Raw genomic sequence first — 65,762 nt, 5'->3', positions numbered from 1 at the left:
ATAAGCACATTAGTTCTTTTCCCAGAGGCAGAGTAGGATATTATTTTTTCTGATGCAGAGTCACACACTTGATTTTCACAACAGCTTAGATAAAAAGGAGGTGTTTAGATTTCCTGCTCACACCTCTGCTGAAAGGAGACAAAGGAGGCTACAAACACCCATTACCCAGGATCACAGATGAAGGAGACACACCAGAGAGGAGCATGGACAATTAACACTTTGGGCATGGCCTCGCTCCAGAAGTGGCTCTGATGACAGCACCCCGGGGCTTGAAGAAGTAAACACAAGTGCCACCCAAGTGAGCCATCTAAGATGCGTTCCCACCACGTCTTCCCTGATGGATGGCCCAGCTGAAGCACAAATGTCGTCCTCCATTTTCAGAGATGAATTCTCTCTCCCTTCGCTGCTCCTCACTCCCCAGCACTGAGCACCAAAACCTCAGCTGCTCCCAGAGCAGCCCCGAAGATCTGAGTGTTAGCCACGTACCTACATCTCTCCATGTCCCATCTCCAGTCCTCATGGCCCCCCTGATGTCTCCATCTCCCCCGGTAGGTAAGGTCTGTTGGCAGTCAGCACCCGATCCCATCTCCTGCGGATACGCCTTCTTCTACCTACATGCTGGAGAGCTGAAACCTGTTTCCAAGACTCCCTTGCTGCTAGGGTTCTAGGTGCAAATTCGGCTCCTACATACGCACTCACAGAAGAAAGCAGCAAGATGGAAGGCAGCTTCTTGATCTTTTGGTGGTTTGTGCTGACAAGCGTGTGGGTGCAAATGTGGGTATTAAAAGCGTGGTGGCTGAACTCAGTGTCGTCACCAGCTCATGAATTCAAGCAGCTGTGGGATAGAAGTGGCCTCTCGACACCTGGATGGCAACCCCAGCCGTGTGTCCTTGGACTGAGCACTTCAGGGGCAACCTCCCACTTCCCTCCCCGTGGCCCTTTAATGACTTTCTGTTTTATCCACTAATTCAAATCCTTTCTTCTTAGGATATTTAGGTACAACTTGTTTTCTGTGATGAATTCTGATTCACCCCCTCAGAACTATGGCTTCAGAACTGACCCCTACCCCTACACAGCCTGAGCCAGAGCAACTGGGCCAATAGCTTCCTCCCTGTTAAGGCCCCCACCCTGTTACCGCAGCCTCCACCCAACCCGCCTGTTTTGGCAACTCCACTGCCCTGGTGACCCAAGGCCTCCTCTTCCAGCCCCACTGGGCTGTCTCCTCCACACCGTGTACTCCACTGGTGCTCCAAGACCGAAGAATGTACTTCCCAGTACTCTTTATTAACCCGTATCTACTAGATGTGGCCCAGGGTTCAGCCTGTGAGATCTTCTGGCTCTGGCTTCCCAGGCCCCGCCTCCCCCATCACCACACATGAACCAACACGAGAACGGCTGCCATTTACAGTCACAACACTGGAGGAGGGAGACGAAGTCCAATGCAGCAGTCGTGTGATGTTTCTGCTTAAGCACAACTGAGATGCCAGCTTGTGGCTTCATACCCACATCAGAGCAGGGCTTCTTTTTCCTCTTTTTAAAAATGAAAAGCAGAAATGAACGGAAGTGGTGGCTATGATGTGGCCGAGCTGCTCTGTCCGGAAAGCACACCTCTACGTCATTCTCCTCCGCTTTGACTGGCGGTCCAGCTGGGCTGGGGGCAGCGGGATGCACAGGGTGCCCAGTCTGTGCTCCTCCTCCCCGCCGGCTGCCAGAGACACCTTTCTTTTAGAGATTTTCAGCCTCATGGCTTTTGCTATCTCCATCATCCTGAGGAACAAACACATGAAACAAATGGAGAGTCTCCTCAACGTCACTGCTCAGGGTGGGTTGGCAGGAGGGAGCGGCACACACCATGCTCCTGGCCACAAAGACAGAGTCCCCAAAGTGGCCACCAGGAGAGAGGCAGACAAGATCCCCCACAGAGCCATCAGACAATTTCATTTTAATGAGCTGCCATTGGAAAATACCCTTATAGGTGACTACAAACCAGGTTATCTGTCTGGATCCTATTAATAAACTTCGTTTATTCCCTCTAACCAGGACTGAACGCTTGCTAGAAGTCTGCTAGAACAGGCTCCAGGTATCTTCTCTCTGACCTACAGCGTCCCTGCCTGCGACAGTGCCGTGTGGGGACTGCCCTTGGTGTAACCCCTGTGAGGGACAGTCCAGACACATGTGTTTCACTGGCTCTCTGGAGCACCAGGGTCCTTGGGTGTCAGATGTCCCTAAATCACTGACAAACGCCAAAGGAACCAGTGTTTAGGATGCAGGGAAGTTCTGCCCCCTAACCGGTCTGAATCCCTACTAGCAAGGCTACACAGGGCCCAAAGGGCCGCCTCTGCCGACTCTCCCAGTCCAGTCAGGGAAGACCCCATGTGGCGTTCCTGCCCAACAGCAGCCCCACCGTCTGACAGCCCCTTCCCTCGGACTCTGGGAGGGGTCTTTTTGCTAAGCTGAAACTGGGTTCGTAGGACCTCTACCCCTGGGTTTCCCCCTGGGTTTGCCCCCTGAGGACCACAGAGAATCTCTCCCTGGAGGGAAGTACATGGAGACTGGGGTGTGCCTGGTCACATGGGCACAGGGTGCTACGGGAAGGCTCGGGTCTGACGCCCAGCTATTCCTCTTCATGGTTGTGTGACCTTGGGAAAGTCAGTGACTTTTCTAAACTGTAAATCTTTAGTTGTTTTTCAGGGAAATCACTGAGATATTGGGTTGGCCAAAAAGTTTATTTGGTTTTCTTGCCAGTAGCACTTAGAGCCTGGTAGCCACAGCAGTACTGGCTCTAGTCGCACTTAGTTGTTTTTAATTTCATTCAAAACAATTTTGTTAAGACTGTCTAGTGACAGCTGTCATATCAGTGTGCATTAAAAAAAATCAAAATTGGTGAATTTTTGTGTAGCCATTTTAATATTGAAGATGGAAGAAAATATGCACATTTTCAGCACATCATGCTTTATCATTCCAAGAAAGGTAAAAATGCAACTGAAATGCAAAAAGAAAGATTTGTGCAGTGTACGGAGAAGGTGCCGGGACTGATCCAATGTGTCAAAACTGGTTTTCGAAGTTTCGTGCTGGAGAGTTCTTGCTGGATGATACTCCAGTCAGGCCGCCCAGTTGACAGCGATCAAATTGAGACATTGAGAACAATCAACATTATCCCATACGGGAGACTGCCGACATACTCAAAATATCCAAATCATTAAAGTGAGTGGTGAAAATGAAAACTGTGTCTTTTACTTTATGGAAAAACCAGATGGACTTGCTGGCCAACCCCACAGTACGACGTGTTCCATCTGTGCCCGGCGCAGGGAACCGGCAGCCTGTGATGTCCAGCTGCCCACCCATCCAGTCACTCACCGATGGCTGTCCTCTGGCCCCAGGTCTTTCCCCTATTAAACGTCCCCAGTTCTCCTGATGGAGCCTCGTGCTTTGCAGCAGTACTAGAAATACAGCAAGGAGGCCTTTTGTTCTGTGGTGCTCACCTTTTCTCACTGAGCTTCAGGTCCCTCTGTAACACCGTCAGGTCAATCTGGAAGTCATTTATGTGCAAGGCGAGTATGATCACATACGCGATGATCTTCGCCTTCATAGAGCCAGAAATTAAGTTGCGTAAACTGCAAAACCAGTTTAAAGACCCACAATTAAACTCTAAATGATTTCTTCAAAAGCAAAATAAAAACATCCAAACTTGTTCCCGTAGGGACTCAACGTCTTCCCATCTTAGGGAGGGGAAAAGGAATTCAAGCGACTCCTTGTCCTTCAGGGCGCCAGAGTCATCACACAGGGGAAGTGAGCCAATCCCAGGGCTCCCTCCATGGGGGACAGCAAAGGCCGCACCCACTACCCCAGGCCCAGTGAGAGCCCACACTGGCCAGGACCCTCCAGTCCGCCCCTGCCTGCTCAGCAGGGATGCCAAGAGAGTGGTCACCCCACACTCACATGCTGCTGATTTCTCCAAACACACTCGGAGCAGGAAACACATTCCAAGCAAATGGGAAGAAGAAAACCGAAGTGTTGCCCCCAATATCACCACACACACCTGCCTTTCCTGCAACTTGCCATTTCACAGAACACCGACTCTGCGGGGGCACGTCAGGAAGGGTTCCCCAAAAGGAGTCAGTCAAGTGAGGTGTCTTCATTGCTAGACATCCCAAGGGGAAGTGAACGTGTCCAAGGGGAAGAGAGCACGAACTGTGCCGTGTTTGCTGAGATTGACCCCAGGACCACTGCCAAGGGCACAGCAGCTCTGGGCGCGGCATTCAGTCTACACTCCAGCTCCCTACCCTCTCCGCCCTCCCAGCCTGCTCTCTCCTTTACAGGCAGAAGCCCGAGAAATGGCGCCCCTCACCTGCCATTGTTGTAGGTCAAGCAGGTGAAGTGCTTCAGCAGTTTGGTGTTGATGATGTGTGGGACTCCAGGCCCCAGGGCACCTACAACACAAAGTTGCGTTTGGTCACCTTCTGTCAAAGCCCTCGGGCCGCGTGTCACCCATGAGCTGGGAGAAGAGGCCAGCATTTGGGCCGATGTTATGAACAAAACCACGTGGTAGGAGAAGCAGGGGCCCATGGAACAAGATGGCCCCCTTTAAATGAAAGTATGCTCATTTCAAACGAAACTGCCTGGGAGACATTTATGATGAGGCGACAAGAAAGAAAAATAAGACTCCGATGAGGGCGAAAGACACAGAATTTGTAAGATGTTAGAAAAGCAAAACAGAATGTGGAGAAATCCCAGGGAGAGGGAAAGCAGGGGCGATCAGGATATGAAAATAAGAATTAAGCAAGTACTGAAAAGCATAGACTCTCAGGTGCCCAATCACGGTACAAAACCATGTACCCCTTGCGGCTGAAACCCCAGGGCTCTCCCGCTGGCTTTCCGACTCTGGACAGGCGGGTGGGGCAGCCATGCCCTGGCAGTAGCTGACCCTGGGGTGACCAGCAGAAACCGGCTGTCTCCTCGCCCAGTCAGAGACCAGCTGACACAACGCACACCAGTCAGGAGCCTTCATGAGCAAGGCCAACCTTTTTCCCTCTGTGACTGACGTTTGTCTCAGTCCCTTCCAGTTTTCATTTGGTTTGGATACTGCACATTGCCCAATGCAGAACGGAAGTGAATGTTAACTCTGAACAATCACATGATCCTGCCTGTCCCTGGCTGCAAATGAGGAAAGAGCCTGGCGAGTCCTCTCACCACGTCGGCGGTACCAGTGGGAACCTCACTGTTACATGGTTTAAATAAAGACCTGAGCGCACATACTCATTTTCTTCTCTCGTTACAGCTAAGAATTACAGGCAAATAATGGTCTGGAAATAACTTGAATCAAATGTCTATCATGAACTTACTTTTGCGCTTAATCACTTTCTGTGCTCGGAATTTGATGAGCGTGTCCAGAAACCATATGCATCGGGCCTGGTGGTCTCGGCTCTCCTCATTTGATGGCAGAGACTTCAACGCTTCTATGACAAAGGAGCAGTGGCTAAAACAAGGGTGGGAAAGGGAAGAATGCGTTGGGTAAGATCACTTGGTCAGGAGCCATTCACCCTGGCACCGTTAGAATAGCAGCACCCCTCACACAAACTTGATGGCTGAGGAAGGGCCACCCGCCAATGTGCCTCCTAACAGAAGGAGCGCGGTTTACTGCAGGGGCGGTGAGGGGCTAGCACAGCAAATATTTTAGGCCTCGTGGGCCACATGGGCTCTGCTGCAACTGCTCAAATCTGCCTTTGTGGTGCAAAAGCAGCTATCGACAATGCAAAAAAATGAATGACCGTGGCCATGTTCCGATAAAACTTCATCCACAGGCACCAGGCCAGACTGAGCACGTGGGCCAGGGGTTCTGTCAAATCCAGATGCAGTGGTCTGAGCACAGGCTCTCAAGTCAGGCTGCCTGGGACTGAACTCCCTCTCTGCCAGTTGATGGCTTCGGCAATTTCTGAACAGCCTGTACGTCATCTTTACCCATAATGTGAGGCCAATAATAATACCCTCCTCCTCTTAGGGACTTTTTGGGGGGAGGGGATTAAAAAGGACAATACAAGCAAAGTGCTTAGAACAGTGCTGGGCACCTAAGGGCTTGATCAACATTAGCTATTGTTTCTAAGCACTTTCTACCACTGTCAGGAGCCTGGACTCAAGGAAATAAAAAGGCTCTTTGAGATCATCTGCAGCTGCCTCACTTCGCAGACAGAAGAACCGAGCCTCGGGTCGGGGAAGATCACACAGTGTATTTGCAGAGTTCCAAAACTCAGTCCTCCAGGCTCCCAGCCCAGAGCTCGTCCCTGCACCCCGGGCCACAGTCACATTAAGACAACTAAAAAATACTCATGAGCTTGTTTTTGGGAAATGGACCTTTGGAGGAAAAAAAGTATTTCCCAAGGCTTTGAATTTCACTGACCAGTAAAATTTCCAAAGAAAAATCAGGAAATCAGCCTGTAGTTGACAATTTTTTACTTTTTCAATATAAAATTTTTTTAAACTCAAAAGCAAAAGAATACCACCATCACTGTAAAAAAAAAAGTTGTTTTAGTGGCCAAAAAAGGTGTGTGTGGGGGAGGGGCCCATGGCCAGTGTGGCTCAGTTGGGTGTTCTCCTGTCCACCAGTGGGAATCGAACCCACCAAAAGGTTGGGGGTTCGATTCCCAGTCAGGGCACATACCTGGGTTGCGGGTTCGACTCCCAGTTAGGGCACATACCTAGGCTGTTGCAGGTTCAATCCCCAGTCAGGGCGCATATGAGAGACAACAGATCAATGTTTCTCTCTCACATTGATGTTTCTCTCCCTCCCCCCCTTTCTCTCTAAAATCAATAAATACACAAAAAGACAGAGCACCCCTGCCCAGGTGGCTCAGTTGGTTGGAACATGGTCCCATATACCAAAAAGGTTGCAGGTTCAATCCCCGGTCAGGGCATGTGTATGAGGCAATGATCAATGTTTTTCTCCCATATCAGTTTCTCTCTCTCTCTAAAATCAATAAACATATCCTTGGGTGAGGATTAAAAATAGTATTTTAAAAGGAGGGGAATAATAAATGAGCTATTTAGAATATACAATGTTCAATGTTTAAAAAGAAAAGCTCCTTAGCACATCATCACAGATAAATCAAATATTTAGCTGGCCCCTCCTTTCAGGCTAACACTTGGGCCCCATGGTGACAGTCAGCAGCAAGCATGACACTGCGGGGCACAGCCCATCTCTAGTTCCCAGCCCACTGCAAGGCCTCACCACCATCCACCCAGCGGCAGGGGCCATGCACTCAGAGGCCAACTCTGCCCCTTAAATGCCATGCACAGCTTTGGGACATCAGGTCTAGAAGCCCAGACATTTATGAAAACATTGGCTGGTTCACGTTCAAGTGAACGTTCAAGTGCTGGACAGTGATCCTCAGTGGCTGACCCCCAAAGGTCTGCTTTGCATCTGATGACTGCTGTGTCCCAGCGTTACTCCCTCCGACACGCCATCCACCCGAGTGGGTACCTGTTCTCCTCAACCATCTTCAGTATTTCTTCTGACGTGACATTCCTGAAGGCTTCAGATGGGCTCTGAAGAGCCTCATACTCCGCAGGGGAAAGAACTAGATACTGGTTAAGAACACAATCCAACCAAAACAGAAACATCTAACTAGCCAGATCAGCGATTTTCAACCAGTGTGCCACAGAAATTTTTAAAGCATGCAACACCTAACTATTTAGTCAGGGACATTGACTCCTTTCCTTTACACGTCAAATTTAAAAATAACAGCCAACACAACAATAGCTATCTGGTGTAAACGGTCTGTCTGGAACCACAAATATACAGGTCATATAATACAGTTGCATCTTATAAGTCACATGGCATAAGGCTGCATCTGATTGTTTTTTTTCCCTTTAATCTTTATTGTATTTTTTTTCCATTACCATTTATCATTGGTTAATTCTTAGTACCAGAACTCCTATATACAAGAGTAGGCACCTGATTTTAAAAGTCACTTTAGAGCAAAAAGGGTAGGTAATTACTATTATTTATCAATAAAATTATACCTATTTTTTGTCAGGTCAGCAAAAAATATGTATTTGGTGTGCTGCAGAATTGTAGTAATTAGCTTACATGTGCCCTGAGATGAAGACTGAAAACTGCTGAGTCAGATCGAGTCCCAGTGGCCTCATGTCAGAGACGAGAACGCTGAGGCTGACGGGACGGTCACACAGCACTCAGCCACTCAGCTCTCCAGACTCCCAGCCCGGACCCTGCTCCCTACCCGGGATTTTCTGCAGTCTCTTTATCACAAAGCCACCACAGGCATTTTCAATCTCATCAGACCCCCGAGTAGGGATATTTTACATTCCAACCCTTCCTTTTACAAAATCAGTCTGTCCCAGACTTCAGGCATTGGTTACATTTGGACTCTTCATGGAGAGTGACCCTCACAGGGCTGAACTGTGGACATATGGCATTTTGCTGAGGAATGGGTTTGAATCCCAGGCGCTAAGATGCTGATGCTGGAGCAGGTCCCTCAGCTAGTGAGGGAGCCCAGCTGCCTCCCCAGCAACAGCACTGGGCAACTGCAAAGGTCAAGATGTAGCTTCTGTGAGTGTCCTGGGACCACCGACTCCCAGAGAGCCTGGCTGTGCCACTCGTGTACGCACACCCCAACTTGTGAATAAAGTAGCATTTCTACTGTAAGGAGGATACGGTCTTCAAATTTATACACATCTTCAGGCTTGGCTGCATCAGCGTGGCAGGGAGGGAGGTAGAGGGAGTCATCTTGCAAGTTATCACGCATGGCGTCATCGACCAGGGCTTCACAAGAAAGACAGAGTCAGTGTGGGTATCACCCTGTTTGGCTTCAGGCTCCCCCACACTCTTTGCAACATGCGCACTCAACATTGTAACCAGCCCGGAAACCCCTAATCTGAACGCTCCCGCCAGTGAGGCCCACAGTCCCCATCAGGCTGACTGATGGCTCCAGCACTGCGGTGTCCACTCAGGACGCAAACCTAACTGGGCCCAAGAGAAGGTGCATCCAGCGTGGGCTCCCTTCAAGTAACTTGCAGTCTAGTTGGGAGTGAGGTTTGCTAATCAATATTTACAATGCAATACAAGAGAAACTAAAAGTGAGGGGTATTCAAAATAGCCTTTAATGGCTTAAATTCCAGAAAATTTCTCCACATACTATGAGTGAAAAGAAATCAAATTATAAAACTGTAACTACCACACAGGAATAACCGTGTAAGAATTAAGTATGCATGTAGACAAAGAGAGGAAAACAGGAAAATTATAATGGCTTGGCAGAATGATGAGGAAATGGATGAATTATTTTTCTTTTTAAATGTCCTTTAATAGTTAAGAATAAACTGAACAAAAAAATTCAAAAATTGGTATAGTATGTCTCTGAATGAACAGAGACATACTTCTGTATTCCTGGATGAGAAAATATGATGTTATAAAAATGTTGATTCTCCCCATAGTAATACCGATTGTATTTGGAGGGAACCTGACAAAAGTATTTTCCAGGTCGCCCGGAAGAGTGAGCATGTTACAGTAGCCGAGACCTTGTGAAAAACAAGGAGGCAGGAGGGGGACGAAGCTGCCCCATGGGACAGTGAACCGGGCGATGAGGCTGCTATCATCATCAAAAGCCTGCCGGAGCGACGGGACAAAACACAACTAAGGACAGGGTAAAATGATGAACCTGACTTTCTAGATTACCTTTTATAAAGGAAAAGATGCAGTTTTGAAAAACATAAAATCAGGTCTGTACCATATGCCAAAAAAATTCTTCATTAAGATTTAAATGTAAAAATAAAACTGTAAAAGTACTGCATGAAAATACAGGGAAATATCTGTAATATAGAGCATGGAAAGATTTTCTAAAATTTACTAAAATTCCATTTTAATGGGAAAAAACTGCTTGTATAAATTTTTTCTTATGTTCTTATAATGCATCTGAACAATACATACATTTTAAAATAATAAAATTCAGTCCACAAGCTTCTCAGGAATTTAGGAGCAGAAAAAAATCTACTGTCCCTGGAAGTGACACACCACAACAGAGGCTCAGTGCCTCCTCGTCCCACCAGCCCCGTGGACCAAAACCTCCCCGTGCATCAGAGACCGGGAGCCTTCTCTCTCCTCTGTGACCTGCAGGCTACAACCCCGGCACCAAGGACACAGCGCGCACATACCCTTCCCCTGCCTGTCTCCTCCACCTGACTGTGAGCTCACTGAGGGCAGGCCGTGTCAGACGTGTCCTGCTGCTTCCGCAATCTGTTCCTGCAAAGACCCTCAGCAAGAGGCAGGAAGAAATCCAGCCCTAACTTTGATCATCTTCATCTATGGGGCCAGTAAAAGACCTCAAGAGAAGAGAAGGCTGTGTCTGTGCACAGATTCCTACCCTAAGTTCCAGCTGCTTACCGGTCACACCCTTTGTATCAATAATGCTCTCTGCGGCTTTAGCTACTGCATGACTCAAAGATTCGTTGCCCACTGTGTTCATTCTCCTGGAGTTCAGGGCCCGCTTCTGTTTGGTGGTACCGAAGGCTTCAATGCAGGAGTCCATCTGTGCAAGGGACAAATTTGGTTACGGGGGCAGGCTGGGCACCGCTACTCCTAGCTGGGTGACTATGGGGAAACTGTCACCCCTCTCAGCCATCATGACCTCCCCTATCAATTACGTTGAATGATAGCTATCTACCTCACAGGCTTATAAGGATCAAATGATATGAACAGACCTGAAGAACCTGCTTTGTAAATAGTAATGGACCATTTACAAATCAACAGTGCCTCCATCTGTAAAATGTAAAGACTGGACTATAATCAGGGTTGGTAAATCTTTGGCACAGTTTAACATCGTCCAATCCTATGCCCATAACAGATACTGCCGACAGAGTCCTCACTCTTCCCCTCTGAGTTGGAAGACAGCCTCACGCTCCTTCTCAACACATTGCTCCAGGCCGCACTGAAGCAATCCATTTGCCAGCATGAGGTGAGATGAGCTTTGTAAGAGCATTCTACTTGGAAAAATCTTCAAGTTTGCTTTGTTTTAATATGACAGTTTCCAGGCTACACCCAATATTCTCTGAAACTTGGATTAAGCCTTAAAAACAAGTGCACGCTACACCTCTATCAGCTGAGAGAACCAGTTCACAACACTGGCCCAGAGCTGTGTAGGGCTGCCCCAGACAGATGAACTGCTCTCCGTGAGGCGCATGAGGCTCCCGCAGGTAGAGAACCGTCCAGACAGCCCCGGGATGAACGAACTGGGAGCAGCCGGGGAGCCATGTGTTCGACCAGCTCATTTTACTGACGGAGAGGCCCTCGCCCAAGGCCTAGAAGGAGCTTGCTTAAGGTCCCACATCTTGGTTCCATCCCACTTACCTTATCTCTGAAAGTTCTGCTCTGATTCTCTGAAGTCAATTCACTCTCAATTGATTCATCTATCAAAACACAAAACAAATGAAAACGGGGGGGAAAAAAGCAAACTGTTGTAAGTCCTACAGAGAGTACTAGTGTTTGGTATTTATTTATTTAAGAGTTAATCTAAGCAAAACAGATTTTTTTTACTCCAGGACGTCCCAGAGCTTAATATGAGTATATACTGGACATTTAGTATGTAGCTTTAATACACACTTAGATAATTTGTAGAATTAAGGAGTCAAATGGAGGGGCCAACTGATCCAACCTCTTCCTTTTCCCAGTAAGGACAAATGAGGCCTCCAGGTGAAATGACGTGCCCCAGGTCAATGTGATGGATATAATAAAGCGATATTTACAAACTTACTTATAAAAAATGTGTTTAATCAACAAATTAATGAATAATTTTCTTTGCTTCCTTGAAAGTTAGAAGAGAATTTGGAGGACAATTTAACTGTAGTTACATTTGTTCGCAAAGCCAAGAATTCTTAACTTACAGACTATGGTTCCCTAGGAAATTCACTGATGGGCTTTGGGACTCAAGAGCCCTTTAAAACTATATGCTAAATCTCATATATGTTTTGGTATATTATGTTATGTTTCCAGAAAGTAGGTCCAAGTCCTTATCAGATTCTCAAAAAGGTGGGACTGCTGCTTGGAGAGAATCAAGTCAGAACTAATGCCTCAGAAGCTATCAGGCAGATACACCACGATCCTAAGACTACTTCCTTACCTAACACCCTTCCCCACCGCGGTTCTCAGTGTTTAAGATTTAGGGAACAGGACCCCCTGAAGTCTGACCCCCTTATCTATCATTTTGGAAGCTCCCACTCTGGCCCTGAGCATTCTGAAATGCCAGAGCAGAGAAGCAATGCAACTTCTCCCACTGGATTAGGAAAAAATGGATCTTCTCTGAATTAGAAAGTGTAGGGACTTTTCAACATGAAAATTGCTGTCTAACATATAAGCAATTCCAGCACCTACCAGAGATTCTAAAGCGTCTACCCCAGTAGAACAATTAAGAATTAAAAAAAGCCCCCAGTTGAAATGAGTATCAGATATGCCCTCCAATATTCTGCTCTGATCACTGCTCAGCACACTTGAACGGAGGCTAGCTCCTCATCTCAAGTCTGTAAACACTGTGGGGACAGGATCTGTCTCTGTTCTGCTGCATCCACGACTCCTAACTTGTGCCTGGAGCACAGAGGGTCATCAATAAATATGTGCTGAGTAAAAACTCTTAAAACTTGTTCAAATGGAAAAAAAAAAAAAAGAGAGAGTCCTGACCAGTGTGGTTCAGTTGGTTGGGCATCATCCCACAAACAAAGGGTTGCCAGTTTGATTCCTGGTCAGGGCACGTGCCTGGGTTGTGGGGTCAGTCCCCAGTTAGGGCACATGTGAGAGGCAACCAATCGATCTTTCTCTCCCTTTCTCCCTCCCTTCCCTTTTCTCTAAAAGTAAATAAATAAAACCTTTTAAAAAGAAAAAAGAAAAAAATACTGACAGAAGGCCCTCTTTTAAAAACAACTACAAAATGTGTTTACAAATCAGAAATGCAAACCGACTCACCCAGCAAACCTGAAGCATGCGGCATGTCCGCGAGCCTTGACGGGACCTACCTGGAAACAGTGGCTGCATGTTGAACAGTTCAGCATCGTACACCTCCATTTGGCCAGAGGCCTTGTTCAAAATTCCCACAAAGTGCCTGAATGAAGAAGAAATAATACCAGTGACAATGGGTTATTCAAATGGTCTTGTTTATACAACTTCCCAGCTTAGAGGTTCTCAACTGTTCTTTCTGCCCCAGTACACCTGAGGAATGCACCACCTGCCAGGGAGAAACAATAATCCCCGCAGCAGCAATTCTGAGCATGGGGAGGAAAAAGCGGGAGTGGAGAGAGGGGAGGGTACATGATGTGGTTCTGAAAAATAAAGCTGCAGGTGACTCTGGCAGCTGATCACATTTGGGCTCACTGCTGCAGTGGAAAAACCCTTTCGGGATGTAAGAATGAAGAATTACCCTGGAATTTACTGCACACATAGATTTTATGGAGGCAAACACAAGGAAGCCTTGGTAAATATGGGGAGAAGACCAGTGTGAAGCAGAACTCTGATGCAGTGTTAATAGCTTTAAGCATATACTCATTAATCTGACTTGTACCCGGGCGGTCCTGCAGGGCTCTGAAAAAGCCTTGTGAGTCGCTGTTGTTGGATACCATCATGGAGACACCGTGTGCATTATGCCAGCCCCCCACAGTTACAGACTGTTTAGCCCAGGCAGTCTTCATTGTAAGGAGGGTGGGGGGCGGCAGGGGCGCAGCAGGAACAGACCCGGGTTTAGTGAAGGGCAAGGTTGCCCAATGTCAGCCAATCAGCAGCGGAGCTGGATAAAAACCCCAGAGCCTTTGACGCTACCAAATCCTCTTCTTACAGTTAGTCCTAAAGCAAACTTCTGGCAAGCTCTAGAATACTAATCATACATTCCATATTAGTTAAGACAGCTGCCTTTTGGAAACAAGATTATAAATAAGTCTTGGGAAAGTAGTGTACAGTATGATGATTATAGTTAATACTGTATTGTATGTTTAAAGGTTGCTAAGAGAGTAAACCTTAGAAGTTCTCATCACAAGAAAACAAGGTGTAACTGTGTGGTGGTGGATGTTAACCAGACTTACTTTGGTGACCATTTCACTATACATATACCTGATCATTATGCTGTACTCCTGAAACTAATATAATGTTATATATCAATTATATCTTAATATTTTTTTTTCTTTTTAAGATTTTATGTATTTATTTTTAGAGAGGGGGGCAAGAAAAAAGAGGAGAGAAACATCAACGCGCAAAACATTGGTCAGCTGCCACTTGCACATCCCCAACTGGGGACCTGGCCCGCAACCCAGGCACGTGCCCTGACTGGGAATGAAACCCAGCTACCTTTTAGTCCTCAGGCCGGCACTCAATCCACTAAGCTACATCAGCCAAGGGCTATATCTTAATTTTTTTTTAAACTTAAGGAATACTACAAATAAATGAGGCTTTTAGGAAATTCAACAAATTAAGCCAACTTTCTTTTCAAGAATGTCTATATGCTGGTGTGAAGGCCTCTGGATCTGGGAGCACAGGGACTTGGTAATAAACCTCTCTCGGTCTCCCCCACTGCCCCCGAAGACAGAACAGCAGTGCCAGGGCCACCACCACTCCCTCCCCTTCCAGCTGTCCCTTCCCCTGACCCTACCTGCACAGAGTATTGCATTTGAGGGCTCCAGTCCCAAAATTGTTTCCCACGTAGGAAAGTCTGTCTGTTTCAGCTGCCTAAAATGTGGAGAAAAGCTCCATTACAACCAATGTTGAAAGATATTAAGCATGTTATCTCCCTTTTCCACATCTGCAAAAACCTTTAGAATCCAAACCACAGTGGATTAGAGCTAGAGAGCCTCTCGGAGACAAACTAGCCCCACTAAGTGAATCAGGGGAGCTTGTCGGAGAAAGACAAGAGGACTTTAGAAAGGGAAGCCCCAGATAGTGCTGGCTTCTAGTTTGTGTGAGAAAGTTCTTGGGGAAGCTGCACCACTGGGCTTGGGAGAGAGGCTCTGGGCTCCCCACACTCACAGACATGCAATAGAATGATCCTGCAGGCCACCTCCTGGGCCCGAAATCCAAGCCCTTCTTAAACTTCTTTGCCCACCTCTCTATGACTGCTCCTAACACACTCTTAGGACCACGGAAATGGCTGCTTCACTTCTCAACTCCAGCCCAGCTTTCCTGCTTCCCTGGATGTGTCCTTGCTATCCTCTTCACTTGGAACACTAAGCCTCGGCTGTCAAACCCTCCTCCATCCTTCAAAACTCAGCTCCATGTGCCCTCTGCAGGAAGACATTCTGGCAAGCAGAGACTTAGACGCTGCCTTGTACTCTCCCTCCCTTGGGCCCTGAGCTTTGTCTATTTGTGTGAGTGTCCTTCACATCTAGCTCTTTCCTCTCTGTAGAGTTCTTTGTACCATACATGAAATGTTTCTGTAAGTTTGAGACTGGGTAAAATCTCAAAGAAGTCTCTAGAGCAGTGGTTCTCACCCAGGGATATCCCCCTTCTAGGGACATCTGAGAATGTCTGACATTCGGGTTATCACAACTAGGAGGTGCTACTGGTAAATAGTGGATAGAGGCCAGGGAAGCTACTAACCATCCTGTGATGGTTAGGGCCATCCCCCACAACAAAGACTTATCTGGGTCAAAATGTCAATAGCGTCAAGGTTGAGAAACCTCACTCTAGGGTACAAGCTCCCACACAGTGGGGCCAGGTCTGATTTAGCTGTTCCTCTAGCAGCGCACACCACAGGGCCACAGTAGGTGCTCAATAAATGCTGTTGAATGAACTAATGAATGAAAGGCCATCACTTCACCAAAAGTATGAAACTGAATGGAGCCTGTCCCCACATCCTGACCTGTGGGGCTTAGAATTGTTCTTCAAAGACTCATTTGTTATCTTCCCCTTTCTCCTCTCACTCCTTCCCACATCCACCACACCCAAGGGGTCTACTGAGGCCTGCAGAGTGCAGGTAATTGGCCACCGCAGCACTTACCAGGATCCGGTGACTCCTCTTCCTGGGATTTGTGGAGTCGTTGCTCTTGTACAAGGTAAAGCGCAGGTTACCTGGATTCTGCAGCTTCCCATTGGAGAACTGAACTGTAAGATCACAGCCCAGGAATGAGATGAGATCAGAAAGAATCACAATGTATGGTGAGGTGGAAGTGGACTGGCAACGGGAAGGAGTGATTGAAGGAATGAGGATGGCAAGGAAGCTCAAGTCCCCGACCGGAAGGCGGACTGAAGGAGATCCTGGCCCACTTGGGAAGAGGGGATGGGGAGGTAAAGGGAGTCCTGGGAAGGGGCCGCGACAGGAAGGAATAACTAAGGGAATGGGACCAACTGAGGAGGCATCATTCAGGTCTAAAGAAACAGAAGGTCTAAGGCCTGGTGAGTGAGGGTATGAGAAAATCCTGGTAAATCCTTTGGGGAGGGGGTACTGGGATGTCCTCATCCAGGTGGGAGATAGTAAAATAGAGATGGTGTAAGGACGAAGGGAGGAGTCTCTAGCCGAGTCCCAAGCAGTAGTGGACACTAAATTGGAGGAGGGGGGGAAGAGGGTGAGGAGTCTCGGCCCAGCTAGGAAAGGGGCCCGGCTGGGGGCGGGAGGGCTGTAAAGCTACCGAGACGGAAGGGGTAGTTATGGGGAAGTCCGCTTCGGCTCCGCAGTCATTACCTAGTACAGCCCTCTGGCTCTCGTTGGGCTCCCCACAGTACAGCCACTTTGCACTCGGCAACACCTCCACAGCCATTTCGCCTCTGTAGTAGCCAAGCCTACCTAGATGTTAATACTGTCTCAGCCACTAGTACGTTGGTCCACGCGCGGAGACAGCACAGCGGCCCGGAAGAGGCGTGGCCTCGTCAGGCACCGCCCTGGACAAGCAGGCGTGGTTCCGCTCCGTCAAGACACCGCCCCCTCCGCGCTCAAGCCTTGAACTCTGAAGGGACTTCCCCGCTCAGCCTGCCCCGCCCACCATCCGCCCCGCCCCCTGCGAACAGGCGTGGTCTCCACGCGTTGCAACGCCCCATCCTTGGCCTGCCACTCGGAGGCGCCACACCTGGTTGGCCCAGCACTCCTCCTGTGCCTATAAGGATTTTGTGGGACAAGGGTCCGAAGTTCCTACAAGTTTGCGGTTTCTGCCTAACAGTCATTGGGGTTTCTTCGTGCTCAGCACGGTCTAGAAACAGTATGATCTGTATCTCCTACGGTGACAAGTATATCTTACCAAGACCTGAAAGGCCAGGTTTAAATTTCGAATTTTCTGGCAGACACTCCTTGAGTCCCAACCAAATGGGGCAGCTGGCACACAGCAGTTGCTCTCAATAGAGTCTCCATGCACACCCGTGAACATCCAATCCTTAGGTCGAAGCTTCGTCCACAAAGTTGTAAACAGCTCTTAGCCATGATCATTCCTCGGACCTAGACGTACATCTGTGGCCCCATCAACCCTGGGAGGATGGACGGGGGTGGGGGAGGGGCCGCTTAGCAGGCTCGAGGTTCAAGTATGTTTGGGCAGAGGGGATTCTCAGGTGGACTAGAACCGGGGGAGCCAATGTCATTGGCGTGTCCCATTGCCCTTGCAGATTCAAACCTACCTCCACAAGGGGAGTTATCAAAGCTGGAGAAGAGCCCAAAGCAGGATCTCTATGGAGGGACACAGTACCCTGCCAAAGAGGTGGTACCGTCGAACGACAAGAAAGCAGGTTGACTCTGTACTCCAAATCTCCTTTAAGACTCATCCCGTTCCTGCAAATACCCCGGATGCTTCAAATAACTCCTATACCAGAGCTCCCTTTGAGCACTTGTCTTGCTTTTCCCAATCTCAAACAGAACATTGCAAAATACAGGACAAATAGCTTTTCTTTGCCCTGAACCTTTTAAACTTTAGTTGTCAGTGCCTCATCACCCCTGAAGACTATAGTATTTCCTACAGACAGGGATGTTACCTCAATAAGTACATATAGCCATCAAAATCAGGAAATTAATATTGATACATTACCATATAATTATCATACTTAAAGTTCACCAATTGTCCTAATAATATTTTTTATCCTCACCCAAGGACATTTTTTATTGCTTTTAGATAGAGAGGAAGGGGTGGGGGGTGGAGAGAGAGAGATATTGTTTGGTTGCCTTCTCATATGCACCCCGATCCAGGATTGATCTGCAACCTGGGTGTGTGCCCTGAACTGGAACTGAACTCATGACCTGTTGGCCTATGGGATGATGTTCCGACCAACTGAGCCACACCAGTCAGGGCCTAATAATATTTTTTTGGCCTAATAATATTTTTATAGGAAAAAAGATCCTGTCTGGAATCACACGTTGCACTGGGCTGCCACAGCTCTTTAGTCTCCTTCAACCAGGAATAGTTCCTCACTCTTATGTTGACTTTCATAACTTTGACAATTTAAAAGGTTATAGGCCAATTATTTTGTAGACTTTCCCTTAATCTGGGTCCATCTAATATTTCCAAGTGCTTAGTTTCAGGTTGTGCATCTTTGGTAGGAATATCACAGATATGAGGCTGTTCTCACTGTATCATATCAGGGACAATTTCAGTTTGTCCCATTTCTGGTTATATTTGATCACTTAATTTAAGTTTTTTCAACCAGGTTCAAGTAAAGCGGTATCAACCAAAAGAAAAGTTATTCTTTTCCCTTTGTAATTAACAAGCATTTTGTGGGCAGGTACTTAGAGATTAAGTAAATATTCTGGTCATCACACTTCTTCTTTATGTATTTATGTATTTATTAATCTCAGTATGGACTTATGGATTCCTACTTTTTTCAATAGATTAGAATATGTTACTATTATTTCTTACTTTTATGTTTAAATTTTCCCAGATTAGGCTAGTGGGAACCCCATCAAGCTGGTGGTTTCTGAATCACCATTAATCCTAAGCACCTAGCATAGGGACCGGAACCCAAAGATGCTTAATAATGTTGGCTAAAATGAACTGGCACTGGGTTTACACATAGTGGACTCTCTGTATATGTTGATTGGTTCAATGAAAATATGAACAGTTAAGTCAAAGTTAAGGGGTCACAAAGAAAACAGCAGTGCCTGCAAGGAGTCATTGTAGTTCTTGATAGAAGTGTCCTGGCACCTCCTGATAGGGGCACATATTGTGTGACCTTGCTACCCAAAGTGTGGTCCTCAGGCTGGGAGCATCGGCATCACCTGGGAACTGGTAAGCAGTGCAGAATCTCCAGCCCTATCAAATCTTCTGAATCAGAATCTGCACTTTAACAAGATCCTTAGGTGATCTGTGTGCACTTCCAAGTTGGGAAGCACTCCTGTACAAGACTGCTTCCTTTTAAAGATACAACTTTACCAGTCAGTCTGTGAAGGTCCTCGGAATTGGTTCTTTTACAGCTGGGTGGAAGAGTGAAGAGCACCACACATAGAATAAGAGAAAAGACTCCCAGAATTACCACCAGCAAGAATTCAAAGTGACAGAGATTCTATCTGGGGAAGGAAAGTGTTAACGGCAGAGAAGGGGATTGTAGTGTACCCCTATGTTGTTTAGTTACTTAACTCAAAACACATATACACCATATATGTGTGTGTGTGTGTGTATAAATATATATATATAAATACATGAATATTTAAGTGGTGTGGGGCAAGATGGAGCCCTACTCAGTCAGTGACCAAAATGCAAAAAGCTATAGTGACCTCTTCTAAATGAGAACCAAGGTAGTTACAGGCAGAATTTACCATAAATGTTTGTTTATAAATTTAGCTTGAAAATTCAGAGACTTCTGGAGTTGTCTCTTAGCATCATTTTTTAAGAAGAGGAAAACCTGACACGTTTTGAAAATAAGGAATGGGGGCAGGGGGAGGCGGGGAGCAGAGTCCTCCTTTCCTGGGGTAATACCTCCACCTGCTGACATGTGGAGATATCGCCAGCGAAAACCTGAAAAGGCAGGTCAGGGCTCTACAGTGTGTTTTGCCACAATTTACTACGTACTCTCAAAACTGTTTCTTCTTCTGCCTCACCTTTTCTCTTCCTTGCTTCTGCCTAAGACTCTCTTTTTTATTCCTTTCCCTCTTTTTCTGTTTGTCTCATTCCCCTTTCTGTCTTTCTCTTTCTCTACCTTCATATTTCTGATGCAGATTCTACTTGCATACCTATAGACATGAACGACTCATTTCCTAAAAGGCAGATTTTTCATCTTGGTCAGGTTTTTCCTTACATAGAGCTAAATTTGCTTTCTATAGCTTCCCCCTGTGGTTCCAGTTCTGCTCTCCAGGGCCACACAGAACACGGCCACCTCCTATGCCCTGAGCCCTTCAAGTGCCTGTCTACTCTGGGCATGCTTTCACTTATCTGCTCTTTTCCACAACTCTTTCCAGCCACTCAGCTTTTTCACACACCAAAGTCTCTAGGTCTGTTCTCATCCTGGTAGCCACAGCTGGATACACACCAATATATCTGGAGTGTTTTCAAACTGTGGGGCCCCACATGAATCTATTCCAGAAGACCCATCACCTCCCTTGTGCTACCTGCCATGCCTCTCTTAATTAAACCAGCGTGTGCATTTATTCTAAGCATCTACACCATTCAGTTAACTGAGTTGAGCTAATAAACAGAAATTCTGGACTTTGATTCTGCTAAGTCACATCATCTCTGCATTTTTTTAAAAACAAACATTCAGAGCTCTTTGCAAAGACCTGTTAAATTTAATCATGTTACATTTAGCTTATTCAGATATTTTAACTTTTCCCAACATTTATTAGATATTTTAAAAATTATCAAGCCAATACAATTTTGATATCCAATATTAAGAAAATATAAAGAATGCAATTATAGTAACCCATGATCCCTTCCTCATCTAAAGGTAAACATTGTTTCATTTCATTCCAGATGTGTCTCTGAGCATACCTATGTATAGATAATTTATATGTTATTGTATTGAACAATACAATATTGATTTGTATCCTCTTGTTAAAAAAGTTGACATCACCTTGGAAACATTTTCTTCAATCTCACATGCTAGCCCGTTGAATGTTGTCACAGAGTTTATGCATCCACCCCTTTAGTTGATTATTCAGCCTGTGCCCAATTTTTTCACTGTTATAGGCAACATTGCAGTGAACTTTTTAAGCATAAAACTTTGCTTTTTTTTAATGGATTCCTTTGGCTGGAGACCTAGGATATGAATTAATGAGTCAAAGAACATGCACATTTTTAAAAGCTTACTACATACTGTCAAATTTCATGACAAATGTTTTTAGATCTTTTAAAATTCTGATTTTGTCTTCTAACACTATCCAAGGCACTGGAATACAAGAATGATATAAGAATGAAAATATGTGATCCTTGCCCACAAAATTAACTTCCTGGGAGGAACACAAAAATGGAAAAGAGCGCGCTCAAGGGTGAATGCTGATATTTAAGTCTAGGACTTCTCGGTGCTGTCAGTGTCATGGTCTTTATTCGAATCTTGGTTTTGAATTGTTGCTACTAGGATTATAGTCATTCAAGCTTATTACCTCTTCTTGAAAAATGAACCCTTTTATCACGAGAACTGTTCCTTGTCTCTCACAATATACCTTGTCCTGAGTGTGCTCACCTGCTCCTAACACCATCACTCTGGCTTTCTGGTGATTGCCATTTGCATGCTTTATCTTTTTCTGTCTCTTTTACTTTTCCCCTCTTTGAGTCTTTATATTTAAAACAGATTTCTGTGGACAGCATGTTCCATGTTTTCTTCTTTTATTGTTTGGTTTTTAAAATATTTTAATATTTGATTGTTGATAATGAATTTTTGGTAAGAAATTATCCAATTTGATAAGGTACCCAATATACTTTTTAAAAGACTTCCCAGTTTCACAATCTTAAAAATTAATCTACATATATCTTCCATTGATTTGAAATGCCAACTTTTCCTTTTTTAATATATTTTGTTGATGATGCTATTACAGTTGTCCCAATTTTTCCCCCTTTGCTGCCCTCCACCCAGTACCCCCATACCCTGCAGCAATCCCTCCCTGCTTAGTTCATGTCCGTGGGTCATGCATATAAGTTCTTTGGCTTCACATTTCCTATACTATTCTGAACACCCCCCTGACTATTTTGTACCTACTGATTTATGCTCCTTAATCCCTGCACCTTTTCCCCCATTCTCTGCTTTCCCCCTCCCAGCTGATAACCCTCCATGTGATCTCCATATCTATGATTCTGTTCCTGGCCTGGTTGTTTGATTGGTTTGCTTTTTAAGATTCAGTTGTTGAAAGTTGTGATTTTGTTGCCATTTTAATGTTCATAGTTTTGATCTTCTTTTTCTTAAATAAATCCTTTTAACATTTCATGTAATAATGGCTTGGTGATGATGAACTCCTTTACCTTTACCTTGTCTGGGAAACACTTCATGTGCCCTTCAATTCTTAATGATAGCTTTGCTAGACAGAGTAATCTAGGTTGTTGGTCCTTGCTTTTCATCACTTTGAATATTTCCTGCCAGTCCCTTCTAGCCTGCAAGGTTTCTTTTGACAAATCAGCTGGCAGTCTTATGGGAACTCCTTTGAAGGTAACTCTCTGCTTTTCTCTTGCTTCATTTAAGTTTCTCTCTTAGGAAAAATGGAGCTTCCGACCAAGATGGAGGCATAGGTAGATACATGTCGCTTCCTCGCACAACCAAGAAGAAGGATAACAATCAATTTAAAAATGAAAAACAACCAGAACTGCCAGAAAATCAAACTGTATGGAAGTCTGACAACCAAGGAATTAAAGAAACATACATCCAGACTGGTAGGAGGGGCGGAGATGGGAATGGAGGGACTGGGGTAGGGGATGGGCGAGAATGCATGACAAGGTGGCAGCTGGTGGACTGGGACAGGCGAGGCAGGGGCTGGTGGACCAGGATATCCCACATTCCTGTGTGGAGAGCCAGGAGGGACAACTGGAGAGCAAGACAGACTGAGCAACTTAGGGTCCCAATGTGGGGAAAGAAAGCCTCAAAACCTCTGGCTATAAAAATCTATGGGGGTTGCAGCAGTGGGAGAAGCTCCCAGTCTTACAGAAGAGTCTGCTGGAGAGGTCCACAAGATCCTAGAACATACACAAGACCCCCTACCCAGGATTCAGTACCTGAAAGGGCACAATCTGCTAGTGGGAAGCGAGGGAAGTGACTGAAAGCTGGGCAAGAGCCAAGCCAGTGGCATTGTTCCCTCTCTGACCCCTCCTCCATATACAACACCACAACACAGTGAATTGGGTTGCCCAGTCATGGAGAATACCTAAGTCTCCGCTCCTTACAATGTAACAGGTGCACCAAGACAAAGAAATATGGCCCAAGTGAAATAACAGATCAAAGCTCCAGAAAAAGAACTAAGATATGAAGAGATAGATAATCTATCAGATGCAGAGTTCAAAACACTGGTAATCAGGATGCTCAAAGAAATGATTGACTATGGTCACAAAATATAGGAAAAAATAAAGGCTATAGAAAGTGAAATAAAGAAAAATGTACAAGGAATCAACAGTGAAAGGAAGGAAACTGGGACTCAAATCAAAGATTTGAAACAGAAGGAAGAAATAAACATTCAACCAGAACAGAATGAAAAAATGAGAATTCAAAAAAATGACGGGAGGCTGAGGAACCTCTGGTATAACTTTAAACATTCCAACATCCAAATCGTAGAGGTGCCAGAAGGAGAAGAGGAAGAGCAAGACATTGAAAACTTATTTGAAAAAATAATGAAGGAAAACTTTCCCAATCTGGCAAAGGAACTAGACATGCAAGTCCAGGAAGCACAGAGAGTCCTAAAGAAGTTGGACCCCGGGAGGAACATACCAAGGCACATCATAATTAAGTTACTCAAGATTAAAGATAAGGAGAGAATCTTAACAGCAGCAAGAGAAGAGGAGAGAGTTACCTACAAAGGTATACCCATAAGACTATCGGCGATTTCTCAAAAGAAACCTTTCAGTCAATAAGGGGCTGGAAAGAAGTATTTGAAGTCATGAAAAGCAAGGACCTAGATTATTTTATCCAGCAAAACTATCATTTAGAATGCAAGGGCAGATAAAGTGCTTCTCAGATAAGGTCAAGTTAAAGGACCACCACCAAGCCCCTATTATATGAAATGTTAAAGGGCCTTATTTAAGAAAAAGAAAAAGATCAAAACTATGAACATTAAAATGACAAAAAAAAAACACCCTCACAACTGTCAACAACTGAACCTAAAAAAGAACCAAACAAACCAAAAACAAACTAAGCAAACAACTAGAACAGGAACAGAATCACAGAAATGGAGATCACATGGAGAGTTATCAGTGGGGAGGGGATTGGGAAAGAATGGGGGGAAAACGTACAGGGAATAAGAAGCATAATTGGTAGGCACAAAATAGACAGGGGGAGGTTAAGAGTGGTATAAGAGATGGGGAAGCCAAAGAACTTACATGTATGACCCATGGACATGAACTAAGGGGCAGGAATGCTGGAAGGAGGGAGGGTGCAGGGTGAAGGGGGATAAAGGAGAGAAAGAAAAAATGGGACATCTGTAATAGCATAATCAGTAAAATATACTTTAAAAAAGATCCTCTATCTTTAACCTTGGCATTTTAATTATGATGTATCTTGGTGTGGTCTTCTTTGGATCCAACTTGTTTGAGACTCTGTTCTTTCTGGACTTGTATGTCTATTTCCTTCACTCAATTAGGGAAGTTTTCTTTCATTATTTTTTCAAATAAGTTTTCAATTTCTTGCTCTTCCTCTTCTCCTTTTGGCAGCCTTACAGTTCTGATGTTGGTGCGTTTAGAAATGTCGCAGAGGATTCTTATTCTATTGTGTTTTTTTAATTCTTTTTTCTTCTTGCTGTTCCGATTGAATGATTTTTTTCTTCCTTATGTTCCAGATTGTTGATTTGATCCTGTTTCCTCCCCTCCACTGTTGGTTCCCTGTAGATTTTTCTTTATTTCACTTTATGTAATCTTCATTTCTTCCTGAGTCTTTTTTGTGTTGTTGACATACTCAATGAGTGTTTTAAGCATCCCGATAACCAGTGTTTTGAACTCTGCATGTGATAGGTTGGTTATCTCCATTTCATTTCATTCTTTTCTGGAGTTTTGTTCTGTTCTTTCCATTGGGCCATATTTCTTTGTCTCCTCAATTTGGCAGCCTCCCTGTGTTTGTTTCTGTATATTAGGTAGAGGTGCTTTAACTCCCTGTCTTAGTACTGTGGCATATTTTTAAAAAGGGACCTGTAAATTGTGTAGGGCAAATCCTTAGGTGATCTCCAGGATGGGGCAACCTGTTCCACTGCTTTGTGGCTCTGTGTGTGGGGAGGGCTGGGAGAGGGGGCAATGCTGCTGCCTGACTTCTGGGAGGACGCTGTCTACCAGCACTCGCCCTGTTTCCAGTCACCTCACTTTCTCCCTGTATGCCACTTGTGCCCTTCCTGCTGTTGCCCTGCTGCTGAATCCTAGAGGAGTGTGGGTCTGCCTAAGCCCTAAATCTGTACAGGGCCCTTTAAGAGGATTCTTCTGCTAATCTGGCATTTTCTTCCACTCCCCCACTCCCCACTGGTTTTCACTGCCGGTAGTTATGGTGATTTATCTTCCTGGCACTGGAATCCTGGGCTGCTGGTTGGTCTGGTTTGGGGCTGGAAACCCTCACCCCTGAGGTATCCTCCCAATATTTATCCACCACGAGTGAATGTGGGACTGCCTGTTCTGCCGCCTCCCTGCACCACTCCTGCAGCTCCACCTCTCTCCTCATGTCTGCCCCTCCTACCTATCTGGGTGAGTGTGACTTCTGACAGTTCTGGATGATATTTGTTTTGTAGACTAGTTGTAATTTTTTCTATAGTTGTGCAAGGAGGTGAAACATGTTTACCTATGCCTCCATCTTGACCAGAAATCACCCCAACTTTTTCATAGATTAAATTTCTTATATATTTAGGTCTATTCTAGACCATCTGTTTTGATCCACTGGGTTGTCTATTCATATGCCATTGTGGTAAAATAAAAACATATAACATAAAATTTACCATCTTAACCATTTGAAGTGTACAGTTCAGTGATATTAAATACATTCATAATGTGCAACCATCATACCATCCATTTCCATAGCTCTTTTTATATATAAAACTGAAACCCTATACCCATTAAACAATAGTCCATTGTCATTTCACCCAAGTCTCTAGCAACCACTGTTCTACTTTCTGTCTCTATAATTTTGACTACTAAAACGTAAGTGAAAGTTTTTGATTACTATAATTACCTCATATAAGTAAACTCATACAGTATTTGTCTTTTTGTAACTGGCTTATTTTACTTAGCATAATGTCCTCAAGTTTCACTCATGCTATAACACACATCAGAATTTTCTTCCTTTAGCGAAATAAGCCAGGCGGTAAAAGACAAATACCATATGATCTCACCTTTAACAGGAACATAATCAACAGAACAAATGGACAAGCAAAATATAACTAAAAACACTGAAATAGAGAGCAGGCTGACAGTGACCAGAGGGAAGAGGGGAGGGAATTTCAGGGGTAAAGGGGAAGGGTTCACAGGAATAAGTGTGGGGGACACAGGGATGGAAACAAGACAAGGGTGGAAAAAGGAGAGAGGTGGGGAGGGTTGGGGGGATGGGCTGGGATGGGAGTAAAAGGTAGAAAACTGTACTTGAACAACAATTAAAATAAAAATAAATAAAAATTAAAAGAATTTTCTTCCTTTCTAAGGCCGAACAATATTCCATTGTACTTATATACCATATTTTGCTTATCCATTCATCCACTGATAGACATTTGGTTTGCTCCCATGTTCTAACTATCATGAATAATGCTAATATGAACACAGGTGCACAAATATCTCTTTGAAACACTACTTTCAATTCTTTGGGGTATATACCCAGAAGTAGAATTGCTGAATATGATAATTCTATTTTTAATTTTTTGAGGAACTGCCATTACTGTTTTCCATAGTGGCTGTACCATTTTACATTCCTATCAACAGTGAGTGCACAGGCTTCCAGTTCCTCTTCATCCTTGCCAACACTTTTTCATTTTTATTTTTATTTATAGTAGCCATCCTGACGAGTGTGAGGAGGTACCTCACTGTAGTTTTGTATTTTGCTAATGACCAGAGATGTTGAGTAGAGTATCTTTTCATGTGCTTATTATCCATTGGTGTATCTTCTTTGAGAAATTTCTACTCGAGTTTGCCCACTTTTGAGTTACTTTTTTTTTTGCTTTCTGGGGGTAGTTTTAGTTCTCTAAATCTTATGGTTGTTAATCCTTTATCAGATATATGATTTACAAGTATTTCCTCCCATTTTGTGGTTTGCCTTTTTAGTCCATTGGTATATAATATTTTAAAGTTTTCATGAAGTCCAGTTTGTCTATTTTTTTCTTTTGTTGTCTGTGTCTTTGGTGTCATATCCAAGAAATCATTCCCAAATCCAGTGTCATCAAGTTTTTATTTTATGTTATTTTCTAAGGATTTTATAGTTTTAGGTCTTACATTTAGGTCTTTGACCCATGTTGAGTTGATTTTTTAAAAATCATGTTAACTAGCCATGGTTGGTGTGGGTCTGTGGATTGAGTGCTAACCTGAGAACCAAAGGGCCCCTGGTTCAATTTCTAGTCAGAGCACTTGCCTAGGTTGCAGGCTGGGTCCCTGGTGTGGGGCACATAGGAGGCGACCACACATTGATATTCCTCTCCCTCTCTCTTTCCTTCCCTTCTCCTCTCTCTAAATATAAATAAATAAAATCTATAAAACTAAATCAATAAAAAGTATGTTAAATAAGTGTTCAATTTTATTATTTTGCATGTGGATATTCACTTTTCCCAGTAGCATTTGTTGAAAAGATTCCTTTTCCCATTGAATGGCCTTGGTACCCCTGTCAAAAATCACTTGATCTCATTATGTGCCAGTTTATCTCTGGGCTCTCTATTCCATTCTGTTGGTCTACATTTGTCTTTATGCCAGCACCACATTGTTGATTACTGTAACTTCATAATAAGTTTTGAAATGATTAATGTGATTTTTGTTTTATATATATATTTTATTGATTATGCTATTATAGTTATTCTATCCCCCCCCTTTATTCCCCTATGCCCTGCACACCCCCTCCCACCCACATTCCCCTCCTTAATTCATGTCCATGGGTCATATATATACAAGTTCTTTGGCTTCTACATTTCCTATATTATTCCTACCTTCCCCCTGTCTATTTTCTACCTACAATTTATACTATTTATTCTCTGTACCTTTCCCCCCATTCCTCCTTCCTTTTCTCACTGATAACCCTCCACATGATCTCCTTTTCTGTGTTTCTGTTCCTGTTCTAGTTGTTTGCTTAGTTTGCTTTTGGTTTGGTTTGGTTTTAGGTTCAGTTGTTGATAGTTGTGAATTTGTTGTCATTTTAATATTCATATTTTTGATCTACTTCTTTTTCTTAGATAAGGCCCTTTAACATTTCATGTAATAAAGTGTTGGTGATGATGAACTCCTTTAACTTGACCTTATCTGGGAAGCACTTTATCTACCCTTCCATTTTAAATGATAGCTTTGCTGGAGAGAGTAATCTTGGATGTAGGTCCTTGCCCTTCATGACTTCAAATACTTCTTTCCAGCCCCTTCTTGCATGAAAGATTTCTTTTGACAAATTGACTGATAGTCTTACAGGAACTCCTTTTTAGGTAACTCTTTCCTTTTCTCTTGCTGCTTTTAAGGTTTTCTTCTTATTTTTAATCCTGGGTAATGTAATTATGATGTGCCTTGGTGTGTTCCTCCTTGGGTTCAACTTCTTTGGGACTCTCTGAGCTTCCTGGACTTCCCTAAAGTCTATTTTTTTTTTCTTTGCCAGATTGGGGCAAAAAAAAAAAAGTCCTTCACTACGTTTTCAAATAAGTTTTCAATTTCTTGCTCCCCCTCTTGTCCTTTTGGCACCCCTATGGTTCAGATGTTGGAACGTTTAAAGTTGTCCTGGAGGTTCTTAAGTCTCTCCTCATTTTTTGTGAATTCCTGTTTCTTCATTCAGTTCTGGTTGAATGTTTCCTTCTTCCTTCTGCTCCAAACCATTGATTTGAGTCCTAGTTTCCTTCCCTTCACTGCTGGTTCCCTGTAGGTTTTTCTTTATTTCACATAATGCAAACTTCATTGCTGCCTGGGTCTTTTTAATGCTGTTTAAGTACCCAGTGAGTTCTGGAGCATCCTGCTAACCAGTGTTTTGAACTGTGTAGCTGATAGATTGGCTATGTATTTGTCACTTAGTTGTACTTTTTCTGGAGCTTTGAACTGTTTTTTCATTCGGGTCATTTTTTTTTTTTTTGTCTCCGTGTGCCTGATACTTAATAGGGGGTAGAACCTTAAGTGTTCACCAGGGTGGGGCAATGCACTTCGTTGTATTATGATGCTGTATGTGCGAGAGGGAACAGTGCCACTTGTTCTGCTCTCTGCTGGTTTTCACTCACTTCCCCGGCTACCCACAATCAAATTGATCCCTTCTGGTGCTGATTCTTGGTGGGTGGGTTTGTGTACATTCTAGGACCCTGTGGGTCTCTCCAACAAACTTTCCTGTGAGGCTGGGAGTTTCTTCCGCTGCCACCTCAACCCCCACAGGTGTTTTCAGTCAGAGGCTTTGAGGCTTCATTTCCTAGTACTGGGACCTTGGGTTGTGCAGTCTTTCTCACTCCCTAGTTGTTCTTTCTGGTTTATCTGCACTGGAATGTGGGACTGCCCAGTCTGCAAGCCACCACCAGCTGCTGCCTTGTCACGAGTCCTCTCTGCCCCACCACCCGACTCTACCCCTCCTACCAGTCTGGATGAATGTTTCTTCTTTAACTCCTTTGTTGTCAGACTTCCATACAGCTCGATTTTCTGTCAGTTCTGGTTGTTTTTTGTTTTTAAATTTGTTGTTGTCCTTGTTTTGGTTGTGCAAGGAGGCACAGTGTGTCTACCTATGCCTCCATCTTGGCCAGAAGTCCTGTTCTTTTTTTTTTAATAGTAAAAATATTTATGTTCATATTTCTCTTCTTCTATAAACATACAAAAATATGTATGTTTATATTTCTTTTTTCTATAAACATACAAAAATATATACATTTGTTTATATTTCTCTTTTTAAAAGAAGACATTTAATAACAACACTTCGCAAGACTGGATTTAACTCCCCAACTCCCACCCTGCCAGCTGTCCACCTGGCACAGGTGCATTAAAGCAAAGGCTCTTGGAGAGGCATGTCGACCTTGGCTGTGGGCTGGGGACTCAAGGTGCACACACTTCACTCCTGCAAGATCAATAGAAAAGTTTCTCCCTCATATTCACTGAGCCATCCTGTATCCTGAAGTAGACTCTCTCGGACATGTTCACCACACCTGAGATCGTTTTGATAGCTATGTTGTTCACTTCACTCCATTTGTGCACGTAGTCAAATTTCCAGTCCAGGATAGAGTTACCATTATCTGTCATCATGGGACCTGCCTTGGTGACGTCCTTTCACAGTTTAATCTCACCACCAAACTTCTGAGTCACAGCTTGACTCCCTGGGACATAGCTCATTGGGATAACCTTCATGGGGATTCTTTTGTGCCACTGATCCCCAAGGTTCTTTGAATCTTCTCCTGAAATTAATGATTAAGATCAAGTGATTGGCATAGCCCACTAGAGTCTTATCCTGGGTCAGGTAGCCTCCACTGCTCATGATCAGCATCTACTTTATCATCACCATAGATGGCGAGGCCAGTCTCTGGGTGTTGGTCCAGGTCACTGAAAGTTAAGCTATACAGAAGGATGAGGTGAGAAGCCTTGAAGGAAGTGGGATTACAGAGGTTCACATTCTCTTACTTCACTCTTTCAGCTATTTGCTGAACAGCATGGACAATTTGAGAACCACTTTCAATTCTCAGCACTTGCTTACTCCTCATGCAAATTTCCACCTCTTCTCTGATTTCCAGCTTTTTGGCCTCTTTGGTCTTGGGCATCATGGAGGGGGCTGAGAAGGTTCTGTTAGCTTCCATACCACTGGTGCTTGTTTGCCCCATGCTGCCGCAGGTCCCTGGACTGTGCTCACCCCAGCAGCTGCACGTGGGAACCTGGGACCCAACTTTGATCTTCTTTTTCAAGATAGTTTTGGCTAATCATGGTCCCTTGAAATTCCATGTAAATTTTTGGATGGATTTTTCTATTTTGGCAAAAAATATTGAGATTTTTAAATAGCAGTTGCATTGAATCTGTACATTGCTTTGAGTAATATTGACATCTCAACAATATTGTCTTTCAATCTATGAATATGGGATGTATTTCTTTTTATTTATGTCTTAATTTCTTACAGTAATGTTTTGTAGCTTTTTATTGCGTGTCTTTCACTTTCTTGTTTAATTCCCTAAGTTTTTTATTATTTTAGAGCCTTTTGTAATTCTCATAATTTCCTTTTGAGATTGTTCATTTTAAGCATATAGAAATGCAACTGAGTTCTGTGTGTTGACTTTATATCCTGGTACTCTGCTGAATTTTGTTAGCTCTAATGGATTTTTGTGAAATTTTTAGGGTTTTCTTTCTTTCTTAGATTTTATTTATTTATTTTTAGAAAGAGGGGGAGGGAGGGAGAAAGAAAGGGAGAGAAACACCAATATCTGATAGAAGCATTGAGCAGTTGCCTCCCATAAACCCCCACCTGGCAACCTGGCCTTCAGCCCAGGCACGTGCCCTGACTGGGAATTGAACCTGTGACTTTTTAGATGGTGGGATGACACCCAACCCACTGAGTCTCACCAGTCAGAGCTAGGGCCTTCTAAATATAAGATTATATCATGTGCAAACAGAGATAATATTACTTGTTTCTTTTCCATTTGGATGCCTTTTATTCTTTTTCTTACCTAATTGCTCTAGCTAAAAATTCTAATATTATGTTGAGAGTGGGCATCCTTCTCTTGTTCCTGATTTTAATGTTAAGTCTTCAAGTCTTTCCCTATTGAGTATGATTTATTTGCTGTGGATTTTCATATATAGTTTTTATTATGTTGAGGTAGTTTCCTTCTATTCCTTGTTTGTTGAGTGCATTTTTTTAAAGGATGTTGAATTTTGTTAAATGCTGTCTGCATAAATTGAGATGATCATTTCCCCCCTTCATTCTTATTTTGTGGTGTATTACATTGATCAGTTTTTATATATTGAACTATCCTTGCATTCCAGGAACAAATCCTACTTGGTCATTAGTGATGAAGGAGCCATAGAATGTATATATCTTTATTTGTAATCCTCTATAGGTGCATATTCAGCTTTTTTTCTTCTAACAAAGCTATGAATAACAGCCTCCTATATATTTTCCCAAGTTTGTGTTTTTAATCTAGGTTAATATGTGTATTTCAGAATACACAGATTTCTAGATAGGAATCGCCAGTTAAGAAAATTAATGCATATTTAAAATTTTGATAGATACTACTGAGTAATCTTCAATGATACTGTTAATGCTTCTCCCATGGACTATATAGGAGGGGGCCTATAGTACTCCTAAGTACTGAATATACATCTTCTAAACTTTTGCTAGGTTGTAAATTTGAGATGTCTAGCTCACTCACAACATTTTTGTAAGGGTCACACGTGAAAAGATCTCTCATACCACCTGGCTTATTCTCAGCATTCTTTATCTTTTTATTTCACTGCCCAATCTGGCAATAGAATACCTGTAAGGGCTATAAAATGTCAGGGAATCTTAAAGAATAGAACTTACCATCAGATTTCATTGACTCTTTAAAGAAAGAAACCCCAATAGCAGTATTTCCAACCTGTAACATCTGAAGAGATGCAATAGCTGTAATAATATTTAGATGTTAAGTTCTGAGGCAGCGGGATCAATTAAAAAAAAAAAGTCTACCCTTTCCGTCCCTCTCCCCCAAAAGAAACTAGAGGCGTCCCCCAGCCTTTGCCTCAGGAGCCAAGCCGAGCTCCGGAACAGCTCCTCGCCCCAGCACCCCCGCAAGGCCCCTTAGGATCTTTCCTCTCCCTCTTCAACGGAGGAAGGAGGGCTTCTCCCTGTTCTAGTGTCCGGCGCCCTCGGAGGCCACGCCGGCCAGTCTCCCTTCAGGGTTCGGGCTCTCCACCCCCGAGTGCACCAGGGATCCCGAGAGCCACCCAGCGCTTGTTCTTTTCTGAGTGTCCCACAGAAGTCCGCGACCGTTACACACGTCCGATTTTGTTTTGAGGGGAAGTTGGTTTTGGAGACTGAACTTCTATGACCTGCGGCTCGAAAGCTGGAGCAATGTGTGAGTCGCAAGCCCGGACCTGCCTGTCATTCTCCTCAGACGTCAGAGCTGCGAGAAGCCACCCTTGAAGCTACTCCTGGAACTGGACTTGGGGCGCTGTCGGACCCAACTGCTATCAGCGTAGGATCAACCTTGTTCGCCTGGATTTCGGCTAATTTAACCTAAAGAGCTTTTTTTGAATTTTATTTTTTCCAAAGTCTACCACGTGAGAATTCAACTTCTAAGGCGGTGCGTGTGTGGGTTCCACGAAGTGCATTCTCCTGCGACAGGGAGGCGGGGGGGGGGGTCACCAAAAGGCCAGCGCCGAGAGAGTGGGAAAATCCTTTAGGTCCCGCGACCCGTGGAACACACTACCCTGAGAGCCCGCCTCCCGGCAGTCGCGACTGTGATCCATGGAACTAGGCAGAAAACCCTCTCGCCTCAATCTCAGCGGGTCTCGATTGGCTTGACACACCTAAGCTTTTCTATAGCCCTAACCTAGAGTCGTTTGGGTAGTGAATTCCTCCTTAAGGAGTTTGAAAGCAGCTTACGTGTTGTAAGAAACACGGTGATTGGCTGCAGCGCTCACGGAATCGGTCGGTAGTAAACACAGAGACTCCCGGGACCGTGGATTGGTCACTGTTCCGGGACCTTGTAAATTCTTCCGGATTCCGCGCACTGGCTGGCTGCTCTCCTTCCCCGCCCCCACCGCCTCCCCTGCTAATTGGTCACAGTTCTGCCCTAGGGGAGGAGGTGGTGTAGGCGTTATCGCGTTGCGTCACTTCCGTTTACTGTCGGCTGCCGCCGCGGTCCGCTCTGAATACCGCAGCGAAGGGGCCGAAGGAGCTGGGGGACTAGAGGCGGGGTGGGCGGGGAGGGTGGGCGGAAGGGGGAGGAAATCCCATCACTGAGACGCCAGCCTGGACGTTCCCGCCTCCTCCAACACAGTCGAGTCTGATCGGAGAAGGGTCGTTGCCTTCTCCTGCGGGAAGGGGGGCGGAGCCCGGCTCAGGTGAGGAGACCCTGTCAGCGCGAGTGGTGGTGGCGGCGCGCGCGGTCTCGCTCTCGTGGAGACTGTTGAGCACCAGGGGCGCTGGGCTAGCGGCGCAAGCAGTGTCGCGACAGGACATCTGGGGAGCGCGCAGACGCGTACTGGTGCCCCTCGGCTACCCTGCGTGTCTTTCTGAAGGGGTATTGTTACCCTACCGAGCGGAGGGGCCAGGAGGATGGGAGGCGGGTTCTTCTGCGCAGGCGTCCCCCTTGTCCCGAAGCCGGCTGGGTGGCTGCCGGGTTGGGCGGGGGCTCTTGCCCCCTCAGATCTAGGGGCGGAAGAGGTAGGTTACGGGGGTGCGGTGGAATAGGTCTCGGGACCTACAGCCTAGAGGATCTGCTGCCCTGCGGAATGGGGTCATGTGGCTCCCTTTCCCTGGTCTTGAGTCTCCTTGAGCGACAAGGTTTCCTTTCATCATAGCAAGGCCAAGGCGGTCTGGAATCGGGAACTGGCTGCTGACCCTGGAGGGGTGGAGCCAGTGTTTTGGAGCGGCCCAACTTATTATCAGAGGACTGAAGTGGTTATAAGCATTTATTGAGTGCCCACTACCAGGCTTCGTGGAAGTATAGCCGCTCTACCTTCTCCCCTTGCGGATTTGTACATAAATTCGTAAGACAGTGAGTTAAGGGGAAGTGAAGTTTAGGGTTTTTTTTTCCCCCTTCCAAAATGGGTCACTTATTTTTAAGTGAGTTTGCATTCTGGCATAGTGGAAGGTACTGTAGAAACTAATTCCTGAAAAGAATACAGATTCTAATTTAATTTGGAGGAATTTTTAAAATAAAGCCAAAGCAAAGTCTGGATTACTGATATGCTCGGATTCTGGTTGAGTGGAAAAAAGAAGCCCTTCACATTCAAGAATTAAACAAAATTTTTTCCCAAAATACGTCAATATATAGGGCGGAGCAAAAGTAAACTAAGTTTTTTCTGTATTATTTGTTACTTGTATTGTTTTCCATAGGAACAACTGTAAACCTATTTTTGCTCCAGTCTGTACTTTTCAGTTGTAGTAAATAGAAGATACTACATGCATTGGGATTTTTAGATGTTGAAGTGCCTTCCTCATCATTGATGGTTTGTTATTTTTGTATAGGCTGATGTGCCTTAGATATATAAAAAATGTGGGCTGGTGTCTCTATTTTCTAGAGAACTTGCTCTTCCTTGCAAAAGTCCTAGGATTTCCTTGTTGAGGGAGGTTGACCCTAAGCTAAAAGAGTAGAGGTGGAGGGGGAGCCGGGAAGAGCTCAGATGGGGAGAGAAGTTTTAGAGAAAAGCCTCTAAATGGAGCAGAGGCCTCCCATTATTGCTTTAACTGCCTCTGGAGATTTCAGCAAACTTGGGAAGACTGGCCGGGCCATGCAGCCAGCTTGATGACCTGCCAGGTAAGACAGATTGGTTGGAAACTAGTTCTGGGCCCTTGGATTTTGCTGAATTAATGAACTAGAACTTTTTAATTTAAAGAGTCCCGAAATCAACTTGTTTTCTGATATGTATTTTTTTCTCCTAAAAGTTTTGTCAAAACAGTGTAATTAGTTGAAGATACTGGCAAGCTGTTTTCTGGTTCATTGAGGTGTCTGTAGCAAAATTCCGAAAGATTTGGAAGAAAAACATAATTGAGTGTTTTTCTAAATTTAGGATCAGCAGTCTCAAAGGAGGCTTTGTTGCAAGACTCTCATGAGAAGTTGAAGTAATTTTTAAAAGTCACTTGGATACAAAATGCATGTAAATGTTTTAGTATGTAATGTACTTAATGTAAAGTACTTAGCATGAGTTACATGGAGTTCTTCAGTGTGGGTGAGAGAGTACTATCTTGTATACAGTCAGATATGACAACACTTGCTGTAGTGCTGACATAGGATCTTGAATCTGCTTCAATTTCTTCTTGGAAGGGAAAAGAAAAACCCAAGGTATTGATTCCATGTTAGTTTTCAACTTTTAAAAAAATGTACATTTATTATAAACAAATACTTTCCCCCTCTGCCAGTTTTAAGCTTTTGATTTCTATTTTACTGTACTTAGCATTTCTCAAATATGGATGTTATCTAGTAGAGCCAGTTTTTGTTAGTGCTGCAGGTGGGATGGAATGTAGCACTACACAGCACCTTTTGTCTAACTGTGCAGTGAACTTCTCATGCTAAAAGACCAGCTGTTTCTGAGTGAACTATTGTTCTTTACAGTTGTTTTCATCATTTTCATCACTGAATAGTGGCTTTTCATCTCAAGACCAATTTAGGAGGAGGGGTGACTTTCTACATAGATAGATGGAGAGTTGATTTATCTTTCTGACAGTTCAAACTTATTAGGAATTGTGTTGGAGCACTAACTTTATTGTAATATATTAGGCATAGATAACTTTCTTAGTATTCAGGATTATATTTTTGTAGATAATTTTCCTTCTGATCGTCTAACATATTTGAATGACATGTTTAAGATTCCAGTATTTCCTTGATTCTAAAACAGTTTTGATCCCACTTTAATCTTGAAGACAGGATGCCTCAGTAAGCATTATGCTATAGCCTGATTGACAGATTTTTTTTTCTTTCCTACTGTTACATGAAATATGTTGCATCTTATAATCACTGGCATCTAAGATTTAATGACATTTGGTACACTTAAAAGACTTTTGTACCAATTGATTCACTGTAATTATAACCAATTCATTTTCTAAATTTGTACTCTGAAGAAAGTATGTTATTGCCCTGACCGTGTATCTCAGTTGGTTAGAGCATCATCCCACACCCCAAAAGGTTGAGGTGGGTTTGGAGGCAACCAACCGATTGATGTTTCTCGCCCCCCCTGCCAAAAATCAATAAACATATTTTAAAAAATTTTTTAAATTTTGTTATTGAGGCAATCCTACTGGAAGTGATACTTTTTTCTCATATGAATGGAATTAACAAAGTGTTTGGTTTCTTTTACTAAGTTTGAAGGATGTTTGAGGGGTGAATCTCCTTTTAGAAATTAGACTTGGTAGTCTGTTACTTTGTGTACTTGATAACAAGTTTACAAATGCTGTATTTCCAACTTAAGTTTAAAATGATCAGGATGAATTATGCTAAACATGATTTTGAATATATTCTTTGTTCTGGACATACTATTTTTTGGTACAATTGATTTTTCACTATACCTTCATTAATCCATTATAATTTAAAATCCACTCAACAGTCTTCCTCTAAAAATGCAAGACCTTCTGTTTAGTCCTTCTGTTTTAGTCTCTACTGCAGAGAGGTTTTGAGGAAAGATAGGGAGAAGAAAACCCACAGTTTTGGGTTTCAGTTGTGAGGGGAACCCACAGGTGGTACAAAAATCTAAATACATTAATAACATACATTGTAGTCTTTATTTTGAGTGGAATGTCTAAAGCAACTCACCAGGAAAAGTGTCAGTTTCTTGCTGAATGCTGTTGATTTGATAAGTGATTCAGAAGTGAAGGAATATACTACTTTGAAAGTAAACTAGGTACAGAAATGAATGAAATCTATTTTTTTCTCTATTGGAAAGGCACTATCAATAATAGTGTCTATAAAGCTGCGATGTGGCTTTTTTCTTGATAAAGTGGTTTTGTTTGTTAAGAAATATGTTTCTTGATCTGTCATGGTGAAAAGGCAATGAAAGCTTTTTTTCAAAATGATGAAAAGGTTGTATGTGGGGAGCGTAACTGAGGGTGGCAGGCAACATTTTCTAAATAATAGAGGAAAAATACATTTAGACTTCTTAAGCAGATGTTAAAATAGAGACACTCTCAGATTTGTAAGTAGCTGAAAGAAGCCATTTCTCGTTGGTTTTTTATACCTTTGTGAAGTTTGTATGATCTTTAGAGCTTTAACTGGCTACAGATGTTCTTTTATCCCCCTAGGTAATCCGCTAGCTGGCTCTTCATTTTAAGTTTTAGGAAAATGTAATACCCAGAAAAGGGAAATTTCTAGGCCAATTACAGTGTGAGTATAAAATTCTAAACAGGATAAAGCAGTGAAATTTGTCATAAATTACTTTTAAGTTGAAAGGTAGTGTTTTCAGTCAGTCATGTAACTGGTTGTCCTGGGCATGCCCATCTTTCAGATAGCACTCTGCTGGTGGGCCACCACCCTGACAGGCCACCTCTCTGACAGGGTTGGGCAGGCCAAGATTTTCACTGTATGACAGGCAAGCCTGCTGCCAGGAATGTACTCTGTCACCCTTGCCTTCTCCCCAAAGCTCTGATCCCTGATTATTGTTCTGCACCAGGCTCATGGAAGGCAGTGTTGGGGAGGAGCCAGTAGCAAGAGGCAGTGGGAGAAGGAAGAACTCATTCTGCCTTCTCCTCACCTTCCAAACTGGGGTCTGTTGGCCGTGGTGAAGGCTTGGCATTGGCATTAAGGGAGGATTTGAGAAAGAGAAGTCCCTCCTGCCACCTCTTCTACAACCCTTGCTCTGATTTTTACTCCAGTAGCTGTTGTTTTACACGCCCATCTTTTCATTCTCATTGACCCCCATCCTTGACCTTGAGCCTGCTTTTCAGCTTTATCTCCTTATCCCCTCAATCTCTTAATCCTTATTCCAAGCCTTGCTCACCCTTGTAACTACATACTATTCTCTCCTGAGTAGTTTGTTTTCATCCACCTGGGCCGGATCTTACTGGGGACTTGTTTCCAATACAGCAAAGTCAGGTTTTGTGGTTGGACTTGAGTTTATAACTCTTCTCCTTCACTTACAGTGCTGATTGGGTGATGTTGGCCCTAGTCATGGGGATGACAGTTACTACTTGACAGTCATCCATAAGAGATAATATATATAAAGTACCTATACAACCTGCATTTTAGTAGGCATTCAACCCTTGCATTCCATCCAACTAACTCTCCACCCTTCAACTAATAGAAGTATAATAGTATGTGTGGTACACTTAGCAGGTGCTTTGACAGTTTGCTACCATAGTAACAGATTAAAGGCATACTTTGTGATGATCTTGGAAGGTAATATTGCTGAGCAAATGCTAGGCAATTAATTTCACAAAATTGAGTAGCATGGTGTATGTATAAATTGAAGGCTGCCTTTACACTATAGTCTCATTTATCCTATATATTTGAAGAATGAGATTCCACATACATGCATTTTCCATATATGAAACTTATTTATGTCAGTGATTTTCAAACTTTTGACTTCGGGATTCCTTTATACATTGAAAAATTATTGGTGAGTCTGAAGAGCTTTTTGTGAGTTAACTATTTTTCCAAAACAAATTCTTAGGGAAAAGAATGGCAGTTTAAAAAAAACTTTATTTTTTAGAACAGTTTTTGATTTCTAGGAAGATTGTGAAGACAGAATAGAGAGTTTCCATATACCCACAATCAGTTTTCCTGTTATCAATGTCTTACCATTAGTATGGTAAATTTATTAGAATTAATGAACCATCACTGATACATTATTAACTAAAGTCCATTCTTTACTCAGGCTCCCTTCGTTTTCACCTCTTGTTCTTTTTCTGTTCCAAGATCTCATCCAGGACACCACATTACATTTAGTCATCTTGTCTCCTTAGGCTCCCCTTGGCTATGACAGTTTCTCAAACTTTTGTTTTTGGTGACTTTGATAGCTTTGAGTATTCATCATTTATTTTGTAGACTGTCCAGTTGGGGTTTGTCTGATGTTTTTCTCATGATTAGACTGGGGTTGCAGGTTTTTGTGGGGAAGACCACGGAGAAAAAGTGCCGTTCTCATCACATCAACACGGGATGCCCACTAACACGCATACTATGAACATAGCTTATCACCACTGGTGGTGCCCTAGATCACCTGGCTGAGAAAATGTTTGTCATGTTTCTCCACTGTAAAGTTACTCTTTGCCCCTCCCTTTCTGTACTGTTCTCTGGAAGGAAGTCACTGTGCATAGCCCACACTTAAGCAGTAGGGAGTGGGGAGTGTGCTCCATCTCCTTGAGGACAGAGTAGCTACATAAATTATTTGGAATTCTTCTGCTCAGATTTGTCTCTTCTCTCCCATTTATTTATCTGACCAACCATTTATATCAGTATGGACCTATGGATATTTATTTTACACTTTGGGTTATAATCTAATATTATTTTATGTATCTTTTTGCTCAAACTATTTCAGCTTTGGCCTATAAGAACATTTTCTCCTATTGGGTACTGTCCCTTTCACATATTCCCATTATCATGTTTGTTTGTTTGTTTGTAGCATTTCCTTACTTTCTGGCACTACAAGATTCTGCAGGCTTATTTTGTGTATTTCCTGCCTCAGTCCTAGAATCAGCCATTTCTCCAAGAAGCCCTGGTTCCTTTTATTAGCGAATGGTATTTGAAACCAACATCTGTGCACTGGGAATGTTCATTGTCATTATTTCACATTTTGCAAATCTCTTTAATGTCTAGTTTAATAGAAGACAGATTAGTTGCAATGTAAAATCTGAAACTATATCAATGAACTTTTCATATTCTGTTACATGGAAATACATTAATTTATATCTTGTACTTTGAGTAGAATTTTTTTACCCATACCTTATTTTGTAACATAACCTCATGGTTACAACATTAGTCATTTGGAAAATGTTGATTCACTGAGTTATGCAGATCTTTCAGATGTTGACACATTTATTATACAATATTTTTTAAAGTCACATTTTATTAATGTCACTAATGATCTCATTAGAAGAGCACTGGAAAGCTATCAAGCTCACAGTGACAGATACAGATATTCCAGAATTCTAATTTTCACCTGAAAGCTCAGATTTTGTCTGAGGCAAGAAATACTGTAAGTTGTTTTCCTTGAAATGACAAGCTCATTTTATTCATTTCCAAGAAAATGCCTGGCAAATGCTCAAGTCTGAATAACCATAGTTTGTCATTCACTCTTCCAAGTAAAAATGCTGTTCTCTGAAAGAAGCAGTGATTGCTGCTTGTGACTCAAAAATTGCACAGTATTTTTTCCTTGAGACAACATCTTATTTCAATATGCAGCACAATTACTCCCAAGTGTACTTCCCATTTCATCTCACATAATATCAAAAAACACATATATGCACTCATGAATCAAGACTAAATAACAAGCCCTGGCTGGAATGGCTGGAGTGCCGGCCTGCAGACCAGCAGGTCACTGGTCCGATTCCTGATTCTCAGTCAGGGCACATGCCTGAGTTGTGGGCCATGTCCTCAGTGTGGGGTATGTGAGAGGCAACCACACACTGATACTTCTCTCCCTCTCTTTCTCCCTCCCTTCCCCTCTGTCTAAAAGTAAATAAATAAAATATTTAAAAAGAAAAAGAACCCTGACTGACACTGTGTTTAAACATGAAAATATTTTTACAAAAATTATCTGTAAAGTGATGATAGTCTTTAGTTCAAAATTATGTGCCTCATGGCTAACTTCTCTGATGACTCACTGTAATCATTAACATCAGTTATGAGCATTCACTATCCAATACCTACCTTCCTTCCCTTACCTGTTTTCCTGCCAGAATGGATACATAGCTTCCCCCACCTCAAACCTCTCCCCACCTTTACCTTTGTCTAGAATATCCTTTATATCTCATTTTATCCTAAACCAGTACCTAGCTCTGTTGTCAGTGCCACCAGGAAGCCGTAAATAACCTTTGTCTTTGAGCCACCATGTACACTTTATCACTTATGTGGTACTTAATGCTTCCTACTTTGTAATATGGTTGTGTATGGCTTGTTTCTGCTAAGCATCACTGACAGGTCGGGCTATGCTATATAAATCTCTGTTCCACAGCAGTTAACCGTGAACAAAGTAAGCACTTTAAAACATTGGATGAATGAATTTGTATACCAAGTACACAGCACCTGCCAGGGCTGTTGAGATCTCTAGGGCTTCAGGTTGCTGGACCTCTTCTCCCCTGGTGGGTCAGCTGCTCATTTTGCATCTGTCAACCTGCAGTCATGTCTTCCCTTATTTTAGAATTGCTATTGCTGATCTTCAGTTAGGAAACTAGAAAGACTTGAATGTTTGTTTAAAACAGAAGAATGAAGCCCTGGCTGGTGTAGCTCAGTGGATTGAGCGCGGGCCGGGAACCAAAGTGTCCCAGGTTTGATTCCCAGCCAGGGTACATGTCTGAGTTGCAGGCTATAACCCCCAGCAACTGCACATTGATGTTTCTCTCTCTCTCTCTATCTCCCTCCCTTCCCTCTCTAAAAATAAATAAATAAAATCTAAAAAAATCTAAAAAAAAAAAAAAAAGCAGAAGAATGTGTGAGGGTTTGAGGGACTTTCCTGTAAGAAATCTCTCATACATGTGTTTTGATCTTCTTTTGGATATTCTGAGACTTTTTCTCCCTTCCTAATAGCACTCTGATTTCCTGTCCATTAATGATTTTGACCCCCGCCTTTTATGTATAATCTTGTTTGGGTGGATAAAAAGCAACCAGCCTTCTACTGTGTAAGTAAAAACAGAAGGAAATACCCTTCCTCTTTGCTTGCCCAGCACAATCAGGAGTGGGGGGTAGGTGTTCCCTAAGCCTAGTATGTAGGAGGTCTCCCTGGAGCTTTGAATCTCGAGCATGTGATGTGTATACTGAAGGAACTTTTGGAGGCTATTTATTACAGAGGAAGTAGCTGAAGGAAACTTCCTAATGTACCAGTGTGACTGTGGATTTTGCTTTCTAACTCTTCAGAATTCCTTTGCTGTCTCATTATCTTCAGCATCCCAAATCTTTGCTTTCTCAGATATCTTTAGCTCAAGTAAGCCAGAGTTGGGTTCTCTTGGTTCTAAGTAAAAAGCCTTACCTGACAGACTGTTATAACTACATCTAGCTGTATTTTAATGCCCAAATTAATTAGATTTTTTCAGTTATGCGAGAAAGCCCAATTGAAAAAGTATGTGGTATATTATTTTGTTAATGACTTTTAAAACAGTATTTACTAATGTTTACTACATGGGGTTTCTTAATGCTAAGTGGCACCTTAGAATCAAAGAACTAAATTGAGATTTCTCATTAACTTAATTTTGGGACAGCGATGGGAGTTTGGGAATAAAACATATAAAGTATATATACAAAAATGCCCTTTCCTAACGGGCAGTAGCATCTGTTTGTTTGTATGGTTACACAACTTTATTCTTTAGTGTCACCAAGTGTGAGCAGCAGATACTGTCTGGGCTCTAACCAGATCCCCTTGATCCCTGTTACCAGTCTGTGCACCCGTGGTGCAGCTTCTGTATGCTTTTGCTTCTAATGGCTTGCATCTGTGACTCTTAAGAGGACCAGGTCTTGGGTGACTGGCATCACTTTGTACGTGGTCCCGGAAAGCTGGAAGTTTCTGTCCCCTGGAGAGGCTCTTAGCTGTTGATGACTAATAATGCAGGGCTACAAAAGACCAGTTCCTTTGTTGTGAGGTGACTTAAACTCATTTATACTCCAGAGCTTCCCACCAGACCAGGCTTAGGCTGGGATTTTGCCCCAAATTGCACCCTTGCTTGGCTGCTGCTGTTTTCCTCTCATGCTCCTCACTCCTAGTTTCTCCTGGGAGCACCTCCTTCATAAATCACTTGCACTTGAATCATTCTCTCAAGGTCTGCATTTGGGAAACCTTACCTAAGATGGTATGAATCTAAGCCTTCTTCATATTCATGGTCTTTAGAATCACTTTTGGACATCATAGTAATGCCCTACTATTTCCCATTCATTCTTGGAATATCAGTGGTGGCACTTTGGGGTGGCCAAAACATATGTTTAAAAATGCTACTGCATCAGCCCCGGCTGGTATGGCTCACTGGATTCAGCACCAGCCTATGAACCGAATGGTCGCTGGTTTGATTCCCTGTCAGGTCACATGCCTGGGTTGCGCACAAGGCCCCCGGTTGGGGGTGAGCAAGAGGCAATTAATCATTGTTTATCTCACACACGGATGTTTCTCCCCCTCTCTTTCTCCCTTCCTTCTCCTTTCTCTGAAATAAATAAAATCTTTGCTAAAAGATGCTAGTGCATCAGCTGCATTTCTCATTTGGTTTGACTTATGCTTCACTTTTACCTTAATTGAGTTATGCACATGTTACTGGATATTAAAAAATGTCTCTTAAAAGTCTATTAGTGCACTCACAGCAATAGAATGCTCTTCTCTGCATAACTTGTCCTTACTGATCCATTCAGAAATATTGGTCAGTACATACTGTATTTAATTGCATTACCTGGCATGTGATATAATAACTATTTATTTAAATACTGAATCATCAGAAGTGTCCTCTCCTAAAATGCTTTAAATAATATAGGAATTATCTTTTCCACAGCATTTAATAGATACTTTCTATAAAACTGGTACCAATGCCTTTTCAGGGGTTGGGGAGTAATACTTTGGCAACTTTTTCTAACTTCATATGTGTGTGGTTCTAATCTGTTCTGGCTCTCGTCTTTTTAGATTTTAAGAACAAATTTTACCAAAAGTATATGTAGTTTGCTAAGTAAAGATCACTTAAAGAATTGAATAGTTCCACAAGATTTGTTAAGACAAACACCAGACCTTAGCCTCTCTGCTTTCCATTTTCTCTTCCCCAAGGCTATCACTTTCAATTCTTAGCTAATTCTTTTGATAATTGTGTGCCTATCCTAAAATGATATACTTGGAGCTACTTAATTTTTTTACTAGATATTATCTATTGGCTTCCCCTTGGTTAGAGTAAGAACTTTGTTAAATGAATTTGTTAATTCCTCCTTATAATTCCACTAGTTTTGGTCTGTGCATTTCAGTGAACACTCCTGCCTCCATCTTCACAGTATACCATATTTTTCAGGCTGTAAGACGCATTGGACCATAAGATGCATCTAGGTTTTAGAAGAGGAAAATAGGAAAAAAATTTTGAAGCAAAAAATATGGTAAAATATTTAATAACATAAATAACATAGGCCACCACCCCCCTGCTCCCACAGCAAGCCGGGTAAGCTACATTCGGACTATAAGACGCACCCCCCATTTCCCTCCCAAATTGGGGGGTGTGTCTTACAGTCTGAAGAATACAGTAATTAGAATTTTCATTAGATTAGCAGTTCTCAGAATATACTCCAAGGATCCAAAGGGGTCTCTGACACTTTTTCAAGGGATCCGTGAGGTCAAAACAATTTTTATAATAATGCAAAGACCTATTTGCTTTTTTTCACTCTCATTCTTCCATTAGTGTACAGTGGAGTTTTCCAGAGGCCATGTGATGTACGATATTGCAAAAGTGTAAATGCACCAGCAAATATGAGAATCCGGATGTCTTCTCTTAATGCAAAATGTAAAAACACTGCCACTCTTCTCATTTTGAGGGGGAAATAAAATTTTTATAAAAGTTGTTTAGATTAACATATAATTATTTTAAAATAAATTAACAAATATTTTATAATTTTCTTAGTTTTAAATTACCTAGAGCTTTTAAAAGTTTACCCTAGCTTCTTTTTTTTATTTTTAAAAGATTCTATTTACTTATTTTTAGAGGGGAAGGGAGGGAGAGAGAGAAACATCAATGTGTGGTTGCCTCTCACGAGCCCCCTACTGGGACCTGGCCCACAACCCAGGCATGTGCCCTGATTGGGAATTGAACCTACTGGTTTGCAGCCTGGCACTCAATCCACTGAGCCACACCAGCCAGGGCCACCCTAGCTTCTTATCATAGCCGTAGGCAGGAGGAGCCAGAGCTCAATAAATGCTAGTTGAAGATGTCTGCATTGCTTGCACATGTGTATTGTAACACCAGTGCTTCTGGCCTTCTATTGTTTTTGTGCTCTTCTGGATGATCACCTCTTACCCAGTACAATTGTGCATTTCCAAAGTCATCTGTACATTACATGCATGTAGAGGGGTTTTAATTGTCAGAAGGACATTGTACTGGATATTTGTCATTTGCAGCTGCCCAAAATCTTTTGAACACCTCCTTTACATCTGGATAGCCTGCAGATTGTGAGCCCACTTTCCCAAGGTAGAATCATAGTTTCAGTGCAGATACAAGATCTAGGTTCCCTTGGTCATATGTACTTGAGTAGGGTTTCGATGCAGATGTGAGCAATATGGAACAATATTGCACATTTAGAACTATTCTCCAATATGATAACCATTTAAATTAATTAAAATTAAAAGTTCAGTTCCTCAGTTGCACTGGCCACATCACAAGTGCTCATGGACACATATGACTGACAAGTGCATAACAGAGCATCAAAGCTGATAACTTCCATCAGTGTAAAAAGTTCTGTTGGATAGTGTTGGTCTAGAAGGTGCAATGGCAACTACTTTTCTGAGCAGCTAATCCAGAGCAAGATCCATGCAAAGCTGCAGGTGGTAGAGGTGGCAGTGGCACTAGTGAGTTTTCTAGAATGGTTCCACAATGTGGTTGGGTGCTCTGAGGCATTCAAGCATAGCTCTCCCATCCTCCTAGAGATTTTGTGGCTTTCCCAGCATCCCTTAATCATAACCTCTTTCTCCTAAAATCAATTGAGTGGACTCCACCTTGCTCAGTTAAGGACTCCGACTTATGCTGAGGTGACTTCTGACACTCTTGATGTTGGAAAGGACAGTTGAATAACCCAATTAGCTAGTTTTATGGCTAAGATTAGCTTTGATCTGATGTATTTCATTTCCACCATAAACTGTCTTATTAAATGATATTGAGATGAAAGAATATTGCCATTAAGGAGAAATTAGTTTGAAGTATCTCAAAATAGCAAATTGCAGTTATTAACTTAGAGAACAAGGGTTTCTGTAGATTTTGATCATCTCTAGGGTCACCATGTTAGTTTCACAACTTCCAGAGCCCCTTAAGAGAAAAGGAAGCCTCTGCTTTTATACTGCCCTGAAGACGACCTGACTACAAGGCATAGCGGGACATTCCAGGCATCTGTAAAGTGTTTCGAAGAGGGCCTGAATTGTGTTCTGAGAACATGAGTTGATCTCCAGGGCTGTGCTACGGCATCTATTATAGGGCTGACGATCTTTAGGCAGATGGGAAGTTAAATGATTGTATGGACTGTTTACCTGTCCTCCAGTGTTATTTCACCATCTGCCTTTGTGGGGGTTGTGCTAAGCTATCTCAGGAGTCTCTTTTCGAAGGTCTCTAGGCCTTGGCATCAAAATGATGCTTTCTGAGACCACAATATCCTTGCTACTTACCTTTCCTATAAAAAGTGGGGATTGAACGTTAAGAGGTAGCATTCTAGTGAATGACCTTTTGTAGAAAAGAATGATAGTTTCTTCTTAAACTCAAGATAACTGACATTTCAAAATATAAGGAGGCTTTTTCCTTAATCATATTTCTGCTGCTTGTCAAAGAACAAAGGCATTGAACAGAATATCATCCTTTTAAATTGCTGTGCTACAGCCCTGACTGTTGTGGCTCGGTCGTTTGAGTGCCATCCCATGTACTGAAAAGAGGCAGTTTCGACTCCCCGTCAGAGCACATACCCAGGTTGTGGGTTCGGTCCTTGGTTGGAGCACTTACAAGGCAATCAACCAATGTTTCCCTCTCTCCCCTCTGCCTCCTTCCTCTCTCTCTAAAAGCAACGAAAAAAAAGTCCTTGGGTAAGGATAAAAAATTTTATAAAATAAATAAATTGGTGTTCTGGGTTGAAATGCTATTTATTTGGAAAGTTAGTCTTTTATGCCCCCCTCTGGACATAAAAGATCCCCCCATCTGGATTGTTTGTCTCTTGTTTTTCTTTCCCCATTAGTTTTTTATTGAGGTATAATTTATTGAGCTGTATTAAGGTATAATGTACATACCATAAAATTCCTTGTTTTAAGTGTACAATTCAAATATTTTTAGAAAATTATGAGTTGTACAGTCATCACAATTTAATTTTAGACCATTTCCATCACCCCCCTCCCACCAAAATTCCCTCTTCCCGTTGACAGTGCTTCTGTCATCCCACTCCCAACCCCAGATAACACCGAATCTTTCTGTATAGACTTACCTTTTCTGTGCCACAGGCACGAGCTGCCATTGTACTGTCTTTTATTGAGTGCATTTCCATCAAGTCCACCTGTCTTAGTATCACCTCCATTCCACTTCCCTTGGCATCTCGGCAACCAGTTCCTGAGCCTTTGGGTGGGTGGGGAGCTTGTATCTCAGTCAGGATGTTTTATCCACTGCCAGTTTAGGATTTAGCTTTCTGGGTATGCTGAGTCAGTTGTCAGTCATTCATTTACCTGTTCACCAGCTTCCAGAATGCTATTGATATTTATTTCTCATTCTTTTTTTCCTGGTGGGTTTATACTTTTAAAACAAAAACAAAACCAAAAAACTTTAGTGTATTTTTAATGGGGTTTCAGAAATAAGCATGTGTGGTGGGGAGGTAAATACATGTGTGCAATCTACTACCATCTATACCTAGAAATCTTCCCCACTAATATTGACTTACCCTTTTCACTTATTTAAGGTGACTTAAAGACTCTGGAATGTGCTCATTGTCCTTAAGGAATGTAGAACTCCAGTTAACTTCTGAGGGATACATATTCTATCATGCACACGTTGGTCTTTTCTAACACGGGCCCTGCGTGTTAAAAGTGGGTCATGTGAAGAGTGAAGGGGAGCCTGTTAACAACCAGTAGCTGACCCTGACCCCACATGTGTGCATGCTTCCCGGGCTGTATCTGAGTCAGCATTTGCTCCTTGTTTGACAGGTTTTTAGTCTGTTTGCCCATTACCAAAAACGTCACAAGCATTTAAAGATCCAAGCTTGGTCCTCCATGCCTCTCTCTTTGTCACACCCTCTGTGCTTTGGCTTTGTCTTAAGTTTTTTTAAGTCTTAACACTTTCTTTTCCCATAGGATCATGGATTTTCCTGGACACTTTGAACAGATCTTCCAGCAACTGAACTACCAAAGACTTCATGGCCAGCTCTGTGATTGTGTCATCGTAGTGGGAAATAGGCATTTTAAAGCCCACCGCTCTGTACTGGCAGCCTGCAGCACGCATTTCCGAGCCCTGTTCTCAGTGGCGGAGGGAGATCAGACCATGAACATGATCCAACTGGATAGCGAGGTAGTGACAGCAGAGGCCTTTGCCGCACTGATTGACATGATGTATACCTCCACCCTCATGCTGGGGGAGAGCAATGTTATGGATGTCTTATTGGCAGCCTCTCACCTGCATTTGAACTCTGTTGTTAAGGCATGTAAACATTACTTAACGACAAGGACGCTGCCCATGTCTCCCCCCAGTGAGCGTGCTCAGGAACAGAGTGCCCGCATGCAGCGCTTCTTTATGCTGCAGCAGCTGGGACTAAGCATCGTGAGCTCAGCCCTCAGTTCCAACCAGAGCAGTGAGGAGCAGCAGGCCCCCCTGAGCTCGTCGATGCGCAGTAACCTGGATCAGCGGACACCGTTCCCCATGAGACGCCTTCATAAGCGCAAGCAGTCTGCAGAGGAACGGGCCAGACAGCGCCTCCGACCCACCATGGATGAGTCTGCCATTTCCAATGTTACACCAGAGAATGGGCCTTCAGGGGTTCATTCTCGAGAGGAATTCTTCTCACCAGATTCTCTGAAAATTGTGGATAACCCTAAGGCCGACGGAATGACTGACAACCAGGAAGACAGTGCCATCATCTTTGACCAGCCTTTCGGTGCTCAAGAAGACGCCCAGGTGCCTAGCCAGTCTGACAACAGCGTCGGCAACATGGCACAGTTGTCCATGGCTTCTCGCGCAACTCAGGTTGAGACTAGTTTTGAGCAGGAAGCTGCAACTGAGAAAAGTGGTTTTCAGTGTGAAAATGGTGAGGTTGGCCTTGGTGAGAAGGAGCACATGAGAGTAGTGGTTAAATCGGAGCCCTTGAGCTCTCCTGAACCTCAGGATGAAGTGAGCGATGTGACCTCACAAGCAGAAGGCAGCGAATCTGTGGAGGTGGAAGGAGTTGTGGTCAGCGCTGAGAAGATAGACCTCAGCCCTGAGAGCAGTGATCGGAGTTTTTCAGATCCCCAGTCTAGCACTGACAGGGTAGGTGATATCCACATTTTGGAAGTCACAAATAACTTAGATCATAAGTCTACTTTTAGCATTTCAAATTTTCTTAACAAGAGCAGAGGAAGTAACTTTAGTGCAAATCAGAACAATGACGATAATATCCCAAACACCACGAGTGACTGCAGGCTGGAGTGTGAGGCCCCGTATTTGTTGAGTCCAGAGGCTGGGCCTGCGGGTGGGCCCTCCTCGGCCCCTGGCCCTCATGTAGAAAACCCATTCAGTGAGCCTGCAGACTCCCATTTCGTTAGGCCCATGCAAGAAGCGATGGGCCTGCCATGTGTGCAGACATCAGGCTATCAAGGAGAACAATTCGGGATGGATTTTTCCAGATCTGGTTTGGGCCTCCACTCCTCCTTCTCCAGGGTAATGATGGGTTCCTCGAGAGGAAAGGCCAGTAACTTTCCATACTACCGCCGTATAGCTCCCAAAATGCCAATTGTAACTTCTGTCAGGAGCTCACAGATACCAGAAAACTCTGCCAGTTCCCAGCTTATGATGAATGGGGCCACGTCCTCATTTGAGAATGGGCACCCTTCCCAGCCTGGCCCTCCACAGTTGACCAGGGCGTCTGCTGATGTCCTGTCAAAGTGCAAGAAGGCTTTATCAGAGCACAATGTCTTGGTTGTAGAGGGAGCTCGCAAGTATGCCTGTAAAATCTGCTGCAAGACTTTTTTGACCTTGACAGATTGCAAGAAGCACATTCGTGTCCACACAGGTGAAAAACCCTACGCCTGCCTGAAGTGTGGCAAGAGGTTCAGTCAGTCCAGCCACCTGTATAAACATTCTAAGACGACGTGCCTGCGCTGGCAGAGCAGCAGTCTTCCAAGCACTTTGCTCTAACCTTGACTTTTAGAGATCGTGCTGATTCTGGTTGTAGGACCGAAACTAAAATGTGTTTTGGTTGAGGGCTAATGCCCCTGGGTTTGAGGTTTCAGGCTGTCTGATGGCCTTTGCAGATTTCCATGACTCGGTGGAGAACTAATAGTGCGAGTGCTGCTGCGTTTCTGAGTGCGATGCACGCTTTCAGAGAGATGCGGTCCTCCAAACCGCATTCTTCCTTAGGGCCGAGTAACGCAGTAAGAGAGTAGTTTATAATTGATGTTAAAAGTGGCACATGTAAAAATTAAAAATTAAAGTGCAAAAAAAGTTTTTTAGCAATTTTTTAAAAACTCTGTGAAGCATTTAATTAAATTTCGTATACCCTCTGATGGGGATATTATATACCTGTACAGTGACATAAAACTCATTTATGTGTAACCAGTGGCAACCTTGTGCCCGTCTGAAAGGCCCTCGAGGACGACACACCTGTTGGCCACAAATGCTTTAAAGCCTATCATGAGCACGTCCTCGGCCTCAAGAAGTACTGTATTTTTTATTTTTGTCTGATTTGCAGTCACAGACACTGCGCTTCGATGGTGCTGACACTGGGTCCGGAGTGAGCATTCTCTGGGCTGTTAAGTGTATATACTTTTGAAAACATCACTGTTAGATAGATGTTTTAACAATTATCCTGGTTTTAAAAACAAAGTTGTAAATGCAGTGTGTACTTGTAGGGAGTGATAAGTAAGATATTGTTTCTGTGTGTGCTGTTTTAGCAGTATTTTAACCAACTTGTATACATATGTTACAATTCCACGTTTGGAAGTCAGAAAAGAGCTAGTGTTTGTCTTTGTTCCGATGATGTGGAGTCCTGTTTGGTGGGATCTGTCATAGCACATTCACCCTTTGCTCCATCCAGATTTCGGGGCCAGTCTGGCCCGACACGGCTCACCCAGTGGCACACCTGTTCTCTGTTCACTTCTTCACCCTCTCACGTCCTGTAAGGCTTCATTCCCAGGCCTAGATTGCTATTTTCGGTTACAGGCTAACCAAAAACCGCAGGTGTTATTACTGTTATATACTCCGAAGTGCAGAAGGTGAACTTTGGTTGTTGTCCCGGCCCAGTACTGAGTGTTTGAAATCTAAACATAGCAGTGTTCACGGTTATTTTCCAGGCTTTATAAGACAGTTGGATTGCCCAGAACTAGAAGTCACCAAGTAGATTCTGAGACTGTTGGGAGAGACCTTTGGGTCACTGTCCAGGGCCTCTTCAGGTCCCACTGCCTCACCCCCCCAGCCCACCTTGCAGTCATGCGGCCCCATGCTGTCAGGGCTGCTGTGGCACCTGTGTCGGGCTGAGCGCTTCCTGGGAACAGCACAAGTTACTGTGTCTCCGTAGAGCTCCTGAGGTCAGTTTAAATCATGCATGAACATGTGCTCATTTTTTATACAGCTTTTTAAGACACCAACCATTGTGCATAATTGAGAGAAATCCTTTGGTTCTTCTGTTTAGAAAGTTAAATATGTGTAGCCTAAAACAAAAATTAGCCTTTTTCCTCTCAGTATAGTGTGTGCAGTTCATGCACACTGTTTGTGGATACGCACACTGTCTGCGGATGCGCATCTGTCTGTGGATAAACCCATAACGTCCATAGTTGGCCTAGCATCTCCTGTGAACAGATTCCCACGGAGGAAAGGAAACAGACTCCGCTCCTTTCCAGCAGCTGTGGGAAAGAGACCACTGGCAGACTTGGTGTCACCTGTGAAATTCAGGGGTGTGTATGGCTGATTGTCAGCATTTGGGTTTTGACTTGATGTGAGGAGGCTCTACATCCACCCCTCTACACGACGCGGGGACCAGTGTCTTGTGAGATTAACCGTGGAAGACAGGTGGGTCCGCATGGACAACAAGAGGCCTGCCTGGGCCTGGGGAGAAGAACCGGTGACGCTGGGAAGAGCAGTGGCAGCCCTTCTTCCCTTCCATCTGAAGGGGGTGGTGCCAGGAGGCTGCCCCTCACCTCATCTCAGGCTTAAGTGGACTTTGCTTCGGGGCCTGTCTCCAGCGCAGTGGCCGGAGTCCTGCCTTTCCTCTGCTGGGTGGGATCTGGAATTGCTCATCTACCTCTTAGTCAATCAGTTTCCATGTGAGAGAAGCAAGCGTGCGGGCCGGCGTCCTCACGCAAGCTGTAGCGCTTACAAGATAGTTCAGAGGCTCCCTGGGAAACCAGTCCAGGGCTCCTGTGATCCGTAGTTTCTACCTGAATTCTAACTGGTATTGGGTACCTGGATTTTGATTGATTAGCCTTAATTATAGCCTGGCATAATCATTTCTGGTGATCAAATCATAAAGTTCTATCAGGGCACCTATGTCAGTGGTGTTCTCCTGGTCAAAATTTGAGATTTTGAAATAAAAAATTTGTCACATTCATAATCTAACTAAATATGTGTTCTTTTTCTGCACTTAGGTTAATTTTAAAATGAAAAATAAAGGGATGTAGTATTACTTTCTCTGCTAATGCTGCTTTGACCAGAATATTTTTTTTAAATCAAGTCTTGTAGAAAACACTCTAAAGCTCTCGGTAATGACTGTTGGTCATGCCCCTCAGTTCCGTCCCCTCTGCCTCGCCTGCACCCTTCGTCTTCGGGCCGTGGGCACGTGTGAGGTTGTGTTCTCAGCCCGCCTGGGTTTATTGCTTAGTCTCACGCCTTCTGCCACTCCCCTCCTTGGCCCCCAGGCTGAAAACCACGCGCCAGTCCGGCGTGGCTGTGGGGAAAGGGCCGAACCTGGCTCCCTCAGCAGAAGTCGGGCTTTGGCAATGCTGGTGGCCTGGCCCTGGGGAAGGGTGAGGTGGCAATTAGAACAAGGACATCCACCCGGGGCTGGGGATGGGGACGAGGCAGACAGAGGGACCAAAGTGTGGTGGTGCTGAAACTAATTTTAAAATAAATATTAAGAAACTCACTTCCAGTTATTCTCCCCTGGTTCGCTTTGCTGTGTGTATATAATTTGCCCCAGTGGTCTAGGCAGCAGATTTCAGTGTCATGGCCACCACTGGGCTATGGTTTTCCTGTGCTTGGGGACGCAGGCGTGAGGGAATCTGAGCAGAGGATGAGGGGTAAGGCTTGGACAGGTTCTAATACTTAAAATTCGAGGGCGTGAGGACGGAGGTGGGAAGCTGAATGCACAGGTCACTAGATGCCCTGAGTTAGAAAAGCAGATGCCTTACCATTAGCTCCTCCCAGTTACAGGCCAACACAGTCTCTCAGAGAATTATTTAATACAGTTACACACTTTCGACCCGGGTGTTTCCAGCCACAAACGTGGCAGGCACGTCCACCAGCACCAGTCTTCCTTCTGCAGCATCGGTACAGACCAGGCTTGGCTCCCGCCCTGGGGGTCCAGGTCAAGCCTGCCACCCAGACAGCATTTCGGGCACTGTCTGCCTGGCCCCTGGTGTCCTGTCTGGCTACAGTGTGAGTTCACTGGGCATTGGCTCTCCTCTCAGGCCAGCCAGCAAGTTGTTAGCTGCCAGCACAGACATGGTGTTCCGTGTTGCGTGGGTGGCACTGCCAATGTGGGGCAGGATCACTGGGAAGGAGAGGAAGAGAGGGAGGTAAGCGGCGGGTTCAGGAGCCTTAGAGCGGGCCCTGCTTTCATGGTCGTGGCTTGCTGGTGAGAAGAACAGAGAGCCTGCCTCAGGATTCCTCGATCTGCCTTCCCTCCTGTCCCTCAGCACTGCCCTCCCCTGAGGCTGAGGGTCAGAGGGACAGGAAAGGAAATCCAGGTCACTGACACCCAGAAGCGGGGGAGACGAGGGAGCTGCATCCTGAATGTAAGAAAGGGCATCAGCCCACAAGGGGCGTGGAGCACACCTAGCACTCAGCCCTTCCGTTACCAGCTAGTGAGTGGTGCCAATTCCACTGCTCGTCCGTACCCTGCGCCCCTGAAAGTGACGCCACAGGGCTTCTCTCTGGAGAAATAACAACAAGATGAAACGCTGGACAGCACAGAGCAAATGAGGTCACTTGCAAAGAGTGCCTTTTGAGAGCAATACCCGGGCGCTGAACTGGACTCCCGGGCCTTGGGGGGATGGGGACAGTTTTCCCGGCTGTGGTCACGGGCGGGCCTGACATCACAGCCAATGCTCCTTTCTGGCTGGTGTGGGGGTGGGAACAGTCAAGCTTCCAAGGGCTACAATAATGGGGGCATTCACTGCGGGGAAGGCAGCTAAGGACCTTCTCTTTGGGTTTCCAATGCAGAATATAAAGAGAGGACAGGGTCTGGCCCTGACAACCTACCGCCCTAACCGTGGTTATATATTAGTGTGAGAAACCACACCAGCTACCTGAACAGAGAGCACTTAATACAAAGAACTCAAGGTATACCGTTGCTAACTAGGTAACGGGGCTAAAAACACTAGGGCAGTAGTTTTCAAAGTGCTCCCAGCAGCCCTGGCCCGGGAGCACGGTAGACCAACTGAAGCAGAAACCTTGGGGTTCCAGCACCCTGTGTCTGACCTGTCCTCCCAGGTGACCGAGGAACACAATAGTTTGAGAGCCACCGCACGTAGGTACCGCAGAGAAGGACTGCCGGGAGCATCTCCCTCCCTGATACCAGGGGCGTGAGGGGAAGGGTGGGACTGTTCACACTGAGAAGACTGAAGGGAGGCCCCTTGGGAGCTGCAACTCCGGCATCTGTGGCCAGGACATGGACTGGCTGTGGCTCCTCTGAGGGGGCACAATGGTTAACCACGTTCTGGGAAGACTGCAAACCGGATTCCTCGGCCACCACAGGGAGGAACGGCTGCTGCGGTGAAGCAGTGTTGCTGCGGCCGCTCCCGGGAAGGCGGGAGGGAGCCCAGTCCCGCTGCCTTGGGCCCAGCCCGGGAGAATTTAGAGAACCGGCCCCTGCACCACAAAGCAAACCACCCAGGGGTAGGTCTGCAGCCAAGAGACAACAGCTTAATGGCTGGTCCAGGTTATAAATATTAGTATTGTAATTTCACTTGTGACTTCCCACGCTTAAAGTGGTGGCAGCAATTTATAGTGATGGGTCCTACCCGTGAGAGCTACAGATAAAAGACACCCAGTGAACCCATTCTCTGTAAGCAAACCCACTCGGCCCCACCTCCGTTCACTCCTTCAGGGACACAGACCCGGGGGAGCTTGCTCAGGAGGCCCCGCCCCTGTCGGCATGCGCCAGTGCCTCTAATGGCACTAACGTTATGGTCCCTGGGTGTGTCCTTTGTGTTCTGCTCAAGGTAGCTCCACACAGCACCTCCCGGCCACCTCTAACTACTGTGGTCCCCCCAGGCAGCGGCTGACTGCACGGCAGAAATTCAGTGCTTACCACAGTTCTTCAGGGTCAGCAGAGGGTGGTTCGTAGGCAGCGGTTCTGGGGTCGTCACATCCAGCCCGGCAGCCGCAATCTGACCATTGGCCAAGGCCTGATACAGGTCGTCCTGGTTGACCACATCTCCCCTGGGAACGACAGCAGCCACGTGGGTGCCCCACACCTCCCTCCACCGAGGCTGGCCTTTAGGGCAGAACCACCCATGGAATGAATTTTCCCACCAACCTGGCACTTGGCACTGGCCTCTCAAGCAATGAGCCTTATGGTCCTTACAATCTGTTTGTATAAAACCAGCAAGGCAGGTTTTATAATCAGGGAACCCCAGCTCTGCCACTTTCTAGCTGTGTCTCAGGTTCCTCCTCTGGGATGCAGGAGGAACCTCACTCCCGGGAGTGCTGGGAGGTTGAAAGCTTACTGACTTGCACGATTGCACGAACAGGGCCCCATCCAGGGGCTTCTGAGCGGGCTGCTCCCCAGACCACCCACTAAGAAGCAAGGCCGCCTGCCGTCAGTCACCTGCCGGACCAAGGGCAGGCGTGACACATGCGACACAAGGGCAGATGGTGACATGCGACCTCATCCATCTGAGTGAGCGGCCTGCCCTCCCATGACTGAACCACCGAAGTAAAGAACTAATCTGCCAGAGACTTCATACTGGGCACTGAATAATACTTGTACGATAGTAAGTAACACAGCAGCCTGCACAGTTCTGGGTCCGTGTGGGTGCTCGGTAAATGGGAGCCGTCGCACTGTCAGCCGTCAGCGGGAGCCCTGTGTTCACTCCACCTCCAGGCCACCTCCTTTGTAGCTAAACACCAGGAATTACAGGCCCCTCTGGGGTGGAGAGCCTTGGTGGGGGCGGGGGGGGGGGTGGGCAACCTCATCCAACCTCTTCCCTCACCTTTATTTGCCTCCAAACTGATTTAAGCAGGTTCAAAGGGCACCAGTGAGGAAGGGTTTAGAGAGGCCTGAAGGCATCCTGGGCACATTCTGAGGAACAAGGCAATTTGAGTTTTGGGCCTGGCTTCCAGAAGCGTGAAGTTGCGAGCTGTCCCTGACTCACAGACAGACCCAGGTTCAGTGCGATGGAAGGTCGGCCCCGAAGGGCTGCTAAATTATCAGGTCCAATGCTTTGTGGTTTGGACGAACAGGGGCTGCCCAAGGATGCCTGTGAACCTCAAGCCGTCACGTCCTCACTCCCTAAACCAACGCTGTGAGGTGCCCAGCCGCCCTGAGCAAGGCTGGGGGAACCAGACAGGCCAGGCTCTGCTCTCACAGATCTTCCTCCCACCGGACACTCTCCGCAGCCTTCCCTGTACCTCTGAGGTGGCTGGTTGGTTAGGTTATGGGGCGTGGCAAGCTCAGCCCGAGGGCTCCTCAGCAACCCTCGGGGAAGAAAAACCTCAGATTGCAGCACCAGGGCAGCCCCTCTCTAGGCTTGCCCAGGCACCCAGGGGTGCCACCCCAGGATACCTGCTGATGTTGACAAACACAGCTGTTTTCTTCATCTGCTGGAAGAAGTCCTTGTTGCAGAGCCCCTTGGTCGCAGGCGTTAAGGAGCAGGTGACAACGACGAAATCAGACTCAGCAGCCAGCTGGGGGGTGGACACTGAGGGAGGGTGGGTCCCCATCAGACGCATGCTCAGTGCTGGTTACAGGCAGCAAGAGGGTAGGAGGCTGGATCCGTCCTCCCCCTCCCATAATGGAAACTCCCCAGATGCCTCCTGGAGGCCTCGTTTCCACCTGCATGACTTAAAAAACTGTACAGTTGACAGCTACTCGTGGGACCCTGGTGTTTCTCATCATTCGCCCAGCCCCTGGTCTAACAGATGGGGAAACTGAGGCCAGCCAGGGTCAGGAGCTTGTTCAGGGTCACCCAGTGGGATCTGGGCCACTTTGGCTTCCACCAACGTCAGGGCCCAACGGGCCAAGGGAGTGAGGAATGGCTGGAACCCAGCCTGTTTCTGCACACCGAGCCGTGCACCCTGCCAGGGCCGATCCACCTGGGCCCGGGCTGGGGGTGAGCAATGCCCACCAGTTTAAGGAAACCGAATGAAGTTCCCAGCAGCTCTCTACCTCTGTCATCGTCCCTGCTGCTCTGCCCACACCATGTGCAATGGGGACACGGGCTCGGAGGCAGCCCGGCAGTGCTCTCCTGGCACCGGGAGAACTCACTGTGTGGTCTGGATAAGTCTCTGCGTCCCCTGAGTGGCCTCTGCCCAGAGGCAGGTAGACCGGATAACACTAAGGGACACGGCAGGCCCTGGACACAGCGGGAGTTCCTGTGTTCTGCCTACCAATTCAGCCATCACGGAGCACAGGTGGGGCTCCCGTGGAAATCAAGGTTTTACTCACCAAACTCAGCCTGGAATTCTGCTGCTTCCTGAGGCCTGGGCTGGCGCCCTGTGTACAGAAATCTCTGGACCCCAAATGGTTTCAGGCGCCGAGCAATGGCCTGGCCTAGAGACAAGGAGTCGGAGTCACAGCTTGTCCCAACCCCTCAGAAGGCAGGGGCAGCCGCTCCCAGAACAGGGAGACCCTGGGGGCAAGGGGCAGACACTTTCATTAGCACAGTCCCAACGTGAACTGGTCCTGCCTCAGTGCAGCCAGCCCCCAGCCAGCCCCCACTGCCCACAGGGGTCCCTGTGACAGCCCCTCAGAGGCCTGGACACAGCACCGCAGCGCCTCTGTGGTGTGTGCTGTCCTGCCATCTTGAAGCCCATTTGCTGACCTTTCCCGAGAACTGGACTGGCATCCCAGGAGAGGTCTGACCAAACAGTCCCCTCCCACCCTTCTGGACCTTCTGCTTCTGCTAATGAAGCCCCAGGCCTCCAATGACTTTTTGGTGGCACCATCAATCTGCCAGCTTGCTGCAAATCTGTAAGACTTTGTCATGACTGCTGTTCCTGAGACAGGCCTGGGTGGTTGGATTTTCACATTCTGCACATGCCCCAAAGCTCGTGGGTTTCTCCAAGCAACTCTCTAGTGTAAGAGGCAGGGCCACCAGCTGGCCAGACAGGCCACCCACACACTGTGCCCTTCTCTCACCTCTGCACCACGCAGGGTGCCTGAGAACCCGACCACTGCCTGGCTGAGCCCACACCGTTATGCCAGGCTTCTCCAAGTGGGGGCCAGAGGAGGCAAAACGGCTCCGCCCCATCTGCGGAATCACAGGCAAGCTGGGCCCACAGGACCCTCTAGTTCCTGAGTTAACGTCTGCATGAGTCAAATGCCTTCCAGAACCCAGGCCTTGGGGAGCACAGGCTCCCCCACAGCAAACCCCTCTGACAGGCCTCAACCCAGCCAGCCTCGTGCATCTGTTCTGCACGAGCCACCGTCATAAAGAACCCTGGCTCTTGCAACTTGCTTCCATCACTGGGTGAGTTCTTAAGAAACTCCTGTGTTTCTTCTTTATTTTTCTTTTGGCCTATGTTTTATGAAGCTGTAAATGGCGCTGGAGACCTAAACCAAACCATGTGACCTGGGGTGGGCAAGAGGGCAGGTAGGGCCCTCACCTATGCGTCCCAGCCCGATGATGCCGACGGTGCTCGCCGTGAGGCCGTAGCCGCACATCCACAGGGGCTTCCACGTGGTCCAGCCGCCACTGCGGGGAGGGAGACAGGGAGGGTGAGAGGCCCTGGCCTCCGGCAAAGGCAGAGGCCCACTGAAAACTCACAGACCCAGCACCCCTGGGCAGCGGCTGTGTTCCCAGGAACAGGCCCTGCTCTCCAGGTCAAACGACTGAGAGGCATAAGCCGTACCCAGGGCCACTGAGTGCCGCAGACAAGCAGCAGGAGTGACTCTTCCTTAAAGCCGCTGGGAACACAGAACCCAATGGCCGGAAGAGGCCTTAGAAGCTCTCATCCCATTTAGCGGATGGGAAACTAAGACCAGAAATGCTGACCTGCCGGAGATCACACAGCCAGGGCGGAGCTGGGAGCAGCAGGTGGCAAACTCAGGATCTCAGGGAACCAACAAAATGTAAAGCCACGGGCCCACCCCCTGTTGCCCTGGGTGGGCAGGGGCACAGAGCCAGTCTTGAGTCACCTCCATTGAAGGTACGGGGCCCCCGCCCCCAGTAGGAGGGTGAGTGGGATTTTCAGCACTGTGTCTAATCAACCCCACGACACTGTCCAGCTCTGCCCCTGTCACAGCCCTGCTCCGAGCATGCTTCCGGTCCCCATTCTCAGAGAGGGGCCTGCTTTTGCTGAGGCCAGACTGTGCACCTGGAATGCCTCCCCAGCTCTGGATAAGCAGACCCAAACCCCTGATCCGAAACCCGCAGGCCAGATTTCAGAAACGAAGTCTGGTGCACATGCTACTACATTCTACATACCCCCTCAGCCCCATGTGGGGCAGTGCGCTGTACCCAGCACCCTGGTGTATCTGCAGCGAAACATGAACGTTCTCGCTGACTCAGATAAATTAAAACCACTAAGCAGTCTCCTGTTAGTTCAAGTTTTGCTGCCAAAAGATTTATGAAACAACCTTCAGTTTTCAGAGCTTTTGTATTTTTGCATTGGGCGTGAGGAATGGGGCACTCAGGGACGCTACCTGTTACTTCCTCCATGAAGCCTTCCCTGATCCACAGTCCTCCCTGCACCTCCTCATTTCCCTTGTCCTCTTCTCTCACGATTTGCTTTCATGCCTGTTTATTTCAGCTCTGCCTCGTACTGTAGTATTGTTGCTAAGTCTGTCCCCGCTCACTAGATGGGGCATATCTGGGGACAGGGATCACATCTGGGCCAGCATGACACTGGGCGCTCAGGAGCCAGCTGCTGAGGAGAGCCAACTTTCCCTCCAGGTGTTGACTTACTTCTTCACTTCCTCAATGGCCTCCGGCAGCCGGCGACAGGTGGTGAGCAGCAGGGAGACAGCAAGTTCCGCAGTGGCATCTGTCAGGACATCTGGGGTGTAGCCCACACGGATCCCACTACGAATCAAACATCTAGAGGTAACACTGGCTTCAAGCATCTTCACCAATTTCTATCGCTGGGACATTTCCATGACGCTGCTTTGTTCCCTCTTTGCCCTGCCTGCCAGGAAGCTCAGAGCTGTAAATGAGCACTGAGTGATTGTCAGCCCTCATTCCATTTTGATTATCTCCCGATTTAGGAAGATGAGAGACCAGCATCCAAAGTCTGGGGCAAGTAACTACTTAACCTTTCTGAATGTCCTCATTTAAAGAGGGAAATAATAATACTTGCCTTTTCTACTTCAAGGGGTTATTGTCGGGGTCAAAAAAGATAATGAATGTAGAAGGGTGCTACCTGGCCAGATATTTACCCCCCTATTTCTGACCCCTTGGGCTTATTTTAAGAGCCTGTGTCGATATAGACAGATTTATCATCAGCCCTTCACGTTCCCACTGAATAGTCAGGAATACAAAATAAAAACAAATGAGGACTCAGCTCCTCTTCCTGTTTCTGGTAGTCACTCCTCACACCCCATACCCCCTTCCAGAGCCCACGCTGCATTTACCGCTTCTTGATTTCATCCAACGCCAAGTGGTCAACGCCCACAGACAATGTACTGATAACTTTGAGATTGGGCCCTGTTATGCAGAAAAAGCATCATTCTTACCTTTCCTCGTGAGGTTCAAACCCTCCCGCATGCTCTAGATCAGGGATCCCCAAGTCCCTGGCCGTGGATCAGTACTGATCCGAGGTCTGGTTCTGGTCCGTGGCCTGTTAGGAACTGGGCTGCACAGCAGGAGGTGAGCGGCAGGCAAGGGAGCAAAGTTTCGCCTGCATTACAGCCTGAGCTCCGCCTCCTGTGCCCTGCATCAACCCTCCCCCCCCCACCATCCAGGTCCGTGCAAAAATTGTCTTCCATGATTCCAGTCCCTGATGCCAAAAAAGGTTGGGGATTATTGCTCTAGATGGGTCCAGAGGGGCAGGGCCTTGCTGCAGGTCAGAAAGTAAGGCTGTGGCAGGGCCAGACAAGGGCCCGGGACCTTGAAATTGCTCTCCCCCACGCCATGCTGCCCCCGTGCATGGTCTTTGCCCCTCTAAAGTCTCCCTCTAGGGAGTCACCAGCCAGAGAGAGCAGCGATGTGTGTAGCGGATGGAGCTGCACACAACTGCTCCCTCTGGCCGACCTGCAGCCAGTGCCCTCAAGACGCAGAGAGGTCACTGCTGACCTGCTCAGGGAACCAGCAGCAACAGGGTGACATGGCCCACAGGCCAAGACACCTCGGAATCCTCCTCAGACCTTCCCAACGCACACACCTGCGATATCCAGGAGCCTTTTGTCCACGCGGTCAGTGAGGAGGCAAAGCAGGCCGTGCGCCCCGGCCACGCCTCGCTCCAGCTCCTTGTTGGGGATGGGCTCATCTGAATCCCAGTGCTCCACTTCGCAGCTGAGGCAAAGGAAAGACCACTCAAGCAGGGCAGCCCCGGAGATCCTCCCAGGCCCCCAAAGTCCCCCAGCCTTATCTGCAGTCCTCCACTCAGCGTGGGAAACATTGCCTTCTGCTTTCGGGCCTCAGACTGCCTGAAACTGGCTGAGGGGAGTCAGGGCCGAGTACGGGCGACTTCAGAGCTGTCCTGAGCCCTGGCTGGTGTGGCTCAGTGGACTGAGCACTGGTTAGGGCACATGCGAGAGGCAGCTGATCTGTCTCACACACTGATGTTTCTCTCCCTTCTTCTCTCCTTTCCCCTCTCTCTAAAAATAAATAAAATATTTTTTTTAAAAAAGAAATGTTCTGACAGCATGGCTGGAGGGTGAAGTTTTCTCACAAAACAGGGAGGGCTGACAAGGGCCTACAACTGCCATTGTTTCTGCCTTCCCCCCTTCCCCCTCAATGCTGGGTACACACAGGTCCTCAGCAAAGACACTGTTGCACTGAACAAAATGAGGGAATCTGAGGCTGGGTTCCACCTCCTCCTGCCTGGTGTAGGCAGTGCAGACCTGTATAATGCAGTGTTCACACTGCAGTCAGACAGAGCTGAGTTCAGATCCCAGCCCTGCCACATGCAGAGCTGTACGACTTTGGGCAGCGTACTTAACCTCTTCCAGCCTCAGTTTCCTCATCTGTAAAGTGGGGATTACAGTACAACTTCAAAGTGTTGCAAGGGTTAAAAGAGTTTATGTATATAAAACACTTGGCAAAGCTGGCATGCAATGTTCGATTTCAGAGGTGCCACCAAAGGCCCCTGCCAACCGTGCGAAGGACCAGACCGGTGACTGCCAACGTTCCTGACTTTGCCAAGTGACCTTAGAAGTTAAAGGATTAACAGCCCAGACCTTGCATCCCGAGCGGTTTCCCACCTGCCCCCAGCCTGTCACTGAGAGGGGTTCCAGCCAGTGCTTTCTCCTCACTCCCATGCAAGCGGCAGGGGAAGTGCAGACCCACGCGTCCCTGCAACGGGCCTGGACAAAGCTGGGCCCCACAGAATTTTCTCTAAGCCTCCCCCAAACTCCAAGACCGTCCCCGGCCGGGCACAGGTTGGAAAGCCCCGCAAAGGCCCCAAAGCAGTTCTGGCTCTCTCGGGACCCTGTGACGGTCCGGTTCTCCCCACCAAAAGTGACCAGGGCCTCTGAAGAACACCCCCGGCCTGTCCGCCCGGGCGCCCCCAAAGTAGGTCCTGGAGACGCTGAGTCACCCTGCGTGCGGGGGTGCCTAAGATCCCAGGAAGGTGCCCGGGGTTCCGCAGCCCCTTCCCCGACACCACCCCAGCCCCGCGCCCGCCGTGCGGGGAGGCTCGGCGCGCGGAGAGGCGCGGGTTGTCGGGCTCTTACTCGGCGGCCCGGGCGAGCGCTGCCCTGCCCTCGGGGGGGATCCTGCGGGTGACGAACACCTTCATGAGTCGCACTGGCCTCATTCAACCTGCTCCCGCTGGACACTGACCGGACCCCGCGGGCCGGAAGCCGTACACAACCTGGGGGCGGGGCCTCGGAATGGGCGGGTCGGGGCTGAAGAGGGCGGGGCGCGGTGTGGGCAGGGCGCGGGGGCGGAGGCGGGGCGAGTGAATGCTCATTCTGGCTCTAGCAGTGTGTGCCTCCCGCAGTTGTGGGTGTGCGATCGACCCTTAATGGACCTGGGACTGGTTCTGTGACCCGTGGCCCCCAGGGCCTCCCTGTGAGCACCCATTGACCCAGGAGCTCAGGGTCTGACAGGGGTGTCTGGAGCCTGGGGTGGGTAAAGGGACCCAGGGCCCTGTGTGAGTGAGTTGGGGCGTCTGTCCGGGAGCCTACAGCGGCCAGTGTGTCTGTTCCCAGGAGGGGGATGTAGGCAGGGACTGTCCTTATTTCCAGGGCCCGAGTGCCCTGACCACGTTCCTAGGTCTGTTCCACCATGGTCCTACTTTCCTCAGCAGGGACCTTTGGTTGTACAGCTGGGCTCTGACCCTGGCCTATTGTGTAAACACAGAAGGCTGGACCAGGGCCTCTGAATCCAGCAATGGCCTCTTTAACACTTGGTGCAATTCTCCATATGAAGCCCACAGTTGGGGGGTGGGGTTTAACTGGACGTGGGCCGCTCAGCTTGCTTGTCACCAGATGACTGGCAGGTCGTGTGTAGGGCAAGGGCCAAGGTGCTGGGTGGGGCCTTGTGGGGTCACGGGCAGGCCAGGAGTTTGCAGTCAGGTGGAACTGGGTCTGAATCTGGGTGCATTTGCAAACTGTGGTCTCAGTCAGTTCACGTTCTTCCTAAGCCTCAGTTTCTTCAGCCACAAAATGGGGTTATGAGCAGTTACCTCTGAGAGTCACCGTGATTATTAAACAAGCAACATGTGCATGGGCCCCCAGCGGTGTTAGGTGTCCATCAAGCACAGAGGTGGTGCTGGAGAGCGGTGAGGAGCTCAGGCTCTGGACCCAGACTGGTTTTCCCAGCTCTGCTGTGTACCAGTAACAAGTCATTAAACTTCTGTGTTTCCTCACCTGCAAAATGGGTAGTACCTGCCTGCCTCGTGGCTTCTTGAGAGGATGAACTATGCATAGTGCTTACGACAGCAGGTAACACAGTAGGTGCTTAGCAACCAGTAGCACATCCCAGGAAACCCACGCACTGGTCCCCCAGGGCTGGGAGTGGGTCAGAGACACATGCTGAAGCCAGCCTCGGGCAAGTGGGAGGGCCCAGACCTGTCCCTCAGCTCTGCTGCCTTTATCTCTGCCGGAGGCTGTTCCTGTACCTGCTCCCAGGCCTGGGAGCACCCAGAGGGCAAAGGGCCTGCCTGTTGGTCTCTTCTCTGCTCGGTTTATCTGATCCATTCTGCCACCTCCAGCCCCAGACAGCAAACAGAGACAGGGACGAGAGGTGACCTCTTTGGCCTAGGGCCTCACAGCAAGTCTCAGGAGAGGCCAGAGCGGCGCCCCAGGTCACCTGATTCCTGGCCAGTGCTCCACCCTGCCATCTCCCTCTCTTTAAGTAACACATTAATAGATGTCATACCCACACACCGTTATCTGCACTGCTAGGCCACCGCA

General features: G+C 46.0%; 3 protein-coding genes and 1 pseudogene across 4 annotated transcripts; 1 reads left to right on the top strand and 3 right to left on the bottom strand.

Annotated features, from left to right (window-relative positions):
- Window positions 1–1,263: 1,263 nt before the first annotated feature.
- On the bottom strand, window positions 1,264–16,820 carry POLR1E (RNA polymerase I subunit E). Its single transcript, XM_045840556.1, has 12 exons — window positions 16,653–16,820; window positions 15,972–16,075; window positions 14,628–14,704; window positions 13,009–13,094; window positions 11,354–11,412; window positions 10,391–10,535; window positions 8,669–8,776; window positions 7,475–7,571; window positions 5,343–5,476; window positions 4,349–4,430; window positions 3,483–3,614; window positions 1,264–1,767 (listed from the first exon to the last, which is right to left on the bottom strand). The coding sequence occupies exons 1-12, from the start codon at window positions 16,726–16,728 to the stop codon at window positions 1,611–1,613; spliced, it is 1,257 nt and encodes a 418-aa protein (XP_045696512.1). The 5' UTR covers window positions 16,729–16,820; the 3' UTR covers window positions 1,264–1,610.
- Window positions 16,821–30,237: 13,417 nt separating this feature from the next.
- On the bottom strand, window positions 30,238–31,083 carry LOC123819598 (annotated as a pseudogene).
- A 2,988-nt stretch (window positions 31,084–34,071) lies between these two features.
- On the top strand, window positions 34,072–51,307 carry ZBTB5 (zinc finger and BTB domain containing 5). Of its 2 annotated transcripts, none has more exons than XM_045840759.1 (2): window positions 34,072–34,194; window positions 48,967–51,307. In XM_045840759.1, exon 2 carries the CDS (start codon window positions 48,971–48,973, stop codon window positions 50,999–51,001), a length of 2,031 nt encoding a protein of 676 aa, XP_045696715.1. In that variant the 5' UTR covers window positions 34,072–34,194; window positions 48,967–48,970; the 3' UTR covers window positions 51,002–51,307. The 2 variants fall into 2 exon arrangements, with proteins under 2 accessions (XP_045696715.1, XP_045696716.1); XM_045840760.1 differs by lacking the exon at window positions 34,072–34,194 and adding an exon at window positions 34,207–35,612.
- A 2,934-nt stretch (window positions 51,308–54,241) lies between these two features.
- GRHPR (glyoxylate and hydroxypyruvate reductase) lies at window positions 54,242–64,221 on the bottom strand. The gene is made up of 9 exons (XM_045840510.1): window positions 64,077–64,221; window positions 62,564–62,694; window positions 61,815–61,887; window positions 61,150–61,266; window positions 59,849–59,937; window positions 58,689–58,793; window positions 57,807–57,942; window positions 56,331–56,461; window positions 54,242–54,569 (listed from the first exon to the last, which is right to left on the bottom strand). Exons 1-9 carry the CDS (start codon window positions 64,157–64,159, stop codon window positions 54,448–54,450), a joined length of 987 nt encoding a protein of 328 aa, XP_045696466.1. The 5' UTR covers window positions 64,160–64,221; the 3' UTR covers window positions 54,242–54,447.
- Between the last annotated feature and the right edge of the window lie 1,541 nt (window positions 64,222–65,762).

The sequence above is a fragment of the Phyllostomus hastatus genome, unplaced genomic scaffold (assembly GCF_019186645.2).
Source record: "Phyllostomus hastatus isolate PE091 unplaced genomic scaffold, TTU_PhHast_1.1 phas_contig_34, whole genome shotgun sequence".
In the NCBI taxonomy this organism is placed as follows: domain Eukaryota; kingdom Metazoa; phylum Chordata; class Mammalia; order Chiroptera; family Phyllostomidae; genus Phyllostomus; species Phyllostomus hastatus.
The sequence above is the reverse complement of the archived record's forward strand: the minus strand, read 5'-3'. Positions and strand labels throughout refer to the sequence as shown.

Excerpts from the sequence above, each read along its gene's own strand:
- ZBTB5 (XM_045840759.1), top strand. The coding sequence starts at position 48,971 with ATGGATTTTCCTGGACACTTTGAACAGATCTTCCAGCAACTGAACTAC.
- POLR1E (XM_045840556.1), bottom strand. The coding sequence starts at position 16,728 with ATGGCTGTGGAGGTGTTGCCGAGTGCAAAGTGGCTGTACTGTGGGGAG. Across the intron at positions 8,777-10,390 it reads TGATACAAAGGGTGTGACCG|CCCTGGTCGATGACGCCATG; the intron begins GTAAGCAGCTGG and ends TTTCTTGTGAAG. Across the intron at positions 5,477-7,474 it reads AAGATGGTTGAGGAGAACAG|CCACTGCTCCTTTGTCATAG; the intron begins GTACCCACTCGG and ends CCCTTGTTTTAG.
- GRHPR (XM_045840510.1), bottom strand. The coding sequence starts at position 64,159 with ATGAGGCCAGTGCGACTCATGAAGGTGTTCGTCACCCGCAGGATCCCC. Across the intron at positions 59,938-61,149 it reads GCCATTGAGGAAGTGAAGAA|TGGCGGCTGGACCACGTGGA; the intron begins GTAAGTCAACAC and ends CCCTCCCCGCAG. Across the intron at positions 54,570-56,330 it reads GCTGACCCTGAAGAACTGTG|TGATCCTGCCCCACATTGGC; the intron begins GTAAGCACTGAA and ends TCTCCTTCCCAG.